This window comes from Momordica charantia (assembly GCF_013281855.1).
Source record: "Momordica charantia cultivar OHB3-1 chromosome 10 unlocalized genomic scaffold, Mcharantia_2.0 BLBB01000010.1, whole genome shotgun sequence".
Lineage (NCBI taxonomy): Eukaryota > Viridiplantae > Streptophyta > Magnoliopsida > Cucurbitales > Cucurbitaceae > Momordica > Momordica charantia.
The window spans coordinates 17924138-17996226 of record NW_028275158.1 but is presented as its reverse complement, the minus strand read 5'-3'; the positions used below and the strand labels follow the sequence as shown (position 1 = coordinate 17996226).

Genomic DNA, 72089 nt, shown 5'->3' with positions numbered 1-72089 from the left:
AAAGACCTTAAACAGGGGAGGAGAGGTCACATAACATCCTTTCGTGACGGTGTTTAAACGTCACGAAAAGTGTATTTCGTGACGGTGTTTAAACGTCATGACAAGTTTATTCCGTGACGTTTGACAATCGTCCTAAAAAATATTTTGGTGACGGTTTAAACAGTCACTAATGATTTTATTTTGTGACAATAAAAAGAGGGTCACTAAATATGTATTTAATTTTGATTGCAGATGTCGCAAATATAAATATCATATTGTCAACTTGTCGATCGAACAGGCAAATATATTAATTTACCATAACAAAGTTGAAATATATTAAACTTGAACAAGGAAGCTAATATATTAATTTATAATGTACTAGTATTCTCAAACACAAATTACAGAATTACAGAATTAAACATGTTCCTTACACACCAACCCCAACAACGATGCTCAGCCACCAATTAGTTGCATTCCTAATTGTCGACATCTTTGGGGTAAAAATACCTAATGAAAAAACAATACCCAAGTTAGATAAATGATTAAACAAAAACCAACCTACTCATCAACATTCATAGTCTTCCTTATCAACTTACTCGATAATATAAATAAAACAACCAACAAACGACCAAACAGAATAAGCGCGATTCAAATAAACCACATGCTTACACTTTTTCTACATCCTTAAATTACATAGCACAAAATATCAATACAATCATCCTGTAAGGAAAGTATCAATATGATATGATAACCAACAAAAAGATCAAACAAAGTTCCAACGTAACAGAAGAGGTTACAATAACAAAAATAATCGAACACTTCTTCTATATCCTTCAGCAGCATAGCACAAAATGAACTTAAACAATATAACACAAACTAGCTAGTATAGCAGAGGGATTGTAACCATACATTCCTCGTCTATAATCAATATTCAGTATTCCTTGTAAACGTACTCAATAATATAACTATAGTCCCAGCATATAACAAGTTCGATTCATAAGTATTTAATATTCAAATGTTATAGTATGAATGATGACGAAAAGCTTAAAATAGCTTACCTTTGTTATGATGGAACTTTGAATGAAACGGCCACAACATGAATCAATTAGTTGCATTCCTAATTGTCGACGTCTTTGGGATCGTGAAAGACCTAATGAAAAACAATACCCAAGTTAAATAAATGAATAACGAAAGATAGATAAGGTAAGAAAGTCACTTTGTAAAAAAACGTGTCTCCAACATTATAAAATATAAATAGACTACATAACAAGCTCAGTACCTACTAATAGTATAAACACGTGTATTTATAAATAACAAACAACAGTCTTCTCTACACACAACTCAATAAAGTACAATAAGGATTTACCATTCATTCATCAAACATAACTCAAACAAAAAATGTCAAAATTTTAGCATGACCTCTGCTAAAATATCCTAAAACCGTACATGCTAACTCATCAACCTCACGAGGATTACACCGAATTTATAGTTGCAACCCATGTATTGTCCTCATATAATGCCAATTGTTGAATCAAATATTCTTGCGCAAAGCAAAAGACTCTCTCTCATGGACAAGTCTCTTACATACAGCTGAACATAAACATAATAAAGCATCAAAAGATAAAACTAAGTATCAAAATTAATCAAAATAGGAAAACAATTTTCCAACAACAAACAGAAAGTATATTCATTTGCTACAAGTACAGCTACTCTATTGGTTGTTACTTTTGCAAGAGTCAACTCTCCGTCAAGTGTTTTCCTTTCTTCCTGGAGGAGACAGAAATAAATCTCAACTATTTTGGTAATGCTCCAAGAATTCACTACTACAATTAGGATAGGGTATTTGCTTGCGGGTAGAGTAGAGATAAAAATATTGGATCTTCGATCAAAGAGATATTATCCAACAATAGTATGATAAATAACTTACAAGCCCTACTATTGACAGGAAGTACCAAAACCAAGTTCATTTCAAAGGAAATCAATGATGAGTACCTCCTTTAAACCCATGAAAATGTTGATTGCCACGTAAGCCATGAACATGGTGAACAAGTTTATTTCAACTAAATCCATTTAAATGTACCAATTAGCTAGCCAGACTTGGAAATTCAAACCGAAAAAGTACATGAATTTTTTTTTCAATTAACACGTAAAATAACCACTAAAGTACTTCCCACCAACATCAAGAATTATTAAAGTAGCCACATAAAACAAGACAAACAATATAACATACAAATGACATGGAAAAAAGCAAGTAAAAGTATAAATTAAATATATAAGGAAGAACAAAGAAGACAAACAAACCTCTTCTTCCAACATATAGAACAAGGTGATCAAAAATCACGTTTCACATGAAATCATTAAAAAACGTATGGAAATAATTTGAAGAACTATTGAACAGCTACACGAAACAACCAAGCAAAAGATAAATAAAAACAAGAAACAAATAAGTATTTCTCAAAATAAACCTAGCTAAAAGCTTCATGTCCCTTGCTTTATGAATTCTATTATACTTGGAAAAGTTTCATAGTAGCCAAATTAGAAGAACCCGAAAAGAAAATATAGCAATAATTATAATAAAAATCAAACTAAAATCATACTAAAAAACAAGCATAGTTTTTAAGATCAATCTCTCATATTGAAACGAAATTTAAGGCAGAACTTTCTACAATTTAAAAAAGGCATCATACTCATAACAAAAGAACAACTAATTAAATCCAACACACTAACGTAACAACTTTACTTATATAACAAATAAACTAATAAGTCACTTATCGACGCACCAACCATAAAGAAGTTAGGTTTCATTGAATATTCCATATTTACAGCAACAATTAATCAAATCAACAACCAATACAAATTAGTTCACAACGTACCTTAAATACAAGCAACAATGAAAGCTGAAATGCGCCACGAAGTGAAGAAGATTCAGCTCAAGATTGATCAAAATAACTTAAAAACAAACCTCAAACAAGTCACAAGTTATTTTCTGTAACATTAAAAAAAATTAGGAATAGTGATTAATCCAGTTTAATGAAAACCATGTTAATAGAAAGAATTTGTACCTTCTTAAAAAAATGAAGCGCATGTGAATTTGGTTAAAATTTCCAGGCTTGAGATCTTCTCAAGAACCATTGCATTATTATCCAAAGCTGCACAATTTTTTTAAATTTTTTCACACAAAATTAACTATGAATTTAATAGGGACACATCTCGACAGCTTCTCAAGTCTTTAATCAACCACTCAACTTCCTATTTAGGAAAGAAAATAAAATAAAATTAATTAAGCAAGCTGGAAGAACTAGGAAGAGTTTAAATAGGAAGATTTGTATAATAGTTAAAAATATGGGTATCTCTAGATTCCAAGTTAGCAATGAAAAACTAACTATCATACCTACACTATGCATACAACTAATAGGCTCACCAATAAATTACACTTTATGGTCTCAAACCAATGCAAATATGCTTCATAATTACTAAATTATAGTCATCAATTAAATCTTCAAAGTAAAAGACTTTAACATGATGAATCAAAAGTCCACATCAATTACCTTCTTGTGCACTTCTTTCCATTTTGTGAAGCAGGTACACAAAGGATTATTTACAACCATAAAAGTTAGTCTAACAATGGATGAGATACCATGAAGAAGTTAAAAACTAATCTTCTTAAGGACAAAACTCGACTACTAATTGCCATTTTGGAGATTTTCAAATGTGTTTAAAAAAAGAAAAAGTTTTTGTCTCTCCCTCTTTAGAGTCTCAACTCCCCTATGTCAAAATCTCGAGAGTTGTGTCAAAATCTCAAGAGTTGGGCAGCATTGTATAACTCTTTTGTAAATATAGACCTTTAAATAAATGCAATACAAAAATCATTGCAATCAAAATTGTCAATCAATTAATGGGGCAAAGCACAGAAGAGTCAAATGGAGATAGAAATTTGTTGATGAAACTAAATAGAAACTAAATGCAATGGGACAAAGCACCAAACAATCAAATAAAATATTTATGATGAAATGAATAATTACCAATTTCAAATGCAAGTTTAGAAAGAGCAGAGCAACCGGGTCCATCGGTGAGCCAGAGAAGGAGAGAGTCGGAGTCTACAAAATAGTGAAACAACTGTACTTCCTCTGAATCCCCCACCCCACGTATATGTAATTTCAAATCCAACAAAATTCCCCCTTCCTATTTCTCACTCAAACCCTAGAGAGAAGCATAAGAAATTAACTAATCCGGTTTCAAGTACGAAAGGGGGAGGAAAAATGTTTAAAGAAAATATTTACCTCACAAGCGACTGACGGCAAGGAGCGGCGGCCACAGACGGTGGATGGCAAACAACGAACCAGGAACGACGATAATAGGGAGAGGAAAGTTGATTTGGAGGCTGGGTGCGAATGAGGAAGAATGGTGGAGGGCGAAAAGCAACAGCCATGGACGGCGGACGATGGATGGCGGCGATAGTGCAGGGCTACGAACAGACGAACGGCGAGGAGTGACTGTGCTTGGGCGATGGCGATGAAAAATCGATTTGGGGGGTAGGAATGAATGAGAGAGAGAAATGAATTTGGGGATTATTTTTAAAGCACCATCTCCCACGTATTTACCAAAATCTTTAAGTTATTTACCTCTTTTTCTCTATTCTTTTTCTATACTTTGTAATTAAATTTGAAAAAAATAATTTGTATTTTCATTTTTCCAAGATTTGTAATTTCAAATTGCAATCCTTCGTATTGAAATTATAAGCATTAATTAAATCTTTTTCGATGGAAGAAAAAAAAATCAATGAAATTCTCTTTGTAAAATTCTCTTGATTAAAATCCTTCGTCTAGAATTGATTAAAATTCTCTGTGTAAAATTCGCTAACTTAACTTATCTTGGTCCAATAAAATTAAACTTCAATTCTAATTAAATCCTAACTTACCCAAAAATAGAACCCAAAATTTAGAAAATCGAATTTAAATTATCAGCTTAGGGAAAAATCTGAGGGAAAAATCCGAAAGCACAAATTAAATCTTAAAAGCAAACTAACGCGAACGCGAGTCGTTACATTTAGGGTGAAAAAATAATATAAAATAATGGAGAGACAAATATGTTCAAGAAAAAAAAGTAAAGTCGAGAGGAAAATATGTTCAAGAAAAAAAAAAGAAATTAGAAAGAAAGAGAAAAATTATAGTAAAAAAAATAGAGATAAAAACAAGATTCAAAATATAATTTTAAGAGAAAATAAATAAATATAGAGATAAATAAAAGTTACACTGAAAAAAAATTGAACGAGAAAATAAGATATAGTTTTTAGAGGAAAAATAGATTAGGAAGAGAAAGAAAAGTTATAAAAGACGAAATTTTAGAGAGAAAAGTTCGGAAAAAAAATTTGAAATTTTAGAGAGAGAAATAAAATTGATATGTTAGAAATAAAAAATAAAAATACATAGAGATGAAAAAATTGGAGAGAGACAAATAATAATAAATATTCAAAATATGAAAATTTTAGATAGAGAAAAATAATTTTGTAGAGAGAAATTTAGAAAGAAAAAAAATTTAGAGTGAGAAAGGAATTTTTTAGAGATAAATATGAGAAAGAAAAAAAAGTTGAGTATTAGAAGAAAAAAAATCATATTTACATGTTTTTAAAAACTTTTTTTTTTTGTTAAAATACATTTTTGGTTCTTGTACATTGGGTAAAGTAACAATTTAGTCATTGAACTTTACTTTGTAACGATTTAGTCTCTGTACTTTTAGATTGGTAACAATTTAGTTATTGAATTCTAATATGTAATAATTTAGTCATTGTAATATAAGTTGGTAACGACTTAGTCTTTATTGTGAAATTTTTTTTTGTTAAGTTTCTTATATATATAGATTGATAAACAAAAGAGAAACCAAATATGTTTATAATTAAAAAGATTAAATTATTATATGATAATATTTGACGGATTTTTTTAAAATAATTATTTTTTAAAAATAAATGACAAAAGTAGGGTAGGTTTGAAGTAATTACAAAAGTAGGGTAGGTAAATTGCAGCTGTTGGCTACAATTTCAATGAAGTCACAACCATCAGCTGCGATTTCAGGCGAAATTGCGACCGTCGCCTGCGATTTAGTTCGAAATCATGAAGTTGCAGTCGATGGTTGCGACTTCGCTTTGACGTGGCTCCACGTGTAGCCACGTCTCAGAAGGAAGTCGCAGTCAATGGCTACGACTTCTCTTCTGACGACTTGCTAGGGTTTTGGTGGGGACAAATTTGTCCCCACCCGTGTCGTTCCCCTCCCATTTCACTTTTTTTCTTCTCCTCGTGGTCCCCTCCTCCTCTATTGTTGCCGTCGATCATATCGTCGTCATCCGACCTCCCCACCCGTCGCCTCCTCCTCCATTGCAGCCGCCTCCTCCATTACCGTTGCTGTCACTCCACTTCTTGCCGCAGCTGCAACTGTACGTCGACCGCCGGTATACTTTTTTTTTTCTTTCTTATTATTAAGTTGATTTTGTTGGTATATGTTTTTTTTATTAAGTTTGTTTTGTTTGTATATGTTTTTTTTTATTAAGTTTGTTTTGTTTGTATATGTATTTTTTTTATTAAGTTTGTTTTGTTTGTATATATTTTTTTGTTTATTAATTTTTTTGTTTGTTTGTATATGTCTTTGTTTTTTTTTATTAAGTTTATTTTGTTTGTATGCCGCTCTTTCTTTGTATATATATTTTTTGTCATGAATTATTTAATTTGGACATAGATTGATTAACATTGCATTATGGTTAACTTTTTTAGATTTATGTTATATGTTATAAATATTGTTATATGTATTTTTTAAATAATTCGTTAATATAGTTATAAATATTGTACAGTTATGTCATTAGATTGTGATGGAATTGTGATACTTGAACCTGGAAATGGGTCCGCTTCTGATATTGAGGTAGAAGTCGATGAATTTTTTGGAACTGAATTGTGTGTGAACCTTCCAGTAAATTTGAATCCTCCACTTCCAAATGAGGAGATACCTTCACAGATGTTTTGTAATATCCTATATTTTATCACATATTCGGATTCGTGCTTTGTAATACACTACGCTTTATTGAATCATTTGTTACTTTGTAATAGTTAGATATTTGGGATTGTAATGTACAATACCTTATGTCATGTTATTTGAAATGAACTTTGATTATAATGGTGTTATTTGTCTTATTATATTTCAGTATTAATTATGGATCTAGGACCTTTGGATTCGCATCAACTATACTTGCAACGATCTAGTGTGGGATAATGGATCTACCATAATTTTGCAATGTCGAAGAAGAGAGGTCGTTGTATCTCATAACATTAGGCTAGATAATCGTGTAATGTCATCTCTACAACAGTCTAGATTTTTGGGAGTTTCACAGATAGGCTTTACTTAGTTAGATTGGCACCTTATTACTGCACTGGTGGAGCGATGGAGGCAGGAAACTCACTCGTTTCATATGCCTGGTGGAGAGTGTACTATTACACTACAAGATGTTGCTGTGCAATTAGGGCTACCTATTGATGGAGAGCCCATTACAAGATCCTTGCAATACGATTGAGCACAGTTATGTGAGGACTTACTGGGAGTACGATATCCTCAACTTAAGGGATCTAGGTTGAGTATTCCTTGGCTAGCGGCACAATTCATTGAATTACCACCAGATGTTGATGAGGTTACGATACAAAGATACACACGAGCATATATTATGCAACTCATCGGTGGATTTTTATTTCACGATAAATCTAACACATTAGTTCATCTCATGTTCCTTCCGTTACTGACTGATTTCGAGGAAGCTGGACAATATTCATGGGGTAGTGCATGTCTCTCATGGTTATATCGAAAACTTTGTCGGACTAGTCGAGCTGATGCCCTGGATATAGCAGGTCTATTGACAACAAGAGTGACATGGGATAGGTTTCCTACAAGTGCTCCACAACACCATGTACTCACTCCTGAACAATATATTGGACATCCTCTTAGTGCACGGTACATTCATTTTCATTAATCTATATGTGATTTTTAAATTATATGTAACCAAATAAGTTCTACATAATGCAGATGGAATGAAGTTTTGATATCTACTGAACAATCTACGAACATGTTGGTTCAATATCGAACATGTTTTGATCGACTTAAGTCCAACGAGGTATAAGTGAATATATTACTTAGAAATAAATAATTATAATTAACTTAATAATAATAATAATACTCATTTATTAATGATTTCAGATTATTTGGACACCGTACAATCACGACATTATGACTCTATTACCTGAATATTGTCATAATGAGCGAGATATTTGGTTGACTTCAAGCCCTTTTACATCTTTTCATATTATCGAGTGGTATCTACCAAATCGAGTGTTGCGACAATTTGGGCTTCTGCAGAATAAACTGTCATACTGTAATACAAACACGAGTCTACATCAGATCAACCTACCAGGAAAACATGATCACGATTGGCAACGTCAACATGCAGCATATATATCGCTATGGCGTCAACGTCGTGATCGGTGTGCATTTAGTGGTGCGACAGATATGCCGGCCATGTCAGATGATTATCAGCAGTGGTATGTGTAGACACCGTATTTGGTTCGGCTTATTCTATTATTTATTTTTGTTATTATTATTATTTAATTAAGTTGGATTTAATTGTTTGGTTAAAAATAAGATAAGATTTTTAATGTAATTTGTTTTGGTTAAAAAAATAATATTAGTTTTAAGGTAAAGTTTTAATTAAATTAATTTTTTTAAAAAAAGTAGAACAGATTTTTGATTTATAATTAAAATAAAATAAAGAATTTAATTAAGTTAAATTTTAAAAATGGTTCTAAACAGAGAGGACAGTGCAGAGAGTTAGAAATTCACACCCTCACCTTTTCTTCTTCTCTCCCTCTATAAAATTCGTCTTTTTCCTCCATAACCACCACTTCATCTCTCTCCTTTCTTATCCCACCACCTTTCTCCTTTATACCCACGACCTCTGACGACATAAGCGAATGGTAGGACCTCCAATCACAAACTCCAACGACCTCCGGCGACCCACGCACTCCGACGACCTCCCTCCCGGTAATACGCTTTAAGTGAGTAAATATGTTGGAAATAACTTTTTTTTAATAAGAAAACAATTTTTTTAAAAAAAGATAAAAGAAATTTTAAATAAGTTTTGAAAAGAAAATAAAGATTTTGATATTTTAAAAATAAAAAGGTTTTCCTTTCTCTAATTTTGTTTAAATAACAGATTTTATTTTAAAATTTTGGTTAAAATAAGTTAAAAAAAAAGAGTTTTTATGAAATAAATCTTGTTTAAAAAATAAATTGGATTCTTTTAATTCAAAATTTAAAAGTTAGTTTTTCTTTAAAAGAAAACTTTTTAACAAGGTTTACTCTCTTTTTTTTTTGTGTCAAATCTGCAGCTTTTTTTTAACCTGATTTTTAAAAAGAGAGTATTTAAAGAAAATCTTTTGGAAAGTTGTTTTAGAATATATATATATTTTTCTTTTAAACAGTTATTCTTTAGAAATGAATCTTAACAAAAGAAAAAATCAGTTTTTTAGGAAATAAATTTTGTTTAAAGTAAATTTGACTTTATTTTGAAATAAAAGTTTTTTCTTTTAAATAATCTCGTTAATGCCAAGATAAATAAAAAAGTGATTTTTTTTTAATTTAACAAAATAAATTAAAACTTTTGTTTGTGTAAAAGAATATAATGTTTACATCTTAGGATGTTGGCATAGTGGTAAGATATTTGGTTTCGAGTCTTCGCATGCTTCATTTTATCATTGTTTTTACTAAATAATTATTTTAAATAAAAGATTTCGTTTAAAATTTTTTTAAAACAAATTCAAAAATACAAAATTTGTATTTGAAAAAGGATCATAGCTTATATCTCAAAGTGGTGGCACATTGGTGTAATGTTTGAGTGTCAACACTCATGTAAACAAAATGTGGTACCGTTTTCGAATGAGTGTCGTAGGGTGCTAACACCTTCCCTACGCTCAGTCGACTCCCGAACCAACAATCTGTTTTCGCAGACTTTGTCTTTATTTTTAGGTGACCAATTGTTAGGGTTGACTTTTTACTCAGAAACATGTGTCGGTAGTCCTATTTGACTACGCTTTTGACCCATTTCCCATTATTATTTGCCAAAAAGGACCACATATTCTTAAAGTAGAACATACATAGATTATTTATGCATAAAAGTCAAACTATGGTACTTTAGGAAAAATATGAGATAAATGCGGTCAAAGTTGAAAGAAAATAACAGAATTCTGTCTTTTGCAGAATTGCGCCTGGCGCATTTTTGGAGGGCAATTTGTCAAAACGCACGTATTGATTAATGAAGGGCAAGAAGGACATTTCCCACATGCTCAAAACCGTGAGTCCAAGTCCAAATGAGGTGGTTAGGTGAATCTCAACCATTTTCCACCTAAAATGGAGGGGAGTTTCAACCAACCTATGGTGCTATAAAAGGAAGTCATCCATCCCTCAGCAAATCATCCCTTCCAAGCTTCATTTCATCTTCTTTTAGATGCTCTCTAGTTGTAGAACACGTTTTTAGGGTTTATGTTCATGTTCTAGTTGTTCATTTCTTCGTTTTTCACGCTTTTACCTTTCGTATTGCTTTTAATTCAGTTTCTTACTTCCGTTATTTGTTCATTCTGTTATTTTAAAGTTCTTTAGCGAGTTTCAACTCCCCTCACGCTCGAGAGAGAAGAGGGTTAAGCTAGAACTCCTTGTACGACTTATTTTATTCATTTAAATTCAATGAAAAATACTTTCTTTATGTTTTCGTGCATTTACTTTCATTTAATTATGTTCTAAATTAGTTATCAACCTCCTTGTGGAATGCCTTAGTCAAATGATTTGATTTTCAACACGCTTGGGATTTTGGCCAGATTGCGCCTGGCACTTTTTTGGGTTGATTTCTAAAAACTTCTCTTTACGTCTTTTTTTCATTCGGCCGGTGGGAACTTGATTTATACACCAAAGCCCAACCTTGGGAAAGGTGAGTTAGGTAAAATAATAGGAAACCAATATGGAATGTGACTTAGGAATAAGCACATAAAACATGGTCCTAGGCATATGCCCTCTGACCCATAATGCAAATGAGTTGGTAGATATTTTCTAGGATTGTAATCACACATAGGAATAGGATTGTAGGTTACCCTAGCCTCTGCAGTAACCAAAAGCGATAGTGAAAGAGTAGAACTCAAATCCCAAGAAAAGTCAGGAATTGCGTCTGGTGCATTTTCCCAACATAGTGTGTTTTCCATGTTTTGCATCAAAACTAAGGTAGGGGACAAGGAGGTTGAGTTTCGTTAAATTGCTTGTTAGTTAAAACCCCAAACAACAACATTTCACCATTATTTTCTTCCTAAATCACAATTGCATATTTGAACTATTTCACTGCATTACTTGATTTTGAAAAGCAACAAGTCCCTGAGGATTCGACCTTGGATTACTTCCGAGTGTTACTTGTGACCGTGTGCGCTTGCACGAGTCTCTAATCTTTTTAAAGGTAGAGAAAAATCCCAACAAGTTTTTGGCGCCGTTGCCGGGGACTTAATTTTCAAAATCATATTATTTTTTTCAAGTGAATTGTTTCATAGTGTGATTGTTGCATGTCTCTGTTCCTTGAGATTAATTGTTATATCTAACCTTAAAGGGAAATTATTTTGTTTAAAGGTTTTTTTTTTTTTTTGAGGAGTCCCTAAGGAGGTTAAAGCGAGAATAAAGGTTAAGAAAACAAAAGAAAGACTAAAAAAAAAGGAAGAGAGAAATGAAAAAAAGAAGATATTTACTTGTAATGAACCAACAACCAACAGGAGTGTTTGAAATGGAGTCTCAATTTATGTATAATCTTCCAATGGGAAGTAACATGCCCATAGCTCCTGTGAATCAATTATGTTGTTTATATTGTGGTGATATTCGTCATTCATTGGAATATTGTCCATCTAATCCTTCATCTTTTTATTATCCAGGTCAACAAGGGAACCGACAAGAATTCAACCATTATTCAAATCCATACAACCAAGATTGGAGGGATCATTCGAATTTCCCGTGGGGAGAGCTTCAACCTGAAAGTATATTCCATCCGTATGAGCATGCATTCCCACCAGAATTCCCGTCACAGCCTCAACAAGAGTACAATCAACCATGGATGCCAGAACAAACGCAATTATTGGAAGTTTTTAGCCTTGAACAGACTATGATAGACTTTATGGCGAGAACTGATGAATCAATACGTAGGCTGCAAATCCAAGTGGAGCTGATGGTTGATGAGTTGAGGAATAGTCCACCAGAAGCATTGCCTACCAATATGGAAGAGCAATGTGAGGCATTCAATGAAAGGAGCGAGCTTGAAGATGACGAACTTGAGCTCCCAATAGACAATGATGATCCACCAATCCCTGAAGTGATAAATGAGGTATGGAAGAATAAATAATAATAATTATTATATCCATTACAGGATTTTTTTGTTAGCAACATACAAGACTTTGCGGTATAAGAAAATTTACCTGTATTAAAATCAATGTGTGATACTTGCATCCGCGTAACTGAATCAAATTCAGTTTATCTAAGAGTTGTTTCAAACTTCGAAATGAGGAGTCCTCGTCGTAGGCGCAATCAAGCACAGTCAAATGAAGAAGTTCAAGATGAAGCACAAGAAGCTGAACAAGTTCAGAAACAAAATGAAGATGCTATAGAAGATGAACAGATTATGAATATTCCTATACAATCACATTTTTGATTCCTATGCTAGGAGTTCATTTAGACACTGCATCTAGTTCAGCTCGTCAACCTGACCCATCACCTGTTCTGCAAGAACCTCGTCGTGGACGTCGCGTAAGAAGACCATGACAATGTGGTACATGATTATCTATATTTTTTAATATGTTTAAAAGTTTAAAATAACTTTTTGTATCGAATATTTAACAATTATAAAATTTGATATTTGACAAACGTTTACTTTATGATATAAACTCATGAAAACACAAGCTTATAATTCATTAGTTGATTTTAGTCTAATTTTAAAACTTCAGACTTTAATCACATTTTAATCAAAATTTGAAATATAATAACAAAAAATAAAAAATTTAATCGCATCTTAATTAAAAATTTCACAATATTAATAAAAAAATATAAAAATAACAATAGAAAAATATGAAAAACAGGTGGCTTCCTACGAAAAAACTAGAAAATAGGTGGAAGTCGCGTACATGTACGCGACTTCCGCATCAGCAGCCACCTCGACCGCCACATTGACAATACACGTTGCACGGAAGTAGCGTCCATTGTACGCGAGTTTTGACCCCTCCTTTGCTTAACCTATTTATGTCAATAGTTTTAAAAACCTAACTTACTTTTGTATTTATTTATTTAAATTACATTTATTTAGTTATTTTATTTTAGTAATTTATTTTTAAAATTGAATTATTTTAAAACTTTGTCCAATATTTGACACTTAATTTTAATAAAATTTTTTATGATAAAAACTAAATTATTACAAATTTTAAACTACAGAGACTAAATCGTTATAAGTTAAAGTTTAGAGACTAAATTGTAACTTTAGTGAAAGTAAAAGAACTAAATCATTACAAACTAAAGTTCACGAACTAAAATTGTTATTTTAGGGAAACTATATAGAACAGACGTATTTTTTAACCTTTTTGTCTTTGAAATTTACCTAGAATTTCAAAATGGTATTTTAAAACAAAACAAAAAATTGAATTGGTTACCAAACAATACTATTTTTAAAAAGTTAAAAACTAAAAACTAAAAACTAAAAATAAATGGTTATCAAATAGTCCCAAATTCGTTAGCTTTTTAACGTTAGATTAAGAACATGACTATTATGAACCACCTTTAAAAGTAGAGAATAAAATGAACAATTTTAAAATATATAGATTAAAATAATAACATTTTCAAGAAAGTATTTTAACCAAATAGTTATACAACAATCGAGCCTTAATTTTAAGATTTGGGTCGTAAACCCAAAAACTTTTTTTGTTTTCTCGGGTGAAAATGGACCATTTCCCTTCCTCCTTTTGCTTGGGAAGAAACTTGCCCGAACCTCCAAATTGAAGCTTGCGACGGACAGCCATACTTGAACGCTCAAGGTTCTCGCCAGTAGCCATACCAGAACGACGCACCAGACTGAAGCTCGCAATTTCTCGTCTCCCATTTCTCTCTACCGATCTCATTTTAAACCATTTTCAGGTGACGCCCTCAGGCTGCACGCTTCATTCTCAGAATTCAGGGGGGGCGGTGGCGAAGTCTCTCACATTTCTATCCATGTAAAGTTTCAGATTCTGCACACTACTGGGTTACAGTTGCTGGTGAAAAACTATGGAAACCTTAACTTCCACATCCAATTCTTGTCCCTCAACTCCCCGTTGGAATCTCGAGAGGCCATTTCTCACTGGACGTTTCCACCAGGTTTCTATTTCTTTACCTTGTTATGTTATTCACATTTATTTATTTTCTTCCCAATTGGGCAGCAATGTGTTTGTGTTTTGAGAAGAATCGAGTCCAAGCTATAGCATTAAGTTATTTTCCAAGTTAGAGAGGCTTAATTTGGAGCTTGTGCTATTGGAATAATATCAATTTTCACTTCTGCCATGTAATTTAGTTGTTTCCGAATGCCCTGTTTTGTTATGAACATTGTAGCTTTAATTCTTTGGTTGTCCCGTGGTGAAATTGGGTAATGACTTTGTGATTTTCAAATTATACTCCAGGAAGCAAAGGCTACTTCTCGTTTTGCTGAATTGAAATTGGATTCTTTCAGGTAGATAACAGTGTTAATATATATGTTTTTTTTTTTTTTTTTTCTCGTTTCTCCTTTTTGAGTCGTAGTGTCATGACTTGAAACAGTACTTATCGTACACTTATAATTCAAAATATCTCAGTAATGGGGGGCTGGAAAAGGCCATTGGCTGTTATGATGCTGCAATTCAGGTATGATTTGCAATTAAAATTATATGTTAAATATTCTGTTTCAAAATCGAGGGACATATTATCTTAATTTCCTAATCTAGTTCTATAATTTTTGATATTGGGTATGATTCGCATTTTGCAGTAACCTATAAAAGGCCGCTATTTGGCAGCTAGTCAATTTCAGTGCAAAGGGAAAGAATATTGTGGTTTGACATTTTCTTGATATAAGATAGTTAAGTTTTGAGGGAAACAACGTTTACTCACTTTCCCCATTATGATTTGTCGAGAGAACATTTCAAAAAAGTAAAGATATGTACTTTTGTATGTATCAAGAAACTTTTATTTTCTAGGAGACTAAAATTATTGAGATAGGCGATTGCTCTTAAAATTAGAACTACTCTTTCTATTGTATTGTCCCCTTGCTCAATGGAGATTGTGAATGTTAAGACTGCATGCGGCAATGGTGTTTCGTAATTGCAGCATGGAAAACAAACCTTAAATTATTTAATGAATATTGGAGTGGGTGATTCAGTTTGAGGGAATTTTTTTTTTCTTGTTTTTATATTTGACTGCAAATTGGAGCAAGTTCTCTAGATGGAACAGTCTTTGATTGGGCCTCTTCAATACTATTTGAATCATAAGTTTAAGAAGACTGAATTTGATAGTTGGACTCTTCGGATGAGAAAAGTACAAATCAACATGGTTGGTTACTTGAGATTAATACTTTATCCAATGGTGGAGCGAAAAGGTGTGTAGTGATTCCTGCTGGAGCTAATGATCGGATGGTGAGTTTTTTGGAAAATGGTTATAGATTTTTAGAGGAAGACTAGTTCTGGGAAAGCAAATCGGGGTGCAAAATAATATGAGTAAGAACTGTTGCTATAAATGCCTCTAAGAAGGACAGATCCGGTAATATTTTCAATTTTAGTTAATGGTATTCTTAGGGAACCGTGGTTCAAGGGATGGGCTTGGGTTCTCTAACGATTGGTTCATTGGCAGTTTTGTGGTTTATTTGGTTGGAAAAGAATATAAAAGGTTTTCTCGGGGAAGGTAGTTTATAGGAGGACATTTGAAATTTACGTACTTGATTGCTTCTTTACGGGCTTTCCATTCTTCTGTAGGAGGATGTTTGAATTATGGGCTCCGAATTCTAATTTATTTTGTAATTATCCTTTGTTTTTTGGTTGCCAAAAGTCGAGGTTCTATTTTGTAATTGTTGGAGTTCCTTCTTGTTATCGGGATGTTCCTCCCCCTCCTCCTTTTTGGTATCATCCTTCTTGAATTCTTAATGAAAGGTGGTTTCTTATTTAAATGTTATTTTTTTCTGAACAAGAAAGAAACAGACTTTTTGATAGATGAAAAGACAACTAAATGCTTAAAGATACAAAATCCTGAAGAAGTAAATAGAAAACAAATCTCCAAATATAACAAGAGGCTAAAATTAAAAGATTGAAGAATAAATTGCCATTGACAAGACAACGAGCCAATGCAACTGTAAAACTTCCTTCAAATTGCATAAAGTGCACCAAGATTAACACAAATCCCCGACCTCCAATGATAAGAAAGGTGAAATATTTAAGGACTCAAAGTCTCGAACTCCAAAGGCAAATGCTTTTAGCCTTCTTGATGAACCAAGCACCAAAATGATATAACAACAACAAAATTATCCCATAAGTGAAACCAAAAACCAAAAAGGCAAGTAAATTATGCAAAAGAGGTTGTATCATTGTTTTCTCTATATCTAGTTTTTTTTAGAAAATAACGTCAAACCAATGTGGGTGGGTTAGTTTTTGGCTTGTGGTGTGTTGGGGCAATTTCAATGGCACTAGATTCAGGCACTGGTTCATCAAGTGTTTAAGAAAGTCTTTTTTTTTTTTTTTTTTTAACAAGATACGAACTTTTCATTGAGATATGAAACGGAACAATATGTTCAAGGATACAAACTCCCAAAGGAGTGAAAAAGAAAAAGCAAAAAGCAAAGATAACATCAAACTAAAAAGGAGTTATAAATGCCTCCCAATTCATACGAATCATACTAGGAGAGTAGGAAGAGAAAAGATCGGAAAGGGCACACCATTGAGATATTTTGAATCTGGCAAGATTAAAATACTTCAATGACGAATGACGAGAATCTTCAAATATCTTATGCCAAAGTTGGTAAGATTAAGATATGGTCCCTGCCAATTATGAAGACTTAAAGGTTTGGATGCTCGGACTGTTTTTCTGTCAAATATCTTATGCCAAAGCTGGTTAATCAGCAGGTAAGGGCTCACAACGATGGAAACGGTCGAATTAGTTAGAAGTTTAGATTATGTGGACTTAGTTAGAAGTTGTTTAGATTTTGTGTTTAAATTTAGCAAATAAATCTCCTTTTTTGTTAGGGAAGTTAGGAGGTTATTCCTAGATTTTGTTTCCTCTTGTAACCTATATACAGTGCCTCTATTCCTCATCTTTGATCCATCAATTTGAGAAATAAAGAATTTATTTCTTCTCTCTTTTCTCGTGTATGTCTCTCTGGTGTCTCTATCCTCAGTTTTTATGGTATCAGAGCTAGGTTTAGATTGATACCAGAATGGTTAAAACGGCCATGTTGACTGATGTGCGCAAGGATGAGGGTTCCGAAGGATCGAATACGACCTCAATTTCTCTCCCTACAAGCACATCCATTACACCTCACATCTCTATCTCTGAAAACACTTCGCTCCAAATTACCTCTCCAAAACTCAATGGAAAAATTTTCTGCAATGGTCTCCATCGGCTCTCCTAGTTATCCGTGGTCGAAGTCGACTGGGTACATCAATGGCACGATAGCAAAACCAGATGAAACTGACCCTTCTTTTTCGTGTGGGATGCTCAAAACTCAATGGTCATGGCATGACTCATTAACTCGATGGAGGAGGACATTAAAGAATCATTCCTCTTCTACTCAACAACAAAGGATCTTTGGAATGCGCTCACTATGACATTTTCTGATTTTGATAACTCGGCTCAATTATTTGAATTACGCAATAAGGCACGCTCCTTACGACAAGGTGATCCGATGTCACCCAATACTACAACTCATTACGTCGGTTGTGGGTTGAACTTGATCTATGTCTCAATCTCGAATGGGAGAACCCGAAGGATGCTAAACGCTTCTACAAACACGTCGAGAAGGAACGCATTTATGATTTTCTTGCAGGTCTTCGTTCAGAATTAGATGATGTGCGTGACCGCTTACTTGCCACAAAGCCAATCCCAGCCACTGACGAAATCTTCGAAGAAGTCCGCTGGGAGTCAAGCCGTAAACGTGTGATGATGGGTGATACACCCACAAAACCTATGTCCCTCTCGCTGGAATCATCAGCTCTGGCGGCACGGGACAACCTATGGTGTGATCATTGTAAGCGCACAAACCATATAAAAGATCGGTGTTGGGAACTCCATGGTCGTTGTCAACGGAAGAATTTATCAGGGGATTATCGGCCACCTCCACCTACAAATACTCCACCTTCTCGAACCAGCTCCTCCGACTATCAAGTGGGTCCTAGTGTGTCAAACTCCTAAGATTTGACCACCTCTCTCCCTCCATTTTCGAAGGCACAACTTGAACAGCTCTGTCGCCTCTTAACACTGTTGGTTGAGTCTACTCCTTCATCAAGTTTCGTGGCACAACGAGGTATTTTTAGTGCAGCTTTAACAAGTCAGCAACATTCCGATCAGTGGATCTTAGATTTGGGTGTAACTGATCATATGACCGCTTTTCATGATATGTTTACCATGTACTCACCCAACCCGATTCAGACACATGTCAAGCTTGCAGATGGGTCATCGGCCATTATTAAGGGCTTTGGTTATATTATTCTTAGCTCGAATATTACATTGCACTCAGTGCTCCATGTGCCTAAATTATGTTGCAATCTAATTTCTCTTCAGAAGTTGACTCATGATTTAAAGTGTCAGGCCCTATTCAGTGACTCTAAGTGTTTGTTTCAGGACTTGATAACGAGAACGACGATTGGTAGTGTTGATGGCTTTGAGGGGCTCTACTACTTCAGAGAATCAAATCTAAGAAATAAACAAGTTCTCTAGGTTGGTGGTGAGTCAAATTCTAGAGAACAACAAATTCTACTTTTACATCACCGTTTAGGGCACCCAAGCTTTCAGTATCTTAAACATTTGTATCCTTCACTTTTTCATAAAGATGACCTGTTTACTTGCGAAGTGTGTCCACTTGTTAAACGCTCTCGTACATCTTATCATTTTGTCGAGTATATAACATCCAGTCAATTAACAATGATTCATAGTGATTTATGGGGGCCGTCTCGCATCAAAACTATGTCCGGTAAACGTTGGTTCTTTACCTTCACTGATGACCACACTAGAGTTTGTTGGGTCTATTTACTTAAAGAAAAATCTGAAACTGCATCAATCTTTCAATAGTTTCATTCTCTCATTCATAATCAATTTAATACAAGAATCAAAATTCTTCGCACAGATAAGGGGACAAAATATTTTAATCAAACATTGGGAACTTTCCTGTCTCAAAATGGAATCATTCACCAAAGTTCCTGTGTCATGACCCCCAACAAAATGGTATAGCTGAAAGGAAAAATAGGCATCTTTTAGAAACTGGCCGTGCTCTCATGTTCACCAATTCTATTCCTAACCGTTTTTGGGGTGATGCTGTCCTTATTGCTTGTTATCTCATTAATCGGATGCCCTCTCGTGTTCTGAAATTTAACACTCCACTAGAAATCTTACTCACTATCTATCCATAAATCCCATCTGTCCTCACAATCCCGCTCAAAATATTTGGATGTACTGCATTCACTCGTGTTTATGATCATGAACGTCACAAATTGGAGCCAAAAGCCAGAAAGTGTGTCTTCCTTGGTTACTCTCCTACTCAGAAAGGCTATAAATGCTATTGTCCAATCACCAATAAATTTTACACTACCATGGATGTCACATTTTTTGAGTCTCGATCTTTTTTCTCCCGGAATTTCCCTCAGGGGGAGACTGAGCCTTGCAAGTAATCTTGATGAAAATTTTTGGGAGATTGACGATCTAAATACCAGGATTGAGTCCCCTCAGTCAAAAGTACCTATCCCGATCGTCCCGATTACTCAGATAGAAGAGTCAGTTCCTATTATTTTTTGTAATAATGAAGATGATCAAGCTAACCCAAATTGAAGTGACAAGCAACCTGAGACTCTTGTTTATTCTTGGCGACAAACAATTCAAAGAGGAGTGGAGCCACCACAGCCTCAACAGCAAAGTCATGAATCCATCTCGTCCTTAGGTACTGATTACTGAACAATCTACCCTTGTGCCTCAAGATAATACTAATGATCTTGATCTTCCTATTGCACTTAGGAAGGGTGTGAGATCGTGTACTCAGCATCCAATTGCTCGATGTGTTGGTTATAGTCATTTATCTTCAGCAGTTCAGACCTTGGCTCTCAATCTGGAAGCCAATGAGATACCAAAATCCATTCAAGAGGCTATGAGCAATCCACAGTGGAAAAATGCGGTAAATGATGAAATGAAGACTTTGAAGCTTAATGATACGTGGATAGTAGTTGATCGTCCTCAAGATAAACCAACGGTAGGATGCCGATGGATCTTTACTGTCAAATATAAGGCTGATGGGTCCATTGAAAGGTAAAAGCAAGATTGGTGGCCAAAGAATACTCTCAGACTTTTGGGGTAGACTATTAGGAGACATTTGCACTTGTTGCAAAATTAAACACAATCCATGTCCTCTGTCCCTTGCTGCAAATTTGGATTGGAAACTACAACAACTAGATGTCAATAATGCATTCCTTAATGGAGATTTGGAAGAAGAGGTGTACATGGACCTTCCTCCTGGATTTGACATTGATAAGTATGATGGGAAGGTGTGTAAGCTAAAGAAGTCTCTCTATGGTTTAAAACAATCCCCATGTGCATGGTTCAGGCGATTTTCAAAGGCTGTTTAACAAGGGTATACCCAAGCTCAAACTGACCATATAATGTTCTATAGGCACTCTCAAGGTAAGATTACCATCCTCATTATTTATGTCGATGATATTATCGTCACAGGTGACAATCATGAAGAAATGGAGAGACTAAAACAGGTACTTGGAAAGGAGTTCGAAATAAAGAACCTGGGGGCACTTCGGTATTTTCCAAGGATGGAAGTCGCAAGGAGCAGAACTGGTATATCTGTGTATGTCAAAGAAAATATGTATTAGACCTCTTGAAGGAAACCGGAATGCTTGGATGTAAACCATATGATACTTCAATAAGTCCCAATCATAAGTTGGGAGAGAGCCTAGACGGGGTACCGGTTGATAAAGGGAGAAATCAACGTCTTGTTGGAAGATTAATCTATTTATCCCACAGTAGGCCGGATATTGCATTTGCAGTGAGTGTAGTAAGTCAATACATGCATGCTCCTACTGAAGAACAGATGGAAGCCGTGTATCATATTCTTAGATATTTTAAAGGAACTCCAGGACTTGGATTATTTTTTGGAAAGGATGATGACAGAAAGATTAAGGTGTTTACAGATGCTGATTGGGCAGGTTCTGTTCAAGATAGGAGATTTACGACAGGATATTGTACCGTCGTATGGGGTAATCTTGTTATATGGAGGAGTAAGAAACAATCAGTTGTTGCAAGTAGTGCTGAGGCTGAATTCAGGGCATTATCTCATGGTATTTGTGAGATAATGTGACCGAAACTCCTTCTCCAAGAACTCAAGATCAGGTTTGATAGTTCAATGGAAGTCTATTGTGACAACAAGGCTGCAATTGCTATTGCACACAATCCAGTGCATCATGATCGTACTAAGCATGTTGAGGTTGACAGACATTTTATCAAGGAGAAGATTGAAGAGGAAATTATAAATCTGATGTATGTTCCATTATCAGATCAAGCTGCAGATATTCTAACAAAAGGACTCTTGAGGCCCGTGTTTGAAAGATTGTTGGTCAAACTGAAACTGTTCAATCTGTAGAGTTCAGCTTGAGGGGAGTGTTGAATTAGTTAGAATTCTAGATTATGTGGACTTAGTTAGAAGTTGTTTTAAAGTTGTTTAGATTTTGTGTTTAAATTTAGCAAATAAATCTCCTTTTTTGTTAGGGAAGTTAGGAGGTTATTCCTAGATCTCTTGTAACCTATATATAGTGCGTCTATTCCTCATCTTTGATCAATCAATTTGAGAAATAAAGAATTTATTTCTTTTCTCTTTTCTCTTATATGTCTCTCTGGTCTCTATCCTTAGTTTTTAGAAACTTTATCTGGAAGCTGGAAATTCCTAAAAACCTAAGGTCTTATTGTGGATTTTTGGTAAAAATAGGCTCAAGACGTTGTAGACTTCAGAAATTAATTCTCACATCGTATATTTCTCTGAATTGGTGTATTCTGTGTAGAAAGAATGGATAAGATGAAACACACCTCTTCCTAAACTGCCCTTCTGTTGCTGGTTGTTGGGCAAAATTACTCTCAACCTTAGCTGGGTTTTCCCTAACAACGCGGCAGAAGCCTTTGTACAGCACGTTTTGGGGACAAGTTTCAAAGGTCGAGTGAATATTTTTGGTCAAGTGCAGTCGTGGGCTCATAAAGAGTGTGAAAGAAACATTCCATAAAGAAGAATTGGATAGAGCTGCCTTTTGGGATCTAGTTAAAATCTTTGCCAATTGAGAGTCTTTTTCGTAACCTTTTGGCTTGTGGAGATATCTCATCTCCCTTTTTTTTGTACTTTTCTCTTTTTATAATGAAAGTAACTTTATTTTATTTTATTATTTTCTTTTTGTAAAGAAGAAGAGTTGGGTTTTCAGTATTTTTTTTATCTTTGAAATTTTCATCACAGTTTCTGAAAAAAATAATTGTTTTCTGTCACGCTTACATTGTGTAGGAACTTATTGTAATTGATGATCTCCTTTCTGCCCTGCTTGGAGTTGAGGGACGCTATATTTCAATCAAAAGACTTCACGGCAAAGAGGATGAAGTTTCTTTCCTGGTTGATGCATCTATGGATTTGGCTCTCCAGGTAGCCATTTGGGGCATGGAAAGTTACTAAGGCTGTTGTTGTTTTGATTTATTTAGTTATTATTACTATTTTAGTACTTTGCATTTGTAGGTGTGGTTAGTAGGTTTATTGTTTCAAATTTTGTACTGAAGAATATAACTATTGTGCTAATTTGCTACCCGGTGATAATTTGCTTTCTTTTAGGTGGTGTTAAAAGAAATGAATGAGACAGCAACAAACTGGGTATCATGGACCTCTAAGTTCTTATCAAACATGGTTCAGTTTATATCTATTTATGTGGGGTCATGGACATAGTTGTCAAATTTTATTTCCAGGAACTGTATTATCTAGCAGATTTTGTACATTTATACAAGCTTTGATACCACATGATGACTTCCTTGCAATTGTTCATAGTTTATGTCGAACAAGTGTAGGGGATATTTAGATATTGTATTATTATAATGCTGAAGATTTTTCAAGAAGCAGTTTGATGAGTTGCATTCTGTAAACCATCATTCCTTTTGTTCTTCCTGGGAGATGTATCGACAATAATACTTCCTTATGGAATTTTAAGGATTTTCCTGCACAATGGAATTTGAATTACCTTCCTTAATCCGTGAGAACTTTTAGAATGTAATGAATACAATCACCCCCATTATGGATTATTATCATTTTACATGATCATGATGATGTTGCCACTAAATTCTTGTTTTGCTAATTAAGGCTAACATTGCAGGAGTTGGCAAAAAGAATATTTCCTCTGTGTGAGAGCTTTCTGATTATTAATCTGTTTGTTGAATCAAGATCTCAGTTCAAGAAGGGCTTAGTTAATCATGCCTTTGCTGCTGCACTTAGAGCTCTCCTTCTAGTAAGTGCTTTGTTTTTAACTGTGATGTAAAAACTGTATTATTTTGAGTAAAGCTGGAAACTGCACCTTCCTATTTTTTTTTTCATCCTACCAGTACATCCTTGTATCCATTTGGGGCTCGAACACACAACCACAAGTCATCTTTATATTATAGTCTTCAATATTAATTTTGTACTTCAAATGAAAAGAAATAACAATCTGTCCAAAGTAATGCAGATAATTTGTGAAGATACATTATAAACACACAATTCCTTTATATTTTCTCTTTCTTCAATTCCCTCCATTTTTGGGGGTAAGAAGTAGAAATTTTGTTTCCTAACTGAAAATAGGAGGTAAAACATGAATTGATGTCTTTTATATGGGTTTTCTTCCTCCTTTCTCTCCCTCCTTTTCCCTGAAACATTTTACTAGCTGAAGGACTTTAATGAATTTTATTAGAGAGCATTTTTGATGCAACTATGGTTAGACCTATAATTTCCTTTTATCCCTAAGAAAGATAACATGTGTAGAGTTAAACCTTTGCCATCCTTCATTCCTAGTGACACTCCACCATTGTTTCAAAGAAGGCATAAAGGACTTCTGTCGAAGCCAACATTTTTCGAAATTGAAGGTGCTAGGACTCTATGAGAAGATAGCCTTCACTAAGAGAATGAGAAAATGATCTAAGGTGCTTCTGACATTCTTTGAGACCCTTCATTTCTGAAATCTAGAAATGGCGCGAAAGTCTTTTACCTGAACCACTTTATCCTTCTTTGGTATCAAACAAATAATATTTTCTTGTTAGTACACTCATTCAAATGACCATTTCTATGGTAATTCAACAAAGAATCTTTTGAAATCATCCTTCCAGTAACTCCAAATTTTTTGGAAAAATTCTGAAGTGAATCCATCCGGATCCGGGCCTTATCTTTACCAAGACCTTATAAAGTCTCCCTACAAAATCCATAAATCTGAGCATATCCCAGCTCTATCTGGAAATCAGTCCTTTTTAAGATAAAGAAGCAGGACAATACATTACTGGTGGTCCACCCTTCTGAACCATCTAGCAAAGACAATTTAAGAGAAATTGTGTATGCACCACGGACCACCTCAGTAATAAAAGTAGAATCAACCTACATTGCAATGATCCACTCTTGGCACCAATGTCTTTAGTGTAAAACCTGCTGACACTTAGAGCAAATCAAAGAGACTTAGAAACCACCTAACTGCCTTGATGAGTTTCGATTCCAAGAATGGTACATGTTCCTGTATTTTTTAAATATAAAGTCTAGTGTCTGAGCTCTTGAGAATCAAATCTGATCTTATGAACTATTTTATACTCTTATTAGATAAAGGAAGTACATAGTATTATTAAAAAAAAGGAACATCATATGTCATGTGATGTAATATCTTTTTGAAACAAGATACAATAACAGTAACAGAATAATTACTAAAGGGAGAAGATAAAATACACCAAGAAGAAGCTTGAACACTGTTCCATAAGATTATGTTGAGTCTGATAATTATGTAATATGTTAAGAGTCTCAAAATATGTTGAATTGAACATTGTATGATACGCTCCTGTTTTTGTCCCATAGGATTACCAAGCAATGGTAGCCCAGCTTGAGCACCAGTTTCGACTTGGTAGACTTTCCATCCAAGGATTGTGGTTTTACTGTCAGGTTTGAGCTTCTTTTAATCTACAAATTCATTTCAAGTATGCCCTCTCACGTATTATGCATTGCAGCCTATGATGGGTTCCATGCAAGCATTATCTGCAGTGACTCGGCAGGCTTCAGCTAATGATTTTGCAGGTTCTGCAGTTCTTAACCTCTTACAGAGCCAGGTACAAACTTGTATTTATTCCAAAAATACAAAGAAATGAAAGAATTTAATCATAGTGCCGTGGGATTGCAAAAAGTTCCTCCAAATGATATTGATAATAAAGAATGATAATTACAGATGAATTTAGAATGCAGCCCTAATAGTAGTGTCTTATATTTTATTCTCGCTTCTACCTCAAATTTTGAGAATTCTGTAGATTCTTTCCTACTAGAACTTGCACACCAAAGGTTTGACAGCTTAATGCCAGAAAATCTTTACTTTCCATCTAAAGGAAGTGTCCATGGAGAAATTGATCCGGGCTTTGTCAGTAGCATGGATGGTAAGCACTAAGCAAGGTTGAATGCCTTAAACATAGAACAATGGAACTCACCAAGTACGGAGACAACAAAGACAAATGTTCCCAAGTTTCAAAGCTCCTTTGATGTGGAATACACCAATTTGGGACAATGAGGTTGTGAGCCTACCTCCTTTGGAGCATGTTGGCATTTTTTTTCTTTTAATCACGGGTCAACTAGGAAACCCTAGGAATGGGGATAAGTGAGTGTTGGCTCTATTGCTAACTGTAATAGGCATAAATTGCCTGTATATCTTTTTGCAAGCGACCACAGATTTCCAAGGACTACTACTTCTGACCATATGTTGCCCGGATAAAATGAGAGCAAGGCTTGATAAATGGAGGCCTCTTTACTTTTGACCTTACGGAGTTTGTATCTTCGAACAATTTTGTTCCTTTTCATCTATCAATGAAAGTTCGTATATTGTTAAAAAAAAAAAAATTATCGAAAGGGAAGGCTTACTTTGGCCCAAGCGATTCTGAACAACATTCCTGTGTACTACTTCTCCATTCTCAAAGTGCCAAACACGGTCATTCAGGTGATGGAGAAGCTTATGAGAGATTTTATTTGAAATGGGGGATCCTTTAGCCACGAAAGTCATATGGTAAATTGGGAGTGGATGTCTCTGCTGCAGCAACAAGGAGGGATGGGTGTTGGCTCTTTCGAAGCAGAGGAATTGTGCCCTCCACAAATGGCTGTGTGTTTTGCTCATGAGGAGGACAGGTTGTGCTGAAAGGTCATTGTAGCCATTTTTTGGTCTTTAGCCCCATGGGTGGATTACTAAATTGGTCAAAGGTTCATTTCCTGGATTGATGTAGACAAGAACAGACAGATTTTCCTTAACTTTGTGGTTTTCAAAGCATCAAATGGGGATGAGGGTGTAGTTTTGGAAAGATGACTTGACCGATTCCTCCCCTCTCGCCACGTTTTTCCTGAATTTTATGGGCTATCTTCTAGAAAAGAGTGTTTGATTGCTAATTGTTTTGGTGGAAGCTACCTCTTGTTGGGACTTGTGCTTCTGTAGGAACATTTTTGATAGGGAGATTCCTAGGTGGGCAGGCCTAACTAAGAAGTTGGAGTCCGTGCAGATTGGCCATGGGATAGATAGATTATGGTGGAAGGCTGATAGTAGCGGTGTCTACTCGGCTAGATCAGCATTTTCCCTCTCGACTAATCCTTCGCCTAAATTAAAAGCTCCAGTGGTGAATTTTATTTGGAATTTTCAAGTTCCGAAGAAGGTGAAGTTTTTCCTATGGTCTTTGTTCTACAAAAGCATGAATTCTGCGGAAAGGTTACAGAAGAGGTTTCTGTTTTGAGCTCTATCTCCTATTTGTGGGCTTTGTAACTATATGTTAGAAACAGTGGATCCCCTTTTTTCTGCAGTGCCCTTTTGTAGTTAAAGTATAGTCTTTCGCAAGCTCAGAGTTGGATTTATCTTTTTCTTTTCCTTGCTACATTGATGATTTTTTCATGGAAATTTAGGCGGTGGGCTTCTTTGAGGCAAGGCCTATGTGCTGTGCAATTTTGTGATTAGGGCGGTACTTTGGCTTCTTTGGAGAGAAATTAATAGTAGGCTTTTTGAAGAGAAAAAGTCCTTAGAGGGTACAACATATTACTTCTTGGTGGACTCTAAGCCACAAAAAATTCTTTTGTAATTATAGCCTATAGTTGATTGTAAATGATTGGAAAGCTGTCATTGTTTAGAGCTTGGGGGAGGGTGATCTCTACCCTCTCCCTTGGTTGTTCCTTCCCTTTTTGGTTCTTTGAATACATTGTCTTTATCCACAAAAAAAAATCTATAATGATGCTAAGTTTTTACTTTCTTGTTTAGGCCAAGGCTATGGCTGGTGATAATGCAGTGAGGTCTTTGCTGGAGAAGATGACACAGTGTGCAAGCAATGCTTACCTTGGTATATTAGAAAGGTTGGTTATGCTAGCTGCTACCAATTTTTGTGCTATTCCAAAAATTAGGCTAATTATTTCTACTAATGGTTGGTCAACTTCCTTACCCTCCCATTGACAGAGGTTAGAGGTGACTCCAATTTTGTGTGTAAAAATACTTGAAATATTTCCATCCAAGAAGTTGGAACTGTTCAAGTAATATGACCTAATTCTTACATTATACAGAGTTTAGAGGTGTTATGGTGTGGATATTTTGAAAAAATTGGATATGATGCTGTAGGGATTCGCCAATAAATAAATTCAATTTCCTTATGCATTACTGGCTTCTTGTACTATAACTACTGTGCATAATTCTAATTTGGAAGTTTTAATTATTTTTATTTTTTTTAATTTCTCTAATGGGTCGAAGTATATGTTGTAACATTGTTGTTTTCCATCCTCCCCTTCTCACATGCAATATTCATATCATATACGTGCAATTAATATGATGTCCTTTCAAGGTGTATTTTTGTAGATCAAAAAGTTGAGTGAGTGAACTAGAAAGTTGAGATCATTTGTATGCATTATTGATGATTAAATGAATGATAGATCATTTTTATGCATTTTGTATATGTTGAGATGTTTCATAAATTATTGCATAGAGTATGTATCCTAAGAGGAGCTAACTTCTCAGCATCTAAAGTTCTCATGCCTTTTTTATGACATTGCTTTCTGAAGAAGGGAAAGGAGGGGGAAAATAAGAGTTGCTTCTTTATTAAAGAATTTTTGTTTACGGTCATTGCTGAACCTCACTAGACTTAAAAGGATATTATTTTGGTCATTGTACTTGGTATCCTTAATTCTCCAATTTCTATCACAACGTGGTTATTTATTCTCAAAGTATATATGTCCCACAATTCAAATTTGTAATCACAGTGTGGGTTCACAACAATTCACATTTTCTGGAAAATAGTTTCCAGAATTTCCATCTGCCCATCAATTTAGTTTTAAGTTCTTTTTTGCAGCTACATTTTACCATTCCAGTATTTCTTGATCGGATCACTAAAATATAAATCAATTTTAATTTCAGATGGGTTTATGAGGGAGTTATTGATGATCCTTATGGTGAATTTTTCATTGCGGAAAACAAATCTCTACGGAAGGTACAATTTTCTATAATGTTTTAGTATATTTTGAAATTGTCATTCTCATGCTTATGAAGTATGTTTCTATAGGAGAGCCTCAATCAAGATTATGACACAAAGTATTGGAGGCAACGCTATAGTCTGAAGGATGGAATTCCTACCTTTCTTGCAAATATAGCAGGGATGATATTGACGACAGGAAAATATTTAAATGTCATGAGAGAGTGTGGGCATAATGTTCAGGTGTCTCTTTTTTTTTTTCATGGTTATTTTATAAAATAAAAAATAGGATATTTTTATTTTAATATATGATTTTGTGGCTATTTTCAGGTACCTGTTTCAGAAAATTCAAAGTTAATGAGTTTTGGCTCAAATCATCAGTATTTGGAGTGTGTAAAAGCTGCTTATGACTTTTCCAGTAGTGAGCTATTAAAACTTATTAAAGAAAAGGTAGCATTCAATGTATCGCTTCTTGCTGGTTTTTATCTTTATTTTAACAGTCTTTTCTTCTAATAATTTTTCTAGCTGTCATCCATGGTAATTTCTTTACAATAGTGACAAATTTTGAATTTTGATATTGTCCGTGTAGTATGACCTAATGGGGAAGCTGAGATCAATTAAGCATTACCTGCTGCTTGATCAGGTATATTATCTTTGATTGGAGTTAACTTTGCTGTCCTCTATAATCATAGGATATCAATATAAGTTCTAGGAAACATTCCATTAATGACATTTTATTCCGAAGGGATAGTAGGCTTAGAATGCATTTAAGTATTGTATACTTATTAATCCACAAGCATTATCCTTTTCTAATTTTCTTTACTGAAAAAATTGAAAAAGTAGGGTCAAGTTTTATGTTGGTATGTGGAACTGGCATAGTGTAACATGAATCCATTAAGTAAAGGAATTCAATATCTTCCCTTCTGGGATATTGACAAAGGAAAACTTTTGCCATGGAGGAAGGCTGATCACAGGGTTTTGGAAGCTGTGTTGAAGCTTTCCCATATGTGGGTTTTTTTTAATTAATTATTGGTTAAAAAATTATATTACATGATTGCAGGGTGATTTCTTGGTTCATTTTATGGACATTGCTCGAGATGAACTTTCAAAAAAGCTTGATGAGATTTCTGTAGAGAAGTTGCAGGTTTGATCTTAACCACCATCTATTGGCTTTCAGGCCAACTTTGTACCAATTATCGCCTAATGAACAATGTTTCTGCATTATTATCAAATGATGTGCCTTCATGGCCAACTAGTCTCTACTGGATGTTGCCTTACGCACCACAGCGGCTGCAGCAGATCCTTGTCATGAGGATTTAACATGTTGTGTGGTAAGCTGATTGCAAATTATTCTTTGTATGATGCAGAAAATACCAAGAATCTGCATGATTTCTTCATTTCTCAATTTACTGCAGGAAAGAACGTCATTACCCAAAAGCTTGCGTGCACTTAAGGATCTTGGTGACAATACAACTATTCCTGATAGCAATGATCAGGAAGAACCCATGGGCATTACTGGTCTTGAGGCATTTTCTTTAAGTTACAAGGTAATTTTATCGAGTGGCTATGAAAAGTTATTTCTTCCCATGTTTTTTCGTTCTCAATGCTACTTCAAGCCCAAATTTCCTAAAAAATATGAATGTGTTGTATTCTTACGCCAAACGTGCTACTATTTTATTTCTAAACTAGTGTTGCTACAGATTAAATGGCTTGTAAATTGATCTGGCCAACCCGACTTGGTATTAGTCAACCTAGGCTGTGGTCCTGGCTGTGTTAGATATCTATAAATGAATTAAATAATTTAAATTTACCCAACTCATAAGCTTAAGCTTTTGGGTTTGAATGATGATTTATTCATCCTTGATATGGTATGAGAACTCAAAACGCTCAAACAAGCATCTAATCCAAAAATGGGATCCGGCCAAGATTGATGAGCCAAAAGAGCTACGATCTTGTGGGGGTATGTTAAGGATCCCACATTGATAAGATAAGGGACCTAACAAGGGTTTATAATAGACATAGGCTACTCCTCTCATTGCCAATTGGTTTTGAGATGGAATCCCATGAATATTAATATGCTTATCGAAGGGCCAATCCTTTCGATTATTTTCAGATTGAGGTTTTGGATCAGTCTTCTGAATCAAACTCTTAGGTTGGGTATTAATTTGTTGAGGTGAAAATTTTGATCTTAAAAAAAATTAGCAAATATAATTCGCTGGACAATGTATATTAATTAAACTAGCATACTTTATATAGAAATTTACTTGCTTTCTCTCCTTGGAAGGTCATGTAAGGTTGCAGCCATGATTGAAAGGCCAATTTGAAAGTTCATTTAGGGTGGAGTTGTCTTGAAGGCGGAGCTCTCCTGAGCTTGGAAATGTGAGGAAGAAAAATGAGTTTATCTTATTAATTGCAGAAGGATTCATACTAAAAGGAAACCTTCACCTTAATAGGTTAGGGGGGATTAAATTACATTAGTTACCCTAAAGGTAAAAAAATAACCCTAGGTAAAAATTAATAATAATTACTACCTAATCCTAGTAATTAAACAAAGTAAAAGTTAAAACAATTACAAACTAATCCATAAGCCTACTTTATGATGCCTCTCTTGAGAAATTCCCTATGAACTTTGGGTAAATCATCCTTGATAATTTTTAATTTTCTCTGAAAAAGAAAAGAGCTGAAGTGAAACTGTCTGGCTCGAGGGCTTTGTTCCCATCACATTTGAATACACTCTTCTAATCTCCTCCAAAAAAATGGGGAGAGACGAGGAGATGAAAGAGAGAGAGAGTAAAAGAGGAAGGCTGAGTTAATGCTTTTTTTTTTTGATAGCAGGCTGAATTAATACAATATAAGGCATTGTATTATTAGAAATAGGTACTAGTTTCTTGATTCTTGCCAAACCTCAAGGGCATCCTTAAACTAATGTTTGGCTTGAATCAAGACTACCATCTTTTAGTTGCATCGATTTATATTTTTTATTTGCATTTGTATATCTTTAAGTGGACTCAATTTTCAGGTTAGATGGCCGTTGTCTATTGTTATATCATGGAAATCTCTATCAAAGTACCAGCTGATTTTTCGCTTTCTTTTCCACTGCAAACATGTGGAACGTCAGCTTTGTGGGGCATGGCAAGTGCATCAAGTATGGGCTTGGTTTTCTTTTTTCCTTTGTTAGATGGTCATTTAGTACCTACATTTTTCACACAAATAATAATCTATGGCAGGGGGTTCGTTCGCTTGATATCCGCGGTACTTCCATCTCAAGATCATCCTTACTCTGCCGTGCAATGCTTAAATTTATTAATAGCCTTCTTCATTATTTGACCTTTGAGGCAGGTTTTCCCTTTCCGAAAATTAATTTTTCATTGTTCGATGATGATGCTTGTGATAGAACCCGAACAAAACACAATATATTGAAATATAAAAGATATAGAAACGACAAGAACTATCGAGTAATTCGAGGTACTTGGACCCTCCCATCTTCTCTCGAGTATTCTTACTCAAGCCTAAACCATACTACTAATTGCCTACCTTCATCCTTTCCCCCTCACCTTATTTATAACCAACTCCCAAACCCAATTACTAATATACCCTTAATATCCTAATAATATCCCCAACCTATCCTAATGGTATATCAGCTTGCCTTGAACCTACATGCTGGTTTTTTAGGGTTGATACTGATAGTTAATTCCTTTCTTGACCCTACTGATGCATGCTGTTGGGATAAAATCCTACTCTATATGTTTCGTTGTCAATGCCATTACGTTTTGCCTTGATGGAAATGGAATATGCATTTGATTTTTGGCATGTTTCTTGGTTTTAGGTTCTTGAACCCAATTGGCACGTAATGCACAACCGGATTCAGACTGCGAAGAGTATTGATGAGGTGCATTCCCTTCTAATACCTATATTGTAGGGATAAGAATTTTATTGTCTATTCTATTCCTAACGTGCCTATTGTGTGTAAATATGATAACCTCATTTTATCAGGTTATCCAACATCATGATTTCTTCCTTGACAAGTGCCTCCGAGAATGTTTGCTTTTGTTGCCACAATTGCTTAAGGTCAGTTTATGTTGTATGTTTCTTCCCCTCAACTTACTGTGTAAGCAGGTTGGCAATAAGTTTGTGATCACTGTTCTAAAAAATCATAGACAAGTGCACACCTAGGTTTAGGTGATACCCGGGGAAGCGATTTCATTCACATGCACCACTTTGCACAAAAACCTCCCAAATTTGTATTAATTTTAAAGGTAGTATAGTTGCTAAACTAGCTATCTATAGATACCAAAAGAGAGAGAAAATTTTTCTGACTTGATTAGCCTTCTCCAATTTTGTGAAAGATTGAATCGCAGTACATATTTCTTATTCTCTCCTTCTCTTCCAACCTGCGGATTCTGATTTGGTAAGGGGTTCCGATTCAACCTGTTCATAGATCCTTCTTAGTCCCATAGTAAGAATTCTATTCGAGCTAATTAAGAATGGAAATTAGTAGTTGCCGTATTGATGAATTCATTATTTTGCATTTGGGTTGAAAACGGAAAGTTCATGTTAGAAGATGTGAAAAGGAATGTCCTGATGTCTTTACACTCTTCGCAATTCTTGTGGTTCAAAAATCATATTAAGGATGTTACTCAGCAACCAATTAATGTCTCATTATTCTTTCAGCTTCGTTATGAGCTAGGGCAGTGTCGAATGCAAAAGTTCAGAAGTAGAGGTCTTTGGTTTTTGGAATGGGTGGTATGGCCTTCCATAGGGGTCGTAGGAGTGCTATTGTCCCTGTTGGATTGAAGGAGGATGGAGGGCAGGTATTCCGGAGGATGCTGAAATCGTTCGTTCTTGGTCAGGATATCAGAAGATCAAGCGTCACAGAGGGCAAGAGATGTTCATTTTGCTGATGAAAGGAATGTAACATCAATGGGAAAGCTGAAAAACCAGGGGTCTGATAGAGAAGTGCAGAAAGGACCACCAAGAATTGATAGGACCTATGCTGACGTGGTAGCTGGAAAAGACAAGAATCTAACTCACAGGTCCTCAGACGAAATCCAAGGAATTAAAGGGGAGTCAAGAACATTTAAAAATGGAAAGGACCATTCCTATTGGATTAGAAAAGAAACAGAGGTTTTGGATTTGGATTGGAACCGTCTAATGGTGGTTACAAAAGGTTGCGCGCATGATGATTGGAATGCAATTACCAGGGCTCTAAAAGAGAAATTCACAATTGAATGTGTGATAAATCCTATCATGGTTGACAAGGGACTTTTGAGATTTACAAATGATAGGATCCTTAAACGTGGAGAACTTTCGAGAAAATGGAGGAAGATAGGAAACTTTCACTTGAAACTCGAAAAATGGAGCCCTTACCTGCACAATAGAAGCGAGTTCATACAAGGTACAGTGGTTGGATAACCATAAAAGACCTTCCATTGTATTACTGGTCTTGAGCGACCTTTGAAGCTATTGGAAGACATTTTGGTGGCATGTTGAAAATCTCTTCAAAGACGCTTAACATGTTGAATGCCTCGGAAGCCTTCATTAAGGTTAAACCTAATTATTGTGGGTTAATTCCGGCTACTGTGACCATTGATGATGAGAAGTATGGGTCCTTTACGATTAGGGTTGCAACTAATCATCGTCCACTCTCAGAAGTTTCAGGCATCTCGAATATGAATTACGAGGAATTATCAAACCCCCTGGATGTCGAAAGAATTTGAAGAATTTTGGAAGATGAACGGACAAATTTTATAAGGAATAATGTGGAAGCTGAAAGGTCGCAACCTGAAGAAGAAAAATATTTAAACTTGGGAATACAAGAAGACGTTTTGGAAGGCAACCTTAATCAGCCAGCCGGAATTGAGGATTCCACGAAAATAGAGATGATTAATGAAGAAAGAGAATTTGTTGGGGAAGAGCAAGAGTCACCCTTAAATCACACGGTTTCCCCTATTAATGAACCATGAATTGGTGATTTAAGATCTCCGATAATGGAGTCTGATTTTAGGGAGGAAATCACGGGGACACTGTTAAGTGAACAGGTGAATGATGAACTTGAAATCGAGAATTTTCTGCCAAGGAAATTTATTCCACCTCTGCTCTATCATTATACAAGAAGAAAATCTTCTGCAAAACTAAGTAAAGGGGCAGATTCTTTACAAACCGTTGGACTGGCCCTTTTAAATATGAATCTAAATTTGGAAACGGCCTTTAACGAGGAAAGAGAGAGAGAAAATTTTGGGGAATTAGGGGATTTTGATTCGATAGAAAAATCTATCCCCTCCGAAATCAAGGATTTTGTCCCTCCTAGTACGGATATGCTCCTCTTCTTAGAAAAGAACAAGGATGGCACGGCCACAAATAAAGAGACGTTGGAAAATACATCATCAATCACATTGGGCCATATTAATTCCACAAATATGCAACCAAGAAACCAAGATGCAACAGATTATTCTGATATTGATGATGGCTTTAATGGAAGTATCAGCAACCCAAATTCCCCTAAAGTAATCGAAGATGAAGAGATGAGCACTTTTGCTTTATTGGAAGTATCAGCAGCCCAGATTCCCCTAAAGTAATCGAAGATGAAGAGATGAGCACTTTTGACTTTTATAATTATTCTTTTGGAAAAGATTTCAATCATCTATTTGAAGGGACTGAAAGTGATTTAGTTGCTGCCCTTGCAGATTTGATCGTGAAGTCTGTTTCTGAGGAAAATAACGAGGAAAAATCCGAACCTTCTTCTAGTGTGCAGATCTGTCCCCTATTTGGCTACTGTAGGGATTTCTCTATCCCCTATTAAATCAGTGGCATGAAAATAATGTCATGGAATGTTCGTACAACTCTGAGAAGAGAATAAAAGTAAAGAAGACTATTTTGAAATACAACCCAGATGTGGTCTTATTGCAGGAAATGAAGCTTCAACAAGTTAACTGTAGTATAATAAAATCCATTTGGAGCTCTAAAGATGTCAGATGGGCATGTTTAGATTCGGAAGGAAAAGCTGGAGGCATCTTAATGGGATGAGAGCAGAATCAAGGTGACTGAAGTTTTGGAGGGGTGTTGCTCAGTATCTATAGAAGTATCTTTTTCACACTTGAAGGATGTGGTGATAACAAATGTTTATGGTCCGTCAGATAATAAAGGCAGAAAGCGACTATGGTCCGAATTCAGAGATATTGCAGGCTTTAGTGAGAAATTTTGGTGTTTGGGTGGAGACTTTACTGTCACAAGATGGTCATCGGACAGATCTTCGGGAGCGCGTATTACCAGAAGCATGAGGAAATTTAACCGAATAATTGAAGAGCTAGACTTATTGGAAGTTCCATTGTCTAATGGGAAGTTCACATGGTCAAGAATGGGAGATGATTCAACTCATTCACTACTGGACAGATTTTTCCATTCCAGAGAATGGGACAACTTGTTCAACACTTCAAGTGTAAGTAGAGGAGAGAGAATAACATCAGATCATTTCCCTATTATCCTAGATGCAGGTGATTGTAATTGGGGACCTTCACCTTTTCGATTCTACAATTCTTGGCTTGAGAATAAAGAGTGTGTCAGTATCATTGAATCTAAACTTTTGAAGGATCGCTCTTATGGATGTGCTGGTTTTGTGATTTCGTCAAAGCTAAGGAACCTCAAATGAGAGATAGGCCTTTAGCAAGGGGATATTGCACTGAAAGCCGGATTAGGTCTTATCATCTTCAACTGATTTTACAGGGGATCCTGCAGATCCACTCTTTTTCCTATTCAAAGATCAGATGCGGTTGTGCTTTCGCCGTTGTCTTTCTATTTGATTGTGGGTAGTTCGCCTTTTGTAACAAGTAGACCATGATACGGACTTTCGGCTAACCTAGCCTCCTCCGTCCCTCGGAACCAACAAGGGGTAGTACAGGAATATTCACCTGTTGTTCATCGACGACTTTCTATCATAGTTGCAAGGGTTCCAAACCTTAACTTCAACATGTTGTACCAAAGGCTTCTTTTGCTTGGTTGAATAAGGGGGCCGTTCAATCTAAGACAACGTTGTCTTAGCCATATCATGCATGAATAGAATCACCTTTGTTCCGAAGGCCTAGCGAGCAGCAGCAACATCTGAATCACGAAGGCTAACTTCAGTGAATCGGGTTGAAAGTGAAAGTCGCCAAAAATTGGTGGATGCTCTCGAAACCGGAAAAATCAATATACTTCTAATGTCGAATCAGGATCAACTAGGACAGAAATAAAGCGATTTTAACATAGATACATTCACCGAATCATTGATAAAGCAATTCGACTTGGCGAGAAAAATGATTTTCAATAACTTGTTGATCCCTCCTTCATTTGCATTTGGTATTTTGGCTTAAAGTCTTTGACTCCTCGATACTCAATCAAATCCTCTTTTTTGAGGATTGAATGCACCCCTATAGTCTTGGGGGGGGGGGGGGGGGGGGGGGGGGGGGGGGGGGGGAATCGAGAGGGAATAAGCTGCAGCGGCGCACCTCACGAACTTCTTAGGTGGACACTGCAATTATGGCTCGATCGAATATCCAAGAGATGACTTGTATACCAACTGTACTGCAGCTAGCTCAAAAGCGAAAGTGGTAGAGCTAGTTGGAGCAGCCGAGCTTAAACAGTGGAATTTTTGTAATGAAAAGCTGAAGAAGGAAAAAGAGGAGAAAATTGTGGTAGAAATAAATCTCATTGATGAAAAGGATGAGTTGCTTGGACTTTCTTTAGTTGAGGTCGAAAGAAGATGCACACTGAAACATGATCTGCTGTGTTTGCTTCTGTCTGAAGAAAGCATTATGTTGCAGAAGTGTAAGCTTCATTGGCTTAAAGAGGGAGATGAAAATAGCAAGTTCTTTCACAGATATCTGGCTGCTCGCAATAGAAAAGCGCTGATTTGTGAAGTAAAAGATGAGATGAATGTTTCTTTGGTAAATCAAAGAGAAATTGAAGCTGAAATGGTCCGGTTTGTCGAACTCTATATAGCAGTGAGGGGATCCAAAGATTCTCGTTGAAGGGTATTAATTGGAGACCAATCTCTAGTCAAAATAGGAGGTGGTCAGAGAGATCTTTGGAAGAAGCAGAGATTTTGAGTGCCATCAAGAACCTTGGGAGGAATAAGGCTCCAGAGCCCGATGGGTACACGATTGAGTTTTTTATCCGATTTTTGCAACAGTGGAAAGGAGATTTTATGAGACTCTTCATGGAATTTTACAGAAGTGGTCTAATCAATGCTTGCCTTAAAGAAAATTTTATTTGTCTTATTCCCAACAAGGAAAATGTGGAGAAAGTCAAAGATTTTAGACCTATTAGTTTTACCCCACGGTAACTTGGGTTACCGTTGTAAGTTTTAAAGCTAAGAATCCTATAAATAGGATTCAACTCTTTCAATGAGAGGTATCATTCCATTCTTTCAAACAAGATTCTAAGGACTACATCAGATTTGGTATCAGAGCTCCCAATTTTTGGGCCGTAAATGGCGGGCAAGAAACCAACCACTGCGGACTCTTCCCTTGCCAACAAAGAAGCGGATCAAGTATCCGTTCTTTCACCACGGTCATCAACCATACGCTTGCAGTTGGTTGAGGGGGATGTGAAGACCATCCGACGGGAAGTGAGATTAAACAGATTTTGGAAGGTATGCACGACCATCTTGAGAGATTGAGTATCCAACAGAACTCAGCAAGAACGGGCCAAGAAGCTAGAAGAACAGAGCATCAAGGTGATTACTATCAAGAACAACCACGGGCGCAACCAAGTAGGTACCAAGAAAACGTTCTTGACCCAAGAATGCTCCAACAACAGAGGACCACCCGTCAAGATTTAAACCAAAATCCCCTATTTCGATGCACGGAAGAATTTTTTTTAGACTCTTCTAGTGGGGAGGAAGATATACCGGAGCTAGAAGAAGGTCACAGAGGGCGTAGGGGTAATCAAAGACCGTATCAAGAACCAAATGAGTATAAGATGAAGATTGACCTCCCAACCTTCTACGGGAAGATGGAGATCGAAGGGTTTCTGGATTGGGTGAAGAATGTAGAGAACTTTTTTTAGCTATATGGGCACACCCGATCACAAAAAGGTTCAGCTAGTGCCTCTCAAATTGAAGGGGGGCGCTTCGGCTTGGTGGGATCAGTTGGAAGTCAATAGGCGTCGGTATGGGAAAAGGCCGATCCGAACGTGGGAGAAAATGAAGAAGCTGATGCGTGAAAGATTTCTCCCTATTAACTACGAGCAAATACTGTGTAATCAGTACCAAAACTGTAAACAAGGTATTCGTTCTATTGTGGATTACGCTGAGGAATTTCACAAGTTAGGTTCTCGCACAAATCTTGGAGAAAATAAACAATATTTGGTGGCTCGTTTTATCGGCGGATTGAGGACAGATATCAAAGAACAACTAGCTCTCCAACCAATCGGATTTCTCAATGAGGCCATTTCCACAGCACCTACGGCGGAAGAACAACTCAATAATAGGTATAAGAATCAGTATACACGACGAAGCACATGGGATCAAATCGGGGGATCATCAAAAAAGCCTTCCTCCTCGACGGGACAGAGTTCTTACCTAGCTGCTACGACACTGGGAACTAAGGGCAATTCTATCGATCCTGATACGGCAAAAGGAGGTAAGGGTACTGATAACAACCTAAATAAATGACAGGCAGGTACATACAACCGTCCAAATTTGGGCAAATGCTTCCGCTGTGGTCAAATCGGCCATCTTTCCAACGAATGTCCTCAACGTAAAGCTATAGCTTTCTGGGACGATGAGGGCATAGGACATGATAGTAAAGAAGAGGAGAAAATGAAGTGGACGAGGTCGATTACACCGGTCCTGATGAGGGCGATTTGGTGACATGCGTGGTCCAGCGCTTACTTCTAACACCTAAAACAGAGGTGGCTTACCAACGCCATGCTCTGTTCAAAACGCGGTGCACAATAAATGGGAAAATTTGCAATGTCATCATTGACAGTGGTAGTTCGGAAAACATTGTGTCAAGCAAACTTGTCACTGCCCTCAACTTATCTCTAACTCCTCACCCGACCCCGTACAAGGTAACATGGATAAAGAAAGGTGGCGAAGCCTAAGTCAATCAAACGTGCACCGTTCCCTTGTCAATAGGAGCAAGCTATAAAGATCAAATTATATGTGATGTACTTGAGATGGACGTATGCCATGTTTTGTTAGGCAAACCTTGCCAATACGATACTCAAGCATTGCATAGGGGAAGGGACAATACATATGAGTTTACTTGGATGTTTACTTGGATGGGCAAGAAGGTAGTATTGCTACCTCTCAACCCATCTAAGTTACAAATTCAGCCGGATATTAGCAAGAAAGGGCAATTGTTCACTATCCATTCGGCAAAAGGGCTCATACCTAATAAACAAATGCCTATCCTAGGCCTTGTTATCAAATCTTTTGCTGCAGGAGACTCCAATAGCCCCCTTCCTGACAGTGTCAACAGTTTGCTAGATGAATTTAAAGCCATTGTGGACATACCTACTGGCTTACCTCCCCTTCGAGACATACAACACAACATTGATTTCCTTCCAGGTGCTACACTACCTAATCTAGCTCATTATCGAATGAGTCCATCAGAGTACAAGATTCTTCACGATCAAATACAAGACTTACTTGATAAGGGTCACATTCAACCAAGCCTTAGTCCGTGTGCGGTTCCTGCCCTTCTTACACCCAAAAAAGACGGCACTTGGCGAATGTGTGTTGATAGTAGGGCCATTAATAAAATCACCATCAAGTACCGCTTTCCAATTCCTAGGATTGGTGATTTGTTGGACCAACTAGGAGGGGCTACAATTTTTTCCAAGGTCGATGTTCAGAGTGGTTATCATCAAATCCGCATCCGACCATGGTCCAAACACATACAGCTTCCGATGATTACCATATAGTGGATGGATTCCTATTTAAGGGCAATACCCTTTGCATTCCCCATACTTCTCTTCGGGAGGCTCTTATAAAAGATGCTCATTCCGAGGGTTTAGCCTGCCACTTGGAACGAGACAAAACTATGGAGATACTGAAACACGCGTTTTTTTTGGCCTCAGCTCCGCAAGGATGTGGCCAACTATATTGGTCGATGTTTTCTTTGCCAAACATATAAAGGAACTACTCAAAACACAGGCTTATATACTCCTTGCCTATACCAGAAAACATATGGGAAGATCTATCAATGGACTTTGTCCTTGGTTTACCTAGGACCCAAAGGGGTTTTGACTCCGTTATGGCACATTTTTTGGCATGTAAAATGACATCAGACGCCATTTATATTGCTACACCGTTTTTTAGAGAAGTGGTCCACCTCCATAGCATTCCTAAGTCTATTGTGTCTGATAGAGATGTGAAGTTCTTAACCCATTTCTGGCACACCTTGTGGAAAAAATTCGATACTAGCTTAACATTCAGAACTACTAGCCATCCACAAATGGACGGCCAAATTGAAGTTACAAATAGATCTCTTGGTAATCTCATAAGATGCCTTAGTGGAGATCATCCTAAACAATTGGATTTATCACTTGCACAAGCCGAGTTTGCCTACATCAACATGAAGAATAGAACCACAGGGAAGTGCCCATTTGAGGTTGTTTACACTAAAATTCCTAGGCTAACACTTGACCTAACTAATCTCCCTTCATCTGTTGATCTCAGCTTAGAAGCCGAGGAAATGGTCACCAGAATTGCTGAACTTCACCAAGAGGTCCGTGACCATATTACTCAATCAAATGAGAAGTACAAAGCTTTCGCAGATAAAAAACGACGCTTAAGGAGTATAAAGTGGGTGATCTTGTGATGATACACTTACGGAAAAGTCGATTTCCAGCAGGAACTTATAACAAGTTGAAGAAGAAAAAGTTGGGTCCTTTCCCTATTCTAGAGCGGTACGGTGTCAATGCCTACAAAGTCGACTTACCAAACCACTACAACATCAGCCCCGTGTTTAATGTTGCAGATATATACAGCTATCAACCACCGGATGAATTTACTTTGGCCCCATAACTCGAGGACGAGTTTGTTTTTTGGGTCGGGGAAATTCGTGTAATTAGTAGTTGCCTTTAAAAAGTTCGGTTAGTTAGCTTTTGTTTTAAAGATTATGCGTTGGTAGTTTTAGTTTTACCCCACGGTAACTTGGGTTACCGTTGTATGTTTTAAAGCTAAGAATCCTATAAATAGGATTCAGCTCTTTCAATGACAGGTATCATTCCATTCTTTCAAACAAGATTCTAAGGACTACATCACTATCTCCTTAAATCAAAGTGCTTTCACTGGATGAAGGCAAATTTTGGATCCGGTATTAATCGCAAATGATTTAGTTGACTTCTATAGAAAAAAGAAGAAGAGCGGTTGGATTCTCAAGCTTGACATAGAAAAAGTATTTGATAGGGTGGATTGGGACTTTCTCGTTGTTGTTCTCAACATGAAGGGGTTTGGAAGTAGGTGGATCAAATGGATAAATGGATGCATCAGAGGCAATAAATTTTATGTTTTTATCAATGGAAGGCCACGTGGAAGAATACAAGCCTCTCGTGGACTTAGACAAGGTGACCCCCTTTCACCTTTTCTTTTTCTTTTAATCAGTGATGTGTTAAGCAGTTTGCTGGAAAATACCCAGGAGGGGCATTTTTGAAGCTTCACAGTGGGAAGGGCAGGGGTTCATGTCTCACATTTGAAATTTGCGGATGACACCTTGCTGTTTTGCAAAAACGATGAGAAAATGTTAAATGTTATCTTTGATACTATTAAAGCCTTTGAGTGGCTTTCGGGTTTGAATGTGAATTGGGAGAAATCTTCCTTGAGCGGGGTCAATATTGGGCCCCAAGAAGTTGAATCGATGGCCATGAAGTACGGGTGCAAAGCTGAATTCCTTCCTATTGTATATCTCGGGCTACCTTTGGGTGGAAATCCGAAATCTATAGATTTTTGGAACCCTATAATTGAAAAACTTATGCAGAAACTTGCAAGATGGAAGATATATCAGCTCTCAAAAGGTGGAAGATTAACTCTCTGCACATCAGTTCTTGGTAGCATTCCCCTGTATTATCTTTCTCTATTTCAATTACCAAAAGGGATATGCAGGAAGCTCGAGAAGTGTATAAGAAACTTTTTATGGGGAGAAAATCTGAAAGGATCTGTGAACCATCTTGTTAGATGGAATATTGCCACTTTATATCATGAAGATGGTGGTTTGGGCATTGGCAACCTCGCTCAAAGAAATAATGCCTTGTTGGCTAAATGGGGATGGAGATTTAATGTGGAAACTTCTGCATTATGGAGTCAAGTAGTAGCTAGTATATATGGTACTGGCAGATTTGATTGGTTTGCTTATGGGCATGGGATTGGAAGTAATCGAAGTCCTTGGTTTAGCATTCAAAAACAGTGGCAGCTGGTTGAAAAGCATTCTTGCTTTAAAGTGCGAAATGGTGCACGGGTTTTATTTTGGGATCATTTATGGTTGGGAGATTCAACTCTTAAAGATTGGTTTCCTGCCTTGTTCCGGGTAGTGTCGTTCCCCTTTTCTTCAGTTTGTGAGGCTTGGGATCCGGATTCTTCTTCTTAGATAATAGAAACAAGAAGACATCTTAAAGATGAAGAATTTGAAGAGTTTTAATACACTTATCATGTCTGAATTCAATCTCCTTGCAAGAGGATGAAGATCGTGTGATGTGGAAGCTGGACTCTTCAGGATCTTTTTCAGTTGCTTCGTTATGCAAGCCTTGTAAAAAGGCCTCCTTGATGACAGATTAACAAGGCTCTAGATTGTGGAAGTCGGGAAGTCCAAAAAGGGTTAATATCCTTTCTTGGATTCTTATTAATGGACAGGTTAACATGGTTGAAATTCTCCAAAAGAAATCCCCAAATATGTGCATACAACCTTCCATTTGTGTGCTGTGTATGGCTGATGGTGAATCTCAAATGCACACTTTCTTTTGTTGTCCATATGCAGCAGATTGTTGGGGATCATTGTTCAATTTGTTCGCTATTTCTTGGGCGCTGCATATGGAAGTCCCGAAGAATGTTACTCAACTGTTGTTCGGCCCATTCTTATCTCCTAAAGCGAGTCTTCTTTGGGTAAACGGGGTCAAAGCTGTCACTTTAGAACTTTGGTTTGAAAGGAACCAAAGAATTTTTGAGGAAAAAAGAAGACCTTTGTGGAGTGCTTCAGTTTAGCCAAGTTTAAAGCTTCTCAATGGTGTGCTCTATCTAAACTTTTTGCTCTCTATTCTCCTAATATGATTATACTAGTTTGGGGGCTTTCATCTTTCCGACTAGATCTTATATTCCTGATTTCATAGGTTGTACTTTTTAATTTTTGCTATCTTTTTCTACTCCTTTGGGAGTTTGTATCTTTGAACATTTATGTTCCTTTTCATTAATCAATGAAAAGTTCGTTTCTTGTTAAAAAAAAAGTACATATTTCTTATTGAAAAAAAAAGGACAAGGATCTAAGATCTAAGATTTTTTTGTTTGAAGTTGATGATGTAGATCTGTTTGCGAGCTTAATTTAAGGTTAATAGGACTCATCAACCCAATTCTCAAAATTCCTAGATCTTTCAGATTTACAGAATTCAGGCTTAGTGGCCTCACTACAGGTGTCTCCAAAATTCTTGTCAAGGTACTTGCAAGTAGAATGAAATTAGTGTTGGCTGACTAAAGTCTTAAGAACAAATAGAGGCGGTTGTCCCTGGCCTGGAATTATGAGTTACAGCAATACTTTTAGATCTTTTATTTTCTTTAAATTGAGTAATGGACAAAAGGTTATTGTTGGGATGACAAGACTATCTGTAATTGAGATGTTTATCATAAGATTTTTTTTTTTCTCTCTTTCTGTTCATCTGTTGGGATCACCTTCTACTAATGAATTTTCTATTTGCAGAAGGTGGAGAGGTTGAAATTGCTTTGCCTGCAATATGCAGCAGCTACTCAGTGGTTGATTTCATCCTCCATTGACCTATGTAGGCCGGAGGAATCATCCGATAGTGCTATCAGTTCTGAAAAAGTCAAGCAATGGAATGGAAGAACTCCCAAGGGCGCGAAGCTAACCACCAACAACTCGGCTGTCTCCGAGTCTGTCATGTAAGTTCATTACAAGTGACTGTTTACAGTCGTTACCCATACTTATAATTTGTTGCGCTCACATCTGCTTTGCACTTGTTGCAGTAAATTTGAGAAGGAGTTCAATTCTGAGCTTCAGAGTTTGGGACCGATTCTGAGTAAAAGTTCCCAGGCTGAGCCATATTTAACTCACCTTGCTCAGTGGATTCTTGGCATTGAAATGACAAATAGGTTTTGAATTTCTTCCTTACTGTAATTTTACAGAATTGATAAAGGTCTAGGAAACTAAAATGTTTGGATTATTGTGGTTCCCAGTATGTTTGTACCATCTTACGTGCACTACGAGTCGAGTTTTTACATGGCAATGTGGTTCATTCATATTTGTGAGTTAGAAAGACTATTTTTTTTAGTACAGCAAAGGTAAGGTGCGAAGATTTGAATCTCCAATCTCAAAGAAATAAGCTATATGTCTTTACCGTTGAGCTATGCTCGATGCTCATGTTGGTTTAGAAAGATAATACCGAGTTATTGATGTGATTCTCCTCTTTCATGCTTCATTTTCTGTTATGGCCTTCTGGTTTAGGTGATATTTGAGCCTTCATATTTAACAGAATCTGATTAGTAGGTAAGTTTAAATCTCCTTATTTGTATTTTAATATTCTTATAAAACTACCTCCGTACACTAGTAGAATTTTGGGTTCTCGTAACATCACAAAGCCCTTTTGTGACGTTTTTTATGACGTCACTTATATCCCATCACGAAAGGTATTTGTGACGTTTAAATAAATGTCATGAAATGTAAATTTTGTGACTTTTTAAAACGTCATGAAACATACAGATTTTCGTGACGATTTTTAGCCATCACGAATTTCTATTTTCGTGACTTCCTTTAAACATCACGAAAAAAAGATATCGTGACGAATAAATATTTTTGAGGATTAGAAAATGTCACGAAAAGTGAAATATGTAGCTTAGAAACGTCACGAAAGACTGATGTCGTGATGGATAAAAAACGTCATGACATCTATTTTTGGTGATGTTTTTTAAACGTCACAATAAATTATTTCGTGATGTTTCAAAATGCTGATGTAGCTGTATTCTATTATTTCTTTATAGCTAGCCGTTTAAAGTCTTTTATTTTAAAGTAACTGTAAGGTAACTTGTAGTTACCTCTTAGTTTGTTAAGTTCCTTTTTCCCTTACATAAGGAGAAAAGCTAGATTGAGATTTTCTTACTATCCTTTGAGTAAAGTCTCCATCAAATTGGTACTAGAGCACCCAAAGAAATTCTGGGCACTCAATGGTAGGGAAGAAATCGGTAATGGGAGATGTTTCTTCCATAACCAGTAAATAAACGGAGCAGCCAGCCGTTCTCTCACCACGAGTAGTGACCACACACTTGCAGTTGGTCGAAGGAGATATCAAGAATCTACAAAATGACGTGGGTGAGATTAAACAGATATTAGGAATTATACATCAACAGCTGGAAAGATTGAGTATAAACCAAAGCCCAACAAATAATACTCAACCTATGCCCCCAAGAATCAACCAAGATGTGAGAGAGGATGATCGACAAGGTATTCGCATTCCAGAAAGGCTTGCAGCACCTCCAAGATTCCATCAAGAACGAAGGTATGAGTACAACATGGGACCAAGATTTCAACAAGATTATCGCCAACACCCCCAAGATGTTAATAACAATTTGTTGTTTCAAAGATGCCAAGACCCTTCTTTTGATTTATTGAGCGATGGTGAAGATGATTACCTGGAAATAGATAACAACTGATGCGGATTCCAAAGAAGGTAGAATAGACATCAAGATGCACCTGATTTCAAGATGAAAATTGATCAATGGTAAGATGGATAGATTGTGGGGTTCTTTTTTGAAATGTATAAATTTTTTTTGCTTACATGAACACATCGAAGGATAAGAAGGTACGTCTTGTTGCTTTTAAACTTAAAGGTGGTGCCTCTACTTGATGGGATCAGTTAGAGATCAATTGCCAAAGGTATGGCAAGCGACCTATCAGAATCTGGGAATGTATGAAGAAGCTACTGATGGAACAATTCCTCCCCGTCAATTTTGAACAGATTTTATATAATCAGTATCAAAATTGTCATCAAGGAACTCGTTCGATCGCTGACTACACCAAAGAATTCCATCGGTTAGGAGCCAGAACAAATCTTTTGGAATGCCAACAGTATTTGGTGACATGGTTTGTTGGAGGTTTGAGGGCGGACATTAAAGAACAGATTGCTTTGCAACCTATTAGGTACCTAAACAAAGCAATATTCACTGCTACAACCATTGAAGAACAAATTAACAACAGGTACAAGAAAACATATGCTCGCCAAACCACTTGGGATCAAGGTGGTCCTTCGAAAAGAAATGCTGCCTCATCAAATAAGAATTCTTCACCAGCTGCAAGTGGTTCCTCTGAAGGCAAACAAATAATCAAAGACACTTCTCAAGAAGAAAAAGCTCTGGATGCCACAATAGGTAAGAAAGTAACTAATACTTATAACCGTCAAACTTTGTACAAATAATTTCGTTGTGGACAGGTGGGGCATCTTTCGAACGAATGTCCTCAAAGAAGGGCTATTACCTTTGTGGAGGAGGATGACCAACAAGAATAAAGTAATGAGGAGCTACAAGAAGACAAAGTTAAGTACCTAGGTTCTGATGAAGGAGATCTCATCACTTGTGTCATCCAACGCCTTCTCCACACTCCAAAAATTGAACCCGCCTACCAACGACATGCCTTATTCAAATCCCGCTGCACTATCAATGGTAAAGTTTGTAACATAATAATTGGCAGTGGCAGTACCGAAAAAATCGTGGCTATTAAACTTGTTACAGCTCTACATTTGACATTAAATCCACAGTTGAACCCCTATAAAGTTTCTTGGATAAACAAGGTAGGGAAGTTCAAGTAACGCACACATGTACTGTGCCCCTATCCATTGGGGGAAGCTACAATGACCAAATAGTGTGTGATGTATTGGATATGGACGTCTGCCATGTTCTCTTGGGTAAGCCGTGGCAATAAGATACACAAGCAATACATAAGGGACGTGATAATACCTATGAATTTAGTTGAATGGGAAAAAATGTGGTATTACTTCCTCTCTCTCCACCTAAAACTGTGTCAGCAAAGGATGGTACCAACAAAACAGGTACGTTATTCACGTTGTCCTGAGCAAAACAACTACTTATAAATAAGGACATGCCTATTCTTGGACTGGTGGTCAAGAGTTTTGGGACTGTGGAACAACCACATTCAAATCCATCCAAAGTGGAACGATTGTTACTTGAATTTAAGACTATTTTGGATACCCCATCAGGGTGCCTCCTTTAAGGGACATTCAACATTATATAGAATTTTTCCCTGGGGCAACCTTGCCTAATCTTGCTCATTGTCGAATGAACCCATCCGAATACAAAATTCTTTATGATCAAGTCCAAGAGTTACGTGATAAAGGACATACACAACCCAGTTTAAGTCCATGTGATGTGCCCGCCTTATTAACACCAAAAAAGGACAGCATGTGGCGCATGTGTGTGGATAGTCGAGCCATAAACAAAATCACTATCAAATACCGATTCCCCATTCCCTGTATTAGTGATTTAATGGATCAACTTGGTGCTACAATATTTTCTAAAATAGACCTCAAAAGTAGATACCACCAAATCCACATAAGGCCGGGAGACGAATGAGAGATTGTTCGAATGGCGTGTCATGCCTTTTGGATTATCCAACACCCTAAGCAACTTCATGCACCTTATGAACCAGGTATTGCTTCCTTTTATTAATTAATTTGCGGTCGTCTACTTTGATGATATACTTATCTATAGCCAATGCATGACCGACCATGTGAACCACCTCCATAAGGTTTTTTCAGTATTAGCTGCTAATCAATTAGTAATGGTTGGTTTTATGGTGTTTTTAGTAAATAGTTATTGTAAATACTTATTTATTATTTTTCTTTTATTATTTGTAATTAGTAGATTATTGTGATAGATTTTATTTTGACTTGTTTCTCACCTCTACTTAAGGTGACTTAGGGTTTTATTATTAAAAATATATGAGAAATAATTATTTTCTCTCCCAAATTTGAGAAGGTATCAGAGCCAAGAGGTTGAAACCCTAACCCTAAACCTAAATCTAGCCGTCGCCGCCGCCGCCCACTTTCGTCGTCGCCGACCGCTGCATACACACTGTCGCCGATGCTATTGTCAGCTCGTTGTCGTCGTGCGTTGCAGAGTGCGTTTTTTCGGATCGTCATCTTCGTGGGTTAGAGATCACAGACGCGGGTTGTGTTTGCCGCCGGGTTACAGGTCTCAGACGTAGGTCTTCGTGAGATTGCATCGCCGCCACTACCTCCCTCGGTTTCGCAGCAGGTTCGTGGGATTGCATTGCCGCCGCCACCTCCCTCGGTTTCGTAGCAGGTCTTAGTCGTCGTCGCTCCCTTCTAGGGTTTCGACGCTACTGTTTGTTCGCCGATACTGCCTAAGGGTCCGTCGTTGCTGCCTATCGTCGCCACCTAGGGTTACGCCGCCGTCGGTCGCCGCTGCCACCGCCTCGTTTTTTATTATTTGCTGCTGTTTTTTCTGCCATTGTGGTTTGTTGGTGAGAATCAGTAGCCATGGTTGATGTATCTTCAAAGAAAACAGATCAGCCGTATAACTCTAAGATTTCTGAAACCCGGTTCAGCCCCAGTGGTCATCTTGTCCAAATAACTAACATCCGGCTTAATGGAGACAATTTCCTTCGTTGGTCTCAAAGTGTTCGGATGTATCTTCGTGGGCAAGGCAAAATTGGCTACATTACTGGAGATAAAAAAGCACCGACTGCAGAAGATCCTTTATTTACTACGCGGGACACTGAAAATTCCATGGTATTGACTTGGTTAATTAATTCCATGGATGAGGAGATCAGTGCCAATTATATGTGTTATTCCACTGCAAAGGAATTATGGGACAATGTGGAAGAGATGTATTCTGATGTAGGGAATCAGTCTCAGGTCTTTGAACTGACTCTAAAGTTGAGTGAGATTCGACAAGGACCAGATACGGTTACAAAGTATTTTAATTCTTTGAAAAGAATTTGGCAAGATTTAGATTCATTTGATACTCATGAGTGGAAATGTTCAAATGATTCTAAACTTTATTTGAAAATCGTAGAAGAAAGTCGAATTTTCAAATTCCTTGTTGGCCTAAATGTGGAATTTGATGAGGTTAGAGGCAGAATTATTGGTAAGCAGCCACTTCCAACAATTGGTGAAGCCTTTTCTGAAGTTCGCCGTGAAGAAAGTCGTCGGAATGTTATGCTCGGTAAGAAAAGTACAAGCAACATTGTTGAGGACTCTGCATTGGTGACGGAAGCATTTCCAAATAAAGCATCAAATCATCAAATTAAGGGAAATGAGAAACCTCGTGTATGGTGTGATTATTGTAATAAATCACGACACACCCGTGAAACTTGCTGGAAGCTTCATGGAAAACCAGCTAACTGGAAAAGCAATAAAACGGGTGAGAGGAGTGGTGGCAGTCAGTTGTCTTCTATTGCAAATACTGTTGACTCTTACCAGTTCAGTATAGAGCAAGTTGATCAACTCCTGAAGCTGCTAAAGACTAATCCATCATCTGGTAATCCTAATGTTTCCTTGGCACAATCAGGTGATTATCCTCATGCTTTATCATGCCTTAATTCATCTCCGTGGATTATTGATTCTGGAGCTTCCGACCATATGACTAGTTCCTCTAAACTCTTTCAGTCTTACTCTCCTACTTATTGCAATGAAAAAATTCGAATAGCAGATGGTAGTTTCTCTTCTATTGCAGGAAAAGGAACTATTCGATTGACTGAAGCTATTACCTTAAAATTTGTTCTCCATGTTCCTAAACTAGCATGTAATCTTTTATCTGTCAGTAAAATCTGTAAAGATTCTAATTGTCGTGTCACTTTCTTTGAAACTGATTGTGTCTTTCAGGATCAGGATTCGGAGAGGATGATTGGACGTGCTAGGATGCTCGATGGTCTCTACTTCTTTGATGAATTTCCAACTAGTAATAAAAAAGCTCAAGGCTTGAGTAGTGTCTGTTCTCCTTCTGTTAGTGAAAAAATAATGTTTTGGCATCGTAGGCTAGGTCATCCTAGTTTTGTCTATTTAAAATTCTTGTTCCCAACCTTATTTAAAGGTGTTGCCTGTTCAATTTTTCAATGTGAGAGTTGCATTTTGGCTAAACGTCATCGTTCGACATATTCTCTTCAACCTTATAAGGCTTCCAAACATTTTTATTTAATTCATAGTGATGTGTGGGGGCCTTCAAAAATTTCAACTCATAGTGGAAAACGTTGGTTTGTAACTTTCATTGATGATCACACACGTTTATCTTGGGCTTATCTAATGACAAAAAAATCTGAGGTGAAAGACCTGTTTATTCATTTTTATCATATGATTGAAACTCGATTTCAAACAAAAATAAGTATTTTCCACTCTGATAATGGGACAGAATATTTTAATGACTCTTTGGGAAATTTTTTGAAAGATAAAGGTATTTTCCATCAATCTACTTGTCGTGACACTCCACAACAAAATGGTATTGCAGAACGAAAAAATAGACACTTACTTGAAGTCTCTCGTGCCATTATGTTTTCAATGCATGTTCCACAATATTTGTGGGGAGAAGCAATTCTCACGGCTGCAAATCTAGTAAATCGAATGCCTTCTAAAATTTTGAAATTTAAAACTCCCTTGAATTGTCTAATAGAATGTTTTCCCACTGTTCGTATTTTCTCTGATTTATCGAAAAAAGTTTTTGGGTGCACTATTTATGTTCACATCCTTATTTTTTTTCGGTCCAAACTTGATCATCGGGCAGTCAAATGCATTTTTGTGGGCTATGCCTCCACACAGAAGGGTTACAAGTGTTTTGATCCCACAACAAAAAAAGTTTATGTCAGTATGGATGTGTCTTTTTTAGAAAATCAGCCATTTTTTCCCCCAAAATTCTCTTCAGGGGGAGGAATCCAGTTATGAAGGTAATTTTTGGGATCTCTCTACCCCTATTCCTAATATCATTTGTCTTGATGGTCCTGATGTCCCTAGTTCCTCAATGCCAATTGTAGAAAATTCTTATTCAGGGGGAGAAACATTACAAAATGACCCTAGTGATCAAAATCTAGAGCTTCAGGTTTATACTAGAAGGCGACCAAATCAAAGGAATGAAGATCAGAGAGCTGACTTGTCACTAAACCAGTCTAATACTCCGAGGAATGATACTGAAAATGCTGGTAACGCATCTCCTATTCCTACTTCATCTCTCATTCAAAACAACTTACCTAATGTGTCTGATCTTGATGTTTCCATTGCTCTTAGAAAAGGTGTTCTTGGTGCACTAAATATCCTATTGCTAATTATCTTTCATATGAAAACCTTTCAGATAGTCATAAAGCTTTCACTTCTAGGTTAAATAACATGGTTGTTCCAAGGAACATTCAGGAGGCCCTAAATGACTCGAATTGGAAATTAGCAGTTATGGAGGAGATGAACGCTCTAAAACTGAATTGCACATGAGACATTGTAGATTTACCAAGAGAGAAGAAAACTGACGTGAAAGTTTCTTTTCATCCGGCTCAAGTAGTTACATGAAATAAAGGAGTTCGATAAATTCCTACCTCTCTATCTATCTCTGAGATGTTTGGATTTTTCAAAACTTCATGGACATGCAGAAGAGAATTAAACTTTGTTCTATGTTATCACACACATTCCCTTTCATTTATATTTGAAGATTGTTTCTGTCTAAAATAAAAATTCTTTTATTCGATCGATTACCACAGGATGCAAATGGGTTTTCACTATAAAATGCAATGCTGACGGTAGCATTGAGAGATACAAAGCAAGATTGGTAGCTAAAGGCTTTACTCAAACCTATGAGATTGATTATCAGGAAACATTTGCCCCCGTTGCTAAGATTAACTCCATTAGAGTTTTTCTATCGGTTGCTGATAACTTAGATTGGCCTCTTTACCAATTGGATGTCAAAAATGCCTTTCTCAACGGAGATCTTGAAGAAGAGGTATTTATGGATTTACCCCCTGGTTTTGAAATGGATATTGGAAAGAATAAAGTGTGCAAATTAAAGAAATCTCACTATGGTCTAAAACAGTCTCCTCGAGCATGGTTTGAACGTTTTGAGAAAGCAGTCACTAGCTATGAATTCCTTCAAAGTCAAGCAGATCACACTATCTTTTATAAGCATAGTGGAAATGACAAAATGGTTGTGTTGATTGTATATGTTGATGATATTATTCTCACAGGCAATGATGTAGATGGATTGGCCTCTCTGAAGAAAAGACTCGCCAGTGAATTTCAAATTAAATATTTGGGAACTTTGAAATATTTCCTAGGGATGGAATTTGCTAGATCGAAAAAAGGGATCTTTGTTAATCAAAAAAAATACATTATTGACTTACTTGAAGAAATAAGTTTACTTGGGTGCAGGGTAGCTGAAACTCCTGTGGAATTGAATTTGAAGTTGCAAGCTGCGAAAGACGAAGAAGTTAAAGATAAGGAGAAATATCAAAGACTTGTGGGTAGACTCATTTATTTGTCTCACACTTGTCCCGATATTACCTTTGCTGTTAGTGTGGTAAGTCCATTCATGCACGCCCCTAGTACAGTTCACTTTGAAGCTGTTCATAGGATCTTAAGGTACCTGAAAGGAACTCCAGGCAAAGGTATACTATTTAGACGACCATTTATAGGTTGAAGTTTATACTAATGCCGATTGGACTAGTAGTACTATTGACAGACGATCCACATCTGGATACTGTTCCTTTGTTGGAGGTAACTTAGTTACGTGGCGTAGCAAAAAACAGAATGTAGTGGCAAGAAGTAGTGCTGAAGCAAAGTTTAGGGCGTTGGCTCATAGTATCTATGAAGGTATATGGATAAAAAGGCTACTAGAAGAATTGAAGTTTTCTCAGAAGGCACCTATTCGTGTTTATTTTGACAACAAGGCCACCATGTCCATAGCTCACAATCCAGTCCTACATGATCGGACAAAACATATTGAGGTTGACAAACACTTCATTAAGGAGAAGATCACTGCAGGGGTCATATGTACTTCTTATCTACCAACAACAGAGCAAATTGCTGATGTGTTGACTAAAGGTCTTCCAAAAATGCAATTCGATAAGTTGATTAACAAGCTGGCAATGGAAGATATCTTTAAACCAGCTTGTGGGGGAGTGTTGGTTTTATGGTGTTTTTAGTAAATAGTTACTGTAAATACTTATTTATTATTTTTCTTTTATTATTTGTAATTAGTAGATTATTGTGATAGATTTTATTTTGACTTGTTTCTCACCTCTACTTAAGGTGACTTAGGGTTTTATTATTAAAAATATATGAGAAATAATTATTTTTTCTCTCCCAAATTTGAGAGTAATCAACCTTAAGAAATGTCTTTTTATAACTACTGAAATCTCCTTCCTTGGATTTATAATAGGACATAATAAAGTCAAAATGGATCCTCAAAAAATCCAAGCTACAGGTGAATGGCCAGAACCAATAACAATAAAAGATATCCAAAGCTTTCTAGATCTGGCTTCCTTCTACTGAAAATTCATTAGAAATTTTAGTTCCCTAGTTGTTCCTTTAACAAGTTGCTTAAAAAAGGGACCCTTCCTTTGGGGACAAAACCAAATGGAGAGCTTTAAGGTCATCAAATCCAAGTTTAAGTAATAGCCCAATCCTTACACTGCCAAACTTTGATCAACCCTTTGAAGTTTCTATAGATGCCTTGTGTATTGGAGCGGGGGCTGTCCTTTCTCAAACAAGTTGGGGGTACCTCGTGTGTTGGAAAACATTTGATTTTGTTATCAAACATACTTCGGGAATAAGTAACGAAGGGGCTGATGCTTTGAGTAAAAAACACAGCCTCCTTACATTACTTAAAAGTGAAATAATAGCTTTTGATCACCTCCCCGATACTTATGCTACAGATTTGGAACTTCGGGATATTTGGCACAATTGTACGAATCATATACCTACACATCATATTGTTAATGGTTACTTGCTTAAAGGAAATACTCTGTGCATTCTCATACATCCCTTCAGGAAGCCATCAATAAAGATGTTCATGCTGCGATTTAACAGGTCATTTAGGCTGTGACAAGACAATTACAATTGTCAATACCCGCTTTTTCTGACCACAACTTAGAAAGGATATTACCAATTTTGTTTAGAGATGCTATATTTGCCAATTATATAAAGGCACATCGCAAAACACTGGGTTGTACACCCTTTTACCTATCCCAAAATGTATTTGGGAAGACCTATCGATGGACTTTATATTCGGTCTTCCTAAAACTCAAAGGGGTTTTGACTCCGTCGTGGTTTTTGTCGATAGATTCACTAAATTGGCTCATTTTGTAGTCTGTAGAAAAATTTCGGATGCAATTTCTATTGCTACCTTGTTCTTTAGAGAAATAGTTCGCCTCCATGGTATTCCAAAATCTATTGTGTCCGATCGTGATGTAAAGTTCCTTGGTCACTTTTGACGAGCTTCGTGGAAGAAATTTGATACTACACTAAAGTTCAGCACCACAAGTCATTCCCAAACGGATGGCCAAACAGAAGTTACAAATTGTTCGTTGAGAAATTTACTTCGATGCATTAGTAGAGATCGACCAAAACAATGGGATATGACACCAGCACAAGCCGAATTTTCTTTCAATCACATGAGGAACAGAACAACAGGGAAGTCCCCATTTGAGGTTGTGTATACTAAACTCCCTCGGTTAACTATAGATCTCACTAATCTTCCTATTTATGTTGATCTTAGTGTGGAAGCGGAAGAAATGGCAACAAAAATTACCGAACTACATGAAGAAGTTCGTCAACACCTAGAGATGTCTAATGCAAAGTACAAAGCCATGATAGATAAGAAAAGCAGATTTAAGGAATTCCAAATTGGGAACCTCGTTATGATTCATCCAAGAAAAAGTCGATTTTTAGTTGGAACTTATAACAAGTTGAATAAAAGGAAGCTAGGTCCTTTCGCTATAATTGAACAGTTTGGAGAGAATACCAACAAGATTGACCTCTCAATCGATTACAATATCAGTTTGGTCTTCAATATAGCAGACATTCACCCATTGCACCCCCTGATGAGCTTTCCTTGGTTGCATAACTCGAGGGCGAGTTGTTTTTTTTTTTTTTGGGTAGGGAAAACTGATGTAGCTGTATTCTATTATTTCTTTATTTTAAAGTTCCCATTTACAGTAAGGTAACTTGTAGTTACCTCTTAGTTTGTTAAGTTCCTTTTTCCCCTATAAAAGGGTTCCCCTTAATGAATAAAGCTAGATTGGGATTTTCTTACTATCCTTTGAGTAAAGTCTCCATCAAACGTCAAAAAAAAAAAATAAAAAAAATCGATTTCGTGACGATAGGGAAACGTCACATAAAATAGATTTGTTGTTGCTAAAATACAGCCCTGAAGAATTATTTTGTTGCTAAAAGACTAGGAAAAGCAACCTATTTCATTGTTCATCAACATGACGAAGACACGAATTTTATCACAAAGTTGAACATTGATATATGAACAATACAATATTCTTTACACATACCAAGTACAAATTACTACCAAATACAAATACATAATGGAATATATGTCTCACACATTAACCCAACAAAAAATGTCTATTCATCAGTTTGTTGCATTCCTAACTCTTGACTTCTTTGAGTTCGGGAAATACCTAATGAAGAAAACAATATCCATGTTAGATAAATGAATAACCAAATAAATAGATAAAAGAAGAAAATCACTTCTAAAAGAACAAGTTCTATCTATTAAAGGGTGCAAAGGATCGAGAGGATAACTAGATATTCCACATCGTTAGAGCAATGTTTCTTCAAATTCAAGTTTATCAAATTGATAAGAAAAGTGTTGGGTATTTTTCACATTGTGTGAAAGCCCAACATTTTAAGGTCCACATGGGCCCTTAGTTGTTTTAGGGATTTATATATATATATTTATTGTGCAACCTCCTGCCACATGAGGAGAGGGAGAGGAAAAAGGTTTGCATGCAGAACGAGGAGAGAAAACATAATAAAAAAAAATTAGAAAAGAAAAAGAATCCGTAGAGTGGCGTATTTTAGGATCAGAGGTCGATTCGTTGTCCAATCGAGGTGAAATTTTGGCAGCGTGTTCACAACAAGAAGGTCTTTAATTTGGATGGTGGAGATTTATTTTGGAGGTGCCTACAGTTAGAGTTAGATATAGTGGGTAGTTGGTACCACTTTTTTAAGTGAGATTTTTCTTTTTCTTCTCTGGTTTATTCCCATATTTGTCGAGATTTATTGTCTCGAGATATTTATTATTGTATGTCTTTAGTTGTTGCTAGGGAGAACTTGGTGTAGCCTATTATTGATTATAGTGGAGATTTTGACTTCGGTCCGTGGTTTTTTACTCCTTACATTGAGGAGGTTTTTCCACGCTAAAATTGCTTGTGTCCCGTGCTTGTTTGAATTATTATTTTTACTTGCTATTTCCTATTGGGTTCACACAAGAGGGGATAATTGGTCGATAAAATTAAAGTGTTTATCCCAACAAAGTGGTATCAGAGTGAGGTTAAAAATTAATTAGGCCTTGTGTTGAACAATTGAAACTAGTACAAGTAGAATGGTAACCTTGAATGACTCAAATTATCAAGTTTGGAAAAGAAAGATGAAATATGTTTTATATTTGAAGGATTTTTATCTTTCTGTTTTTTGACTTGAGAAGCCTGAAGATAGAACTAATTTAGAATGGGAAATATGTCCTAGAAAAGTATGTGGCTTTATTAGGCATTGGGTAGAAGAAAATATTCTAAATCATATTGGAGAAGAAAAACATGCACGGAATATGTGGAACAAGCTTGAGTCGTTATATGCCTCGAAAACTGGTAATAATAAAATGTTTCTGATCAAGCAAATGATGGCTTTGAAGTATAAGTTGGAACACCTATGTTAGATAACTTGAATACATTCCAAGGTATCATTAATCAACTTGCTGGAATGAAAATCAAGTTTGAGGATGAGATACAAGGGTTATGGTTTCTTAGTACATTATCGGACTCGTGAGAAACTTTTAGATCTTCGTTATTGAACTTAGCTCCAAAAGGAGTAATAAGTATGGACATGGTGAAAAGCAGTCTTCTAAATGAAGAGATGAGAAGAAAGTCACAGAGCTCTTCATTACAGTAAGAGGTTATTGTTACTGAAAGAAGATGAGGAGTAAGAGTAAAGGTCCGAATGGTAGAGATAGAAGCAAAAGTAAGAGCGATCGGTTTTCCAATGTTGAGTGTTATCATTGTGGCATGAAAAGCATATAAAGAAATATTGTTGACAAATTTAGAGGGAAAATAAAAATGATAAAGGTAAGAAAAAGAAGAATGATGATGGTAATGACGCGGATAGAGTTGTTGCAGCTACCAAGTGGTGATGTTATCAATCTAGCTACACAATAGAGCAATTGGGTGATTGATAGTGACGCGTCAATTCATACTACATCTAAAAGGGATTTCTTTGCATCCTACACGTTTTGTGACGTCGACAGTGTTAGGATGGGTAATGATGGATCAGCAAAAGCTGTTGGTATTGGTGATGTGCACTTAGAGACCAAGAATGGTACTATGCTGGTTTTAAAGAATGTGAAACATATACCAGATATTCGCATGAATTTAATTTCCACAGGTAAGCTTGATGACGAAGGTTTTTGCAATACCTTCTACAATGGCAAATGGAAGTTTACTAGAGGCTCAATGATTGTAGCTAAGGGGGAGAAGTGTTCCTCATTATATTTGATGCAAGCAATGGTTATTGATTATGCAATAAATACAATGGATGATGTAAAAAGTGTTGAATTATGGCGTAAGAGACTCGGTCATATTAGTGAGAAGGGATTGATGATTTTGGCCAATAAGAATCATCTTTCTGGTATAAAGAATGCACCTTTGAAAAGATGTGCTCATTGCTTAGTGGGAAACAAACTAGAGTTTCCTTTAAGACATCTCAACGCTCAAGGAAGTCAAATATACTTGACTTAGTATATTCTGATGTATGTGGTCCTATGAAGACAAAAACACTTGGAGGTTCCTCATATTTTGTGACATTTATAGACGATCATTCGAGGAAAACTTGGGTCTATATGTTAAAGACTAATGATAAGTGTTGCAAGTATTTAAACAGTTTCATGCCCTTGTTGAAAGATAAACTAGTAAAAAGTTGAGGTACATCAGGATCGATAATGGAGGTGAGTATTGTGGACCTTTTGATGAATATTGTAGACGTAATGGTATTTGACATCAAAAGACACCTCTGAAGACTCCTCAGTTGAATGGGCTAGTTGAGAGAATGAACAAAACACTAGTTGAGTGGGGGAGATGTTTGCTTTCACAGTCACAATTGTCGAGATTGTTTTGAGGTGAAACATTAAGCACAATTGTGCATGTTTTGAATCTCACACCATGTGTTCCTTTGAATTTTGAAATCCTGAATTGAATTTGGTCAGATAACGAGATATCCTATATTCACCTGCGTGTCTTTGGGTGTAAAAGATGAGAGATTGAAGCTTGATGTAAAGACAGGACCATGTGTGTTCCTTGGCTATAGCCAAGATGAGTTCGGTTATAAATTGTATGATCCAGTACAAAAGAAGCTCATAAGAAGTCGGGATGTTGTATTTGTTGAAGACCCACTATAGAAGATATTAAGAAGACAGATAAAACAGATATAGTTTCAGCATAGTGATGATTTGATTGACTTGGATTCAGTTCCTTTGACACAATCTTCTACGCAGACTAAAAATGAGATACAAAATGACTAGTTTGATGGTACAGATGAGGAAGAGGGTCCAGAACAAGTTGAGGTAGATGATGATGTTCATGAACAGCCGTCAGAAACAGAAGTTCCTATAGAGGCTCTTGTAGAGGTTCACTTAGAAAATCTACCAGAAATCGACGTTCTTCCACACGATATCCTATTGATGAGTATGTGTTACTGGCTGATGGAGCAGAGCCTGAGAGTTATGAGGATGCCATGGAAGATGAGCACAAAAGAGAATAAATTGATGCAATGAAAGATGAAATGAAATCATTGCATGAAAACCACACTTTTGACCTTGTCAAGTTGCCTAAAGGGAAAACCGCAGTGGAAAATAAGTGGGTTTATCAAGTGAAACAAGAAGAACATACCTCACGACCATATTACAAAGCAAGACTAGTTGTCAAAGTCAGAAGAAAAGTGTTGACTTTGATCAATTTTTTGCTCCTATTGTGAAGATGTCTTCTATACGTGTAGTTATGGATTTGGCAGCGAGCCTTGACTTGGAAGTTGAGCAGATGGAAGTCAAGACTGCATTTTTGCATAGTCATTTAGATAAGAAATTTATATGGAACAATCAGAGGGATTTGAGGAGAAAGTCAAGGAGAATCTTGTGCGCAGATTGAATAAAAATATTTATGGGTTGAAACAGGCACTAAGGTAATGGTACATGAAGTTTGAGTTAGTTATGGGGGAGCAAGGCTTCAAAAAGACTACTTCCAATCATTGCATATTTGTGCAGGAGTTTTATGATAATGACTTTATTATACTATTGCTTTACATTGATGATATCTTGATTGTTGGCAGGAATATTTCAAGAATTGACACGTCGAAGTAACAGTTGAGCAAATCCTTTGCCATGAAGGATTTGGGGCTAGCGAAGAAGATTCTTGGAATTCGTATAGCACGAGACAAAACATCCAAGAAACTGTATATGTCTCAGGAGCATTACATGGAGAAGTTGCTTGAAAGATTCAACATGAGCAAGGCTAAAGTAGTACATTCTCCTCTATCCAATCACTTTAAATTGAGTAACAAGTATAGTCCTTCTACAGATAAAGAGAAGGAAGAGTTGAACACAGTTCCATATGCTTCCAGTAGTTGGAACTTGGAAGTTTAATGTACGTCATGGTATGTACTAGACCAGATATTAGTGTTAGTCGGTTTATGTCCAATCTGGGTAAACAGCATTGGGAGGTAGTAAAGTAGATCATGAGATATTTGCGAGGTACTTCCACTTTGAAGCTCACTTTTGGAAGTGGAAAGCCAGTGCTTGTCGGTTATACTGGTTTAGATATGGCAGAAGATTTAGATAACCGAAAGTCTACTTCCGACTATTTGATGACATTTGCAGATGGTGCAGTGTCATGGCAGTCAAGATTACAGAAGTGTGTTGCAATTTCTACAATTGAGGCAGAATATATTGCAACAGCAGAGGCGTGCAAGGAGATGTTGTGGATGAAGCGATTTATACAGGAGCTCGGCTTCAAGCAACAACAGTATGTGATATTCTGCGATAATCAGAGTGTTATTCACCTTGATAAGAATTCAACATTTCATTCGAGAACGAAACATATTGATTTGAGGTATCACTAAATGAGAGATGCTCTCAATGATGGACTGTTTGAACTTGAGAAGATACATATTGATTGTAATGGATCTGATATGTTGACAAAGAATCTACCAAGAGAAAAGCTTGAGTTTTGTTATTTCGTTGCTGGAATGAAAATTTCTTTCACATAGTGAAAAAAAGGAGAGATTTGTTGGGTATTTTTCACACTGTGTGAAAGCCCAACATTTTATGGCCCACATGGGTCATTAGTTGTTTTAGGGTTTTTTATATTATATATTTATTGTGCAGCTGCCTACCACATGAAGAGAGAGAGAGGGAAAAGGTTTGCATGTAGAACGAGGAGAGAAAACGAAAAAGAATTAGAAAAGAAAAAAATCTGTGCAGTAGCGTATTTTGCATGATCGGAGGTTGATCCGTGGTTTGATCAAGGTGAAATTTTGACAGCGTGTTCACAACACGAGGGTCTTCAATCTGGACATTAGAGATTTCTTTTGGAGAGGTGCCTACAATCAGATATAATGGGTAGTTGGTGCCACTTTTTTAAGTGAGATCTTTCTTTTTCTTCTTCGATTTATTCCTGTATTTGCCGAGATTTATTGTCTCGAGATATTTATTATTGTATATGATGTAACTAACTCTACTTAAGTTAGTTTAGTTTAGTTGGTTGGGGCAGTTAGGCTTAGACTGTTGGATTACTATCCTTTTACCGTGGCCTTCTTCCTATAAATAAGTGGCCCTTGTATCTTTGAGAGGCAATTCATTCATTAATAAGATTTTTGATCTTTAGTCTACACCAAACTGGTATCAGAGCATCCAAAGATCTTAGGCTTTGCAAATGGCGGGAAAGAGGAACACTTCTCTACGAGGAGATTCTTCACTCGTTGAAAAAGAGACGGAAGCTACTGCCGTCCCCTCTCCACGATAATCAACCACTCGCTTATTAATGGTTGAAGGAGCTGTGAAAAATCTACAGTGGAATATGGTTGAGATTCGTAACATTTTGAATGTATTGGTGGATAAAATCGATAACCTCCAACTACAACATGAACAACTAAGAAAGAAGAATGGGAAGGAAGTACAGGAGCAGGGAACTACAATTGGTCATAATACGTATCCTCCAACTCCAAGATTACTCCAAGATCCCCTCCCTATTCAAGAACCACATCCTATTCGAGGGAAACAGCCTGATATCCCTCACTCCCAATCAAGATTTTCATGACAGGATACCAAGAGGACATCGAGAACCTCAGTTTCCTCTTCCACAGTTCCAAGATTGGCAGCGGCATCATCCCAATCACCGTCGCTATGGTAGATTTCCTTGGCGACAAAATTTTCCAATGGACTCTTCCAGTGATGAAGAGGATTATCCGTAGTGGAGGCATGGCCAGCGACCAAATTATTGCAATCAAAATCACCATCGTGAACAAAGTGACTACAAGATGAAGGTGGATCCACCCTATTTCAATGAGAAAATAGACATCAAATGCTTTCTTGAATGGATCAAGAACGTAGAAAGTTTTTTCGAGTATATGACAATGCCCGACTACAAGAAAGTAAAACTCGTAGCTCTCAAGCTAAAGGGTGGTGCTTCAGCTTGGTGGGAGCAATTGGAAACCAACTGGCACCGCTTTGGTAAGGCTCCTATTCATACATGGGAAAAAATGAAAAAACTAATGAGACTAGATTCCTCCCTATTAATTTTGAACAGATCTTATACACCCAATATCAAAATTGTAAGCAAGAGACACATTTTATTGTTGAGCATACCGAGGAGTTCCATTAAAGAATTATTATTTTTATTTGCTATTTCTTATTAGTTTCATACCAGAGAGGATAATGGGTCCATAAAATTAAGTGTTTATCCCAACAAAAAGAATTACCTTAGCTTCAAATTTATCTGTTGTTAGATCAACATTGCTTCACGAAACCATAACACAAATGCACCAAATTGAACAAAATTCAAATTTCCTCGTGGACAGATGAAGAAACCAACATTTTGAAACAAACCTAGCACAATGACCAAACAAAGATCCCAACAGAACATAACGATTGAAATAACCAACATGCCTACACCTCTCCTACATCTTTTAGTAACATAGCACAAAATATCAGTAATCAATATAGTACAAACTAGTAGTATATCACAAGGATTGAAAACAATCATCATCTAACGAGACTATCAATAATCAATATTCAAAACTTTCTTGTAAACTTACGAAATAATCTGATAAATGCGGTAATCTAGATATAGTTACAACATATAACAAGACCGATTTATATTGAGTTAAGATTTCAATGTTACAGTATGAATGATGACCAGAACAGGTAATGACTTACATTTGTTATATTGAAATTAAGATATAAATGGCCTAACAAGTTTAAGGTTATCAGGATGTGGTCTAACAACATAATGAAACCTGGCAACTTCTCGTTCTTAATGTCAATCTTGAAATTTTTATTACCGGTTCCTGTCATATAATGTAATGATAGGCAAGTTACAAAGAGCCATGTTCTTAATAGACTGTAATTTGTTGAAAATTAGTAAACCAATAAGTTCGTAAAGTTTTCTTTTTTTATTCATTCCAACGTAAATGTGTACAACTTCATACATATGATAAATAATATAAAAAATGTTCAGTAAAACGTTGATCAAACATGCATGAAGAAAGTCTTAAAGGATTTTAAAAAAATTTGAACAGTAACATTCAAACAAACTTTGACATAATACGGTACCTCATATGCGTTGAATACGAACCCAATTAAGAACTTATTCTCCGACAAGATAGATATTTCAAAATAATGTTTCTCACGAACTAGTCTTACCAGAAAGTTTAAATATTCAAATTAATCGAATGTTTAGAATTACTACATATTCAAATGAACAACTAAGGAAATAATTAAGAGCAACTCAGAACACAATTTTTATGTTTGTCAGGTGTGAATTTAAATGAGCATGATAGTATAAGGTAGTTTGAAGTCCCAAAAAAAATCCTTGAACTTGAACGTTGTCAAGCAAAAAATATATTATATGCAAAATGAGTTCATGGACAACCCAAAAAAGATAATTCCTCATATTCTAGCCCACTCCATTCTTAACATATTGATTTTGTCTTTCGTGTATTTACACGGTTCAAGTTTCATCTGTAACCATAGAATCAGTAATTAATGAAGTTCGAAACATTTTGAAAATATACATATATTTTGACTTTAATGTATGCAAACTTTTTACTCACTACATCCGGGATTGAAGTGCTTTTCTGGTTTACTAGGACCTGCATGAATCGCATCACATAATACCCACATTCTGTCGATCCTGGTTGTCTTGGGCACTATGCATAGAACAAGGCATAAGATTGTAAGTCGATAATAAATACAACAGCAACTACGAATCATTTCATGAGTTAATAAAATCTTTTACCTTTACACATTTCCATTCTATCTTGATTCTGCTGCATTTATTGAAAATCCTGCAAGTCGATTGACATTAATATTATAAACTTACTAATTTTAAGCTTATAATCATTAAGTGACCTCTATATATCGGTTAACGACATACATGATATCATTGTCGAGACGATTTCTCAAGAGGTTTATCGAATACACCATGCTCTTCGAATAATCAATTACGATCAATATCCAATGAGGTCCATGAATTAAAATTAAATGAGAAAAGAAGTTAAAATAGTCACACTAAGCATAGTAGCTATACAAATGATGAGGACTTACCCACTATTGTATGGAAAAAGAAGCAATTGACTCGACTCCATTGACATAAGTCGTTTTGTCAAAGTTTTCGATCGTGATTCTTTTGACAGATTGGATGTTGAGAGTGATCCAGCATCTAGAAATTTATACAAATGTGATACACATTGTGTCACCAAGTTATTCTATAAGGATCTACAAAACAAAATAAAAGTCAAATATTAGCGATATGACAATTTTATCGTATTGTTGATCTCATTTGAAGTCACGACACTTACATGATGTAAGCATCTATGCAATGATCAGTTATCGGCTTCATATGACAAAAAGTTTTACGACATCCGTCCATATCTTACAAATACATTTACACCTGAACACTTATTCATATACTGTCAATTTTATTTCAGACCTACAGATCGTAAGGCAATTGGAGTCGTTCGATCATATTCGATAGGGTACAGCTCAAATACTTCTTTCTCTTATTGCAGCCTTCTTCTTTGTTGAAGGATCTAAAGTTAGTCTTACACTACAAAATAAGTCATTGTACTTCAAAAATATTAAATTATGTTACCATTTTTTCATTGATGGCAACAAGGTGTCTAAGTCATAATACGTGTGAACCTAACTCTTGGGAGAGTAGGTTTGACCCTGTCTTTTAGTTGGTATAGGCAGATGATAATCCTTCTTCAAAATTACATCAATCGAGACCTTCACATTGTCTCCTTCTACATTCGCTTCAAATATCGTTCCTAATGCAGCGATGTTATCGATTGACCCGAATGCCAGTAGACAAGAATTCCCCTCCTAATTTGAAATCATCCACAGTAAAAAGTCAATAATGTTATGTCTATAAAACGTAAACTAATAGAAGTGGAATCTTACCTTAATCGAGACATTTTTCAACGTACTACTTGTTGCCTACAGGAAAATGATTAAGCTGCCTAAATGAGCCATGTGTCGAAGGGATAAGAACAAATAATTTAAACAACAATGTTACATTTTCTTGCCTCTCGGTGCTTCAACTCTCTCCACTTCAAAAACATTGTCTTATTTTTCTCCTTCTTTAGTCTCCTCTTCTTTTTCTCCTCCTTAGTTTCCTCTCATTTTTCTCCTTCCTTAGTCTCGTCTACTTTTACTATCATTTGGCCTTGTAGAAGTTTGCTTATATTTCTCCAATTCAGCTTCCAACTCTTTTAACTCTTTTGGAATACTTCTCCTGAAGTTTCAAATTAACCTTTTCTTCTTCCAACTTTGATGTCAAATTTTTTGTTGGTTTATGGTAGTATTGAGACTTTGTTATATACTTATCCACTCCCGTAATTCGTCCAGGACGGTCTCTACTACCCAATGCAAGTGATAGTGCATCCTCAACTGCAGAGTTATTGTCATCTTCTTCACATTGTGTAACTTTTATCTTGTCCGACAATTGTAGAAGGGAATGAAAATAAGTAAAAGATAATTCAATATAGCAAAATATTGGTATGTCGATACTTAGAATGCGTTCGACCACTTCTCCAGTAGATTCGTCGACAATATTTCCCTCTTTATCCATACAGCTTTCTTCCAAAGCGTGGATCGATCCGTTAGGTCTTCATTAGATGGAGAATTTTTCAAACAACAAATATGCACAGTTAGTGAACACGACTTGAAAGATCAAGAAGACAAATATTATTTATGATTCAGTAAGTGAATCTTACCGATTCTTTTGAGAGATTCGCGTACCCTTTCGTGACATTTTGTGGTTGTATATATGCTTTCCCTACATTTTTCTGTTTCGTTGACTTAAAGTTTTTATAATAGTTTATACATTAGTATTAATCTCATATGCATTTGTCTATATACATAAAAAAACAAACAACAAATATATATCATCAACATTAATGGTACTTTAAAGTCTTCAGCTAGTCTGGATGGGACAAGCTTATCCCAATGTTCTTGTGGAATATGGGATTCATTGGCCAGTGGAGACTTCAACTTCGTTGGATCATCAAGAAAATTGATTATATAGGTGGCTGTCAACCTATATTTATATTGAAGAAATAATGTACCCGCATATTGTAAGATATTTTTCTTCGTTCTTCGATCCACAATGAATCCACCCTATTTTGTCAATAATAACGAGATAAGATTAATGCCTATATCCCAATATAATCATTATCTTTTGGTTTAAATGTAATTATACTTGAACTAACTGAAATATTTTTTATTTTGTCTCCATTGGAACCGACTTCCAATTGTCATATAATATTGGGACATGGTGACGAAAGCACGTCCCAATCAGCTACTCAATTCAATACAATGAAGAAGGGCAACCAATAGGTGAGAATGGGCATAAATTGAGTAGCTCGATTGAGATGTGCGTTCGTCACCATGTCTCAATATTATATGACAATTGGAAATCGGTTTCGACGAAGACAAAATAAAAGATATTTGAGTTGGTTCATATATAATTACATTTAATCCAAAAGATAATGATTATATTGGGATATATGCACTAATCTTATCTCTTTATTATTGACAAAATAGGGTGGATTCGTTGTGGACCGAAGAACGAAGAAAAATATCTTACAATCTGCGAGTACATTATTTCGTCAATATAAATATAGGTTGACAGTCACCTATATACGCGTCATTTTCTTGATGATCGAACGAAGTTGAAGTCTCCATCTACCAATGAATCCCATATTCCACAAGAGTACTGGTATAAGTTTGCCGATTAATCTAGACTAGCTGAAGACTTTAAGGTATGATTAATGCTGATGATATATATTTGTTGTTAGTTTTTTATATATATAGACAAAGACATATAAGGCTGATACTAATGTATAAACTATTATAAAGAATTTAAGTTAGCGAAATAGAGAAATGCGGGGAAAGCATATATACAACCACAAAATGTCACGAAAGGGGTACAAATCTCTTAAAAGAATTGGTAAGATTCACCTACTGAATCATAAATAATATTTGTCTTCTTGATCGTTCAAGTCGTATTCACTAAGTGTGCATTTTTTTTGTTTGTAGAAAAATTCTCCATCTGATGAAGACCCAAGGGATCGATGCACGCTTTGGAAGAAAGCTCGTATGGATAAAGAGGGAAATATTGTCGACGAATGTACTGGAGAAGTGGTCGAACGCATTCTAAGAATCGACATACCAATATTTTGCTATACTGAATTATCTTTTACTTATTTTCATTCCCTTCTACAATTCTAGGATGAGATAAAAGTTACACAATGTGAAGAAGATGGCAACAACTCTGTAGGTGAGGACACACTATCACTTGCGTTGGGTGGTAGAGACCGTCCTGGGTGAATTACGGGAGTGGGTAAGTATATAACAAAGTCTTAATACTACCAACAAAAAGTTCGACATCAAAGTTGGAAGAAGAAAAGGTTCATTCGAAACTCAAGGAGAAGTATGCCAAAAAAAATTGAAGAGTTGGAAGTTAAATTGGAGAAATATAAACAAAATTCTTCAAAGTCAAATGATAGTAAAGTAGAGGAGATCAAGGAAGGAGAAAAAAAAGGTAATGTTGTTGAAGTGGAGAAAGTTGAAGCACCAAAAAGGCAAGAAAAGGTAACATTGTTGTTTAGATTATTTGTTCTTATCCCTTCGACACAGGGCTCATTTAGGCGGCTTGATCATTTTCCTGTAGGCAACGAGTAGTACGCTGAAAAATGTCTCGATTAAGGTAAGATTCCACTTCTATTAGTTCACGTTTATAGACATAACATTATTGACTTTTTATCGTGGATGACTTCAAATTAGGAGGGGAATTCTTGTCTACTAGAATTTTGGTCAATCGATAACATCGTTGCATTAGGAACGATATTTGAAGCATATGTATAAGGAGACAATGTGAAGGTCTTGATTGATGTAATTTTGAAGAAGGATTATCATCTGCCTATACCAACTAAGACAAGGTCAAACCTACCCTCCCAAGAGTTAGGTTCACATGTACTATAACCTAGACACCTTGTTGCCATCAATGAAAATAGGGTAACATAATTTAATATTTTTTAAGTACTGACTTATTTTGTAGTGTAAGACTAACGTTACTTCCTTCAACAACAAAGGAGGGTGCAACGAGAGAAGAAGTATTTGAGTTGTACCCTATCGAATATGATCGAACAACTCCAATTACTTTACGATGCTTATTTCGTGAAATGAAGATCTGTAGGTCTGAAATAAAATTGACAGTGCATGAAGAAGTGTTTGGGTGTAAATGTATTTGTAAGATATGGACGGACTTCGTATAAACTTTTTGTCATATGAAGCCGATAACTGATCCTTGCATAGTGCGTACATCATGTAAGTGTCGTGACTTCTAGTGAGATCAACAGTACGGTAAAATTGTCATATCGCTAATGTTTGACTTTTATTTTGTTTTGTAGATCCTTATACAATAACCTGGTGACGCAAGGTGTATCACATTTGTGCAAATTTCTAGATGCTGGATCACTCTCAACATCCAATCTGTCGAAAGAATCATGATCGAAAACTTTGACAAAACGACTTATGTCAATAGAGTCGGGTCAATTGCTTCTTTTTCCATACAATAATGGGTAAGTCCTCATCATTTGTATAGCTACTATGCTTAGTGTGACTATTTTAACTTCTTTTCTCATTTAATTTTAATTCATGGACCTCATTGGATATTGATCGTAATTGATTATTCGAAGAGCATGGTTTATTCGATAAACCCCTTGAGAAATCGTCTCGACAATGATATCATGTATGTCGTTAACCGGTATGTAGAGGTCACCTAATGATTATAAGCTTAAATTAGTAAGTTTATAATATTAATGTCAATCGGTTTGCAAGGCTTTCAATAAATGCAACATAATCAAGGTAGAATGGAAATGTGTAAAGGAAAAAAATTTAATGAACTCATGAAATGGTTCGTAATTACTATTGTATTTATTATCGACTTACAATCTCATGCCTTGTTGTATGCATAGTGCTCAAGATCGACGGTATGTGGGTATTATGTGATGCGATTCATGTGGGTCATAGTCAACCAGAAGAGCACTTCAATCCCGGATGTAGTAAGTAAAAAGTTTGCATATATTAAAGTCAAAACATATGTATATTTTCAAAATGTATCGAACTTCATTAATTACGGATTCTATGGTTACAGATGAAACTTGAACTGCGTGAATATACGAAAGACGACATCAATATGTTAAGAATGGAGTGGGCCGAGTTTGCAGGGTCCTACTTAGATTTTGCATAAAATATGAGGAATTATCTTTTTTGGGTTGTCCATGAACTCATTTTGCATATAATATATTTTTTGCTTGCACAACGTTCGAGCTCAATGTTCATGTATTGGTAGTCGTACTTTTGTTAGGCATTTTTTTGGGACTTCTGGCTACCTTATACTATCATGCTTATTTAAACTCACACCTGACGAACAGAAAAATTTTGTTGTGAATTGTTCTTAACTATTTCCTTAGTTGTTCATTTGAATGTGTAGTAATTTTAAACATTTCGATTAATCTGAATATTTAAACTTTCTGGTAGAACTAGTTCGTAAGACACATTATTTTGAAGTATCTATCTTGTCAGAGAATAAGTTCTTAATTGGGTTCGTACTCAACGCATATGAGGTACTCTATTATGTCAAATTTTGTTTGAATGTTATTGTTCAAATTTTTTTAGAATCTTTTAAGACTTTGTTCATGCATGTTTGATCAACGTTTTACTGAACATTTTTCATCCATCATATGTATGAAGTTGTACACATTTATGTTGGAATGGATAAAAAAACTTTACGAACTTATTGGTTTACTAATTGTCAACAAACTGCAGCCTATTAAGAAAACCCAAAATTCTAGTAGTGGTATTTTGTATTCTAAGTTGTTTGATAAACGATTAATGATATGTTTTTTTATCACTTTCACAAAATGACATTCTTTATTTCTTTATACCTGTAGGCTAAGCATTAGTGCAAACATGTATTTGTTAGTGGTTCCAAAATTTTAGGACTTATGTTAGGTAATTAATTTCATAGTGGGTAATTTAATAGTGGGTAATTAACTAAGTAGTGGATGAGTAGATTTGTATGTTGGGAGAGTTTGTAGCTTAATGGCATAGTGGAGTAGTGGTATTGGGTTAGAGAGACTTTGAAGGGTTGTGGCCTAAGTATCGGGTTAGTGGGTTAGTGGTCGGTTTTCTTAATTCCCTATAAATGCTTGTAACAATGATCAATTCAATGAATAGAATTTCTTCCTTCATAAAGTTTCTCTCTTGCTTCCGCTTTGTTGTTCATCTTCGTTTTCGTTACATGGTATCAGAGCAGCCAGGTTCTTTTTCCTATGTTTGAGTTTAATGCTCATTGTTTAAGTATAGTGCTTGTTGTTTGAGTTTAGTGCTTGGTGTTTGAGTTTAATACTCGGTGAAGATGAACAGTGGAAGCAATGTTTGTGTAGACAAGCTTGCCGATGATAATTATAGCTACTGGAGGCTATGTCTGGAAGCTTTTCTACAAGGGCAAGATTTGTGGTATCTTATATCTGGTGAAGATAGTGTAATTACATATGATACTCCACAAAATACTGAGGTACGAAGGAAGTGGAAGATCAAATGTGGCAAAGCTTTATTTGCTTTGCGAACTTCTATTGGTAAGGAGTATATCGAGCATGTTCGTGATGTAGATTCTCTAAAAGTAAGTGTGGGATACACTTGAAAGGTTGTTCACTCAGAAGAACACGACAAGGTTGCAGTATTTTGAGAACGAACTTGCTGGAAAAAATCAAGGTAATTTATTGGTTTTAGAATATTTTCTGAAAGTTAAAACTTTGTGTTATGAAATTTCAGAATTGGACAATGAGGAACCCATTAGCGATGCTCGTTTGCGTCGGTATCTTATTCGTGGACTACGAAAGGAGTTTATGTCGTTTATTTC

The 72089-nt window shown here is 36.1% G+C and overlaps 1 protein-coding gene, 1 long non-coding RNA gene and 2 pseudogenes across 11 annotated transcripts; all 4 read left to right on the top strand.

Moving 5' to 3' along the window:
- Positions 1–7173: 7173 nt before the first annotated feature.
- On the top strand, positions 7174–8556 carry LOC148208722 (serine/threonine-protein phosphatase 7 long form homolog pseudogene; annotated as a pseudogene).
- A 5421-nt stretch (positions 8557–13977) lies between these two features.
- LOC111013352 (Spc97 / Spc98 family of spindle pole body (SBP) component) lies at positions 13978–45588 on the top strand. 4 transcript variants are annotated; one of them, XM_088118855.1, is made up of 23 exons: positions 13978–14199; positions 14289–14418; positions 14718–14767; positions 14889–14937; positions 22802–22936; positions 23120–23158; positions 23652–23783; positions 25361–25444; positions 25510–25608; positions 27774–27865; positions 28914–28986; positions 29059–29211; positions 29299–29418; positions 29558–29611; positions 30029–30112; positions 30225–30299; positions 30384–30515; positions 31988–32113; positions 32196–32303; positions 32795–32857; positions 32962–33036; positions 44853–45052; positions 45137–45588. In XM_088118855.1, exons 2-23 carry the CDS (start codon positions 14329–14331, stop codon positions 45267–45269), a joined length of 2166 nt encoding a protein of 721 aa, XP_087974981.1. In that variant the 5' UTR covers positions 13978–14199; positions 14289–14328; the 3' UTR covers positions 45270–45588. The 4 variants fall into 4 exon arrangements, with proteins under 4 accessions (XP_087974981.1, XP_087974980.1, XP_087974979.1 ...); XM_088118854.1 differs by having other exon boundaries at positions 14283–14418; XM_088118853.1 differs by having other exon boundaries at positions 13978–14418.
- A 19278-nt stretch (positions 45589–64866) lies between these two features.
- On the top strand, positions 64867–70531 carry LOC111013396 (uncharacterized). Of its 7 annotated transcripts, none has more exons than XR_015788391.1 (6): positions 64867–67923; positions 68021–68111; positions 68201–69490; positions 69574–69744; positions 70141–70227; positions 70320–70531. It is a non-coding gene; the product is annotated as an uncharacterized LOC111013396 (long non-coding RNA). The 7 variants fall into 7 exon arrangements; XR_015788392.1 differs by having other exon boundaries at positions 64869–68111; positions 68201–68305; positions 68393–69490; XR_015788390.1 differs by having other exon boundaries at positions 68021–69490.
- Positions 70532–71139: 608 nt separating this feature from the next.
- The window catches only part of LOC148208721 (uncharacterized), a 2997-nt pseudogene continuing 2047 nt past the window's right edge, over positions 71140–72089 (top strand).

Bases quoted from the DNA above. Each gene is read 5' to 3' on its own strand.
- LOC111013352 (XM_088118855.1), top strand. From the start codon at position 14,329: ATGGAAACCTTAACTTCCACATCCAATTCTTGTCCCTCAACTCCCCGT. The intron at 22,937-23,119 runs GTAGCCATTTGG...GCTTTCTTTTAG, and splicing joins CTATGGATTTGGCTCTCCAG to GTGGTGTTAAAAGAAATGAA. The intron at 29,419-29,557 runs GTAGCATTCAAT...TTGTCCGTGTAG, and splicing joins TAAAACTTATTAAAGAAAAG to TATGACCTAATGGGGAAGCT.